Here is a 69640-nt window from a genome sequence, read left to right on the forward strand (position 1 = left end):
ATTGAGAGAGGGGAGCCAGGACCTGGGGAGTAGGGCTGACTCATGCCTGGGGAATCTGGCAGCTGGCGCACATTCAGACTCCTTGATTTGGGGCCCTTGGCCTTTTTTGCTGCTCCGACTCTGATGAGGTGACTTAGGAGATTTGAGATTTCCCAGCCTCTCTTCCCTTACTGTCAAAGGGCCATCACCGATGTCCTTCCCTGTCTTGGGGAATCCTGTTTTAAAAGTGAGTCAGCTGAGTGCTTTCCTGGGGAGCCCCCGGCCAGGCAGGGCAGCATCAGGGGAGGGTAGGGGCAGAGCCCTCCATGGCGTTCCTTACCCACCCAACTCAATATCGGAGAGAGAGAGAGCACAGGGTCTCAGATTGTATGTGATGAGCACCATGATAGTGAAAGCCCATTGAAGAACACGAGATTTTTAAGGTCGCCAGAGGCCATCTAGTCCCCATTTTACAGATGAGGAAACTGAGCCTTGGGACTTGCCCAAGGTCTCTCACTTATGAGAACGGATCCTCCTGCAGCTCCCAGTACTGGCAATCTCCCTTTGGGAACGGAGCTCCTCTAGGTTTTCCCTTTCTCCGTACTGGCCAGAGCCGAGCACCTGGCACATAGTAGGTGCTTAATAAATGCTTGTCGAGCAACTTTGGGAAAAGGCTCCAGGGCTGAGAAGCTGTGGAGAAGCAGCCAAGGAGGGTGTCAGGGTGGGTTGGGCAGATGAGAGGAAATGATCAATCGTGGGAGGTGAGAGGGAGGGCTCCCGGAGCCCTGGGTGCCAGCGTCCAGGAATTTCAGTAACGCCCGGTTAAGGTGAACCCGGGGTTAAGAAGGCCGGGCTAAGACAGAGGCCGGGGGGGGGGGGGCTCTGCCCACTACTGCCCAGCCCTGGCTCCTGGAGGTGCAGAAGGAGGGCTGGGCTCCAGGGGCGGGGGCATCCAGGGGTCCCCAAAGAAGCGAGGGCCCTCCCCCGGGAGGCGGATGGCACCGCCTGGTATTGGTCCCTCCCAAGTGCCCTCTCCCAGACCCCTCCTGCAGTGGAGGCGGAAGGGAAGGAGAGCTCCGTACAGGTTTTTCTGGCCTCGGACCTCCGGACAACCCGCCCGACCAGCTTGTCTTCGGCTCCGCTCCTCCGGGCCCAGCGCGTGTCTGTCTGCTGGGGAGGGGGCCGGGGGCGTCTTGGGAGCCACATGAGGCCCCCCAAGGCAGACTGACCCTGCCTCCCATGGGCGAAGACCCGGCCAGGAGCAGCCATCACCCCCCCGCGGGAGTCGCCGTCAGAGCCTTGCCCACTATGGCTGGGGGACGGGCCCAGGACCCTCACCTCTTGCTGCTTCTGCTGCTCATGGGCAGCCACGCCGGGACCGGCTTGGGTGAGTGTGCTGGGACCTGGGACGGAGGCCCTGGGGCTGCTGCCGGGGGCTCCGAGAGCCCCACCCGGGGACCGAGGCTCTGACCCCTGCCAGCCTCAGTCGGCCCCTGACTCAGAGCTTCGACACTCACAAAATGAGACAGGACGAGGAACTCGGTATTTCCCTTGCAAAACGGGGATGATTTTTGTGCTACTTAACCTGAAGGTTGTTTCCCACAAAGCGCCTTATAAACTTTCAACTGCTATGAAGACATGACCTTATAAAAATAAATGTGCCATCGGGGGGAGGAGCTTTATTTAAGGAAATAGATTATTTTTAGTTTTTCTTTTCCATGCAGGGTCTCCATAAATAGGTCCCCACAGGGGACAGGCCCTGTTTGAGTTCAGTTTGAATTAATCCCTGTATGGGACCGTTCTGTAAACGAGCCAAGTGTGTAAAGGATCTAGACCCAGTGGTCACGTAGTCTGTAAAATTCTGTAAACAAAGTCAAGTGTGTCAAGATTCTAGACCCAGAGGTCACGGAGTCTTTAAAATTCTGTAGACAAGCCAGGTGTGCTAAGGAGGGTAGATCAGAGTTCATACAATTCAAACCTTTCACTTTACAGCTGGGGAAACTGAGAGATTCAGGGGATAATAGAGCGAGAGCTAGAAGGTACACCGAGGCCCTCTGGTCCAACCCTCTCATTTTACAGAGGGGGAAACTGAGGAAATTAATTTGCTCAAGAACAGAACAGGTATTCCAACCCAGATCCCCAGGGGTCCAGATTTAATGTTCTTCTGAGCAGTTCCCCTGAAGCACAAATTCCTTCTTCCCATCCGGAAGAAAAGAGCTAGTGCTTTCTGCCCACATGATACAATCTACTGCAGCAGAAAGACACCAGGTTTTAAGTTGAAAGAGCTGGATTCAAATCCTGCCTCTGCCACCCGCTCCATGACTTTAAGGCTAGTTGTTAGCCTCCATTTCTGGGCCTCGGTTCCAAAAATGAGGCTGTGCTGGATTTGGGGTTCTTACCAGTTCTAGGTTTTATGAGATTCACATTCAGTCACATACTATGAGAGCCAGAAGGAACATAAACATTCTCTGATACAATTTCTTCACTGTACATGGTGGGGACTTGCCCAGTCAAGGTCACAGAGATAAAAGCAGAGCAGGGATTAGAATCCAAGTTCCCCTGGAGAGGAATCAAAGAAATGCCCCTGTTTACCTCCTTTGCAGAGGTGGGGGATACGGATGTGGAATATTACAAAGATCAAATTTAGTGCTACTTGTTGGTAACCTTTAAAAATCTTTGTTACAAGAGAGTAACTTGGTTAGGTAGGTGGCTTAGGAAGGGTGTATTCAAGAGTATGTAAACCAAAAAATGTATCCAAAATATACTTTTCTGGGGGGAGGTAATTGGGGCTAAGTGACCTTCCCAGGATCACCCAGTAAGTGTTCGAGACTAGATTTGAACTCAGGTCCTCCTGTCTCTAGGACCAGTGCGCTATCCACTTTGCTACCTAGTTGTCTCCACAATACACTTTTAAGCTTAATCTGTACCATTAAAGAAAGCAGTTTCTGGGGTGTATCCACTTACACTGAACATTGAAGAATCAAGTAGCCTGAACCGGTTTGAGCTGGCTCTGGCACAATCCTGGGGATATTCAGAGTGAAGGTGATAGAGAAAGAAAAGATGAAAATATTAAAAAAAAAAACCAACCCCCAAACCTGCTATCTCCCAAAGCTCCCAAGTCTTCTGGGGCTTCTTCTACGACACCAAATTATCCCTGAATGCCGTCTCCATCACATGGGTACTCTAGGAAACCTTGAGTCTGGGGTCTCTGAAATGAATCCTCCCGGATTGTCCTGTCTCGGTCACTGCCCACCAGCGTGACCTTTGACAAATTTCACCTGACTTCCAGGCCTCAGTTTCCCTATCTGTATGAGGGGACTGGATCCGACGGCCTTCTGAGGTCCCTTCCAGATCCAAGATCCTATCTTTTCCTGCAAAGTGTTTTCTGCAAAGTGCCTGAGACCAGCCATGAAGAGAGGAAGTAGGCTGAGGGTCACAGGGACAAGAAAGACCAGTTGTTGGAGCTGATAAATGCTTGATTCCTGGGGCTGCCTCATGTGTACCTCATGGTCCACTGGCTCTAAAGGAGATTTATGGGAGGCACGGGAAGTACATGCTGCGCAGCCATATAGAATAGGAATTATATATTATATTATAGAGAATATAGAATTAGGAGGGGCCCTCTCAGCCTCTCTTCTTCCTCCTTCTATCAGCGACCCTTTCACTTGGGTCTTCCCCACCAAGGAGAAAAGAGTAGAATAAACACCAGAGAATGAGAGACAGCTTCTGTATCTGTAGAAGAAGGTAGATTTGATGGTCCCTAAGGTTCCTTTCAGCTCTAGGTTCCTGTGATATTAGGAATAAGGCACTAATTATCTTTTATTATATTACATCACATTATATTTATTATATATTATATTACATTATATATTATATTATATTATGTTATGTTATATTACATAACATTAAATTTATTATATATTACATTATATTTATTATATTACATTACATTATATTATGTTGTATTACATTGCATTATATTATATTATATATTATTAGTCTTAATAATTAAAGAAAGGCTAGACCTGGACTTACGAAGAACTGAATTTGAATCTAACCTCAGACATTTGACTCTTCTGGGAAGTCACTCCACCTGTTTGCCTGTAAAATGGGTAATAATAACGGTCCTTCCCTCCCAGAGGTCATTGAGAGTGTCCACAGAGATAATAACTGGAAAGCGCTCAGCACACAGCGGGCACAAGATGCACCTTAGGGCCCCGTACACATGCCGTAGAAACGCCAGTGTTGATGGGGAGATGCTGGTTGGCAGCCACCTTTCCTGAACGCCACAGTTTGCTTAGGCCAGAGGAGAGGAGATGGTTCCCCTGTGGTTCCCTTGGTGGGACTCCCACGAGTGTCCTAAAAGGGCAAGGCTGTGGAATCAAGCTGAGGAGCTGTCCTCGCCGGCGAGTGCTGAAGCAGAGCTCTCTCCTCTGGACAGAGGGAATTTGGTTGTTTGTCCTTCGGTTGTGACGTTGGGGAAGGGACATTGGGATTGGATTGAAGTGAGGGAGGCAGGGCAAGGTCACCAGCCTCACTTTTCCTTCTGGAGCCATCTGGGTCCAGTGGCCAGATAGAGACCAAGTTGCCTGAAGATGGCCCACCAGCCTCACTTTTCCTTCTGGAGCCATCTGGGTCCAGTGGCCAGATAGAGACCAAGTTGCCTGAAGATGGCCCTGGAGGCACTGGGAGACCTTGGCCTTTTTAAGCTTTCCCAGGTCTGAGTTTGAGGTAGGAAGCAGGTGGACAAGCCCGGGGGGGAGAGATGAGGCACAAACATGAATGACATGGTCTGGGGTTCAAAGGGCTAGGGGCCAAGCTGGAAAGGACCATCCCTCATTTTGCGGATGATGGCCCAGGGGGTGACAGGATTGAAACCCTGATCCTGAGCCTACACGGCCCAAAGGAGCACAGCCCTGTGCACCGAGGAGCCTGCCAGGGAGGCCCTGTGGCGTCATGGATGAGGCACTGGGCCTGGAGTTGGGAAGGGCTGAGTCCAGATCCCTTGGTTGGGAGCATTCCCCAGAGTCCCCCCCCTCTGTTTTTCTGCAGATCAGATCCCGTACACTCCCCAGATCTCCTCCCGGACCCTTGAGGGGAAAGTCACTTCTACCACCTTCTCCCTGGACCAGCCCAGATGCGTCTTCACAGAGCACGCCAACTCAACAGATGCCATCTGGCTGGTGGTAGCCTTCAGCAACGGTGCGACCGGTGGGCTGGGGCTGGGGGTGGGCAGCGGATTCTCCCAGCACTGGCTGGGTCTTACCAGAAGCTGATGTAGACAGATGCCCACCAGAGGACGGCCTCAGGCCCCAACTCTTTAAGGCTGAAATTCAATCATTAGAGATTCATTCCTTTGAGAGTTTAAGCTATTTCTCTCCTCCTTAAATAATACAAAACAATTTCTATGTGGGAGGGCATCTTAAAGCCAGAACATCCAATGGCAATGAGGGGATTATCACAGTGGCTGAGTCCTACCTAATCTAGCCTCTAGAAAAGGGGACTTGATGGAGGGTCCAAGTGAGAAGGGACGAGGGTCTCCCATAACTAGATCGGGGCCAATTGCTAAGGTCCCCCCTTCTCTCCTACTTCTAGCCACCAAGAATTTTCAGAACCCTAAAACTGCAGCCGAGATCCCCTCCTATGCCAACCTGCCAACAAGCTTTTACTACATGACCTTGAAGCTGTCTCCTGACTTTTACCCATGCGAGGAAAAAGACATTGCTGTTCTCCGTGTGGGCAGTGATACCAACTGCCTCCAAAACCTAAGTCAGGAGTATTGTAATGCTCCTCTCCCGGCCCCTGGCCCTTACAGGTGAGTCTCACTGTTCTGGTCTCCTGGGAAAACCAGCCCTGACTCTGCCACAAACATTTTTCCTTTCCCTCCTTTAAGATCTCTTTGGGATACAGGCCAAGTAAAGACACTGCTGGATCAAAGGGAATGCACAGTTTGGTAGCCTTTTGGGCATAGCTCCATGTTGCTCTCCAGAATGACTGGATCACTTTACAACTCCACCAACAATGTATTAGTGTCCCAGCTTTCCCACATCCTCTCCAACATTCATCATTATCTTTTCCTCTCAACTTAAACAATCTGAGAGGTGTGTAGAAATATCTCAGCATTATCTTAATTTGCATTTCTCTGATTAATATGATTTAGAGCATTTTTTCATGTGATTAGAAATGGTTTTAGTTTCTTCATCTGAAAATTGTCTGTTCATATCTTTTGACCATTTATCAATTGGAGAATGGCTTGAGTTATTCATTTGAGTCAATTCTCTATATATTTTAGAATGGAATAGTCAATAATATTGGTGCTATGAGAAATTATTTCTTTGAGGAATTCAAAAACATTTGGGAAAATTTTAATGAACTGATAAAAAATGAAATAAAAGGAACCAGAAAAGAGACCAATATACAGAGTAGCTAGCTAATACTTATCAATGAGCAGCCAAGTGGCACAGTGACTAAAGCACCAGCTCTGGTGTCAGGAGGACCTGAGTTCAAATTCATTCTCAGATACTTAGTACCGTGTGATCTTGAGCAAGTCACTTCCCCCTGTTTGTCTCAGTTTCTTCATCTGTAAAATGAGCTGGAGAAGGAAGTGATAAATCACACCAGCATTTTTGCCAAGAGACAGAACAACCACAACATTATAGAGCACTTCAAGGCTTGCAATATCTTTTTTCATGCTATATCATTTGATCTTCACAGGTATAGTGGAGAGATCACTGGATTTGGAGCCAGGAAAACCTGACTTCAAATACTGCCTCAGATTTTTATTAACTGTGTGATCTTGGGAAAAAATTTGACTTTTGTCTGCCTCAGTTTCCTTATCTGTAAATTTGAGAAGTGTGATCTCTATAGTCTCTGGAGTACCTTCCAGCTCATAATCCAGATAACATGAACAGGCCCTGGAGAAAGGTGCTACTATTAGCTCCATTTTACAGATGAGAAAACAGGTTGTGTTCATTGTCAGACATAGTTATTGTTAAGTTTCATTACTTTTCTTTTACTTTTTGGAGGCATCAGTACTAAGGCATCAATAAAAATAAGTTTTTTTGTGTGTTATGTTGAATTTTATTTATTTTTATTATTTTTAAAAATGTCCCAATTACATTTTATTTTATTTTATTTAATAGCCTTTTATTTACAGGATATATTCATGGGTAACTTTACAGCATTAACAATTGCCAAACCTCTTGTTCCAATTTTTCACCTCTTATCCCCCCACCCCCTCCCCCAGATGGCAGGATGACCAGTAGATATTAAATACATTAAAATATAAATTAGATACACAATAAGTATACATGACCAAACTTTATTTTGCTGTACAAAAAGAATCAGACTCTGAAATATTGTACAATTAGCTTGTGAAGGAAATCCAAAATGCAGGTGGGCATAAATACAGGGATTGGGAATTCAATGTAATGGTTTTTAGTCATCTCCCAGAGTTCTTTTTCTGGGCATAGCTGGTTCAATTCATTACTGCTCCATTGGAAATGATTTAGTTGATCTCGTTGCTGAGGATGGCCTGGTCCATCAGAACTGGTCATCATATAGTATTGTTGTTGAAGTATATAATGATCTCCTGGTCCTGCTCATTTCACTCAGCATCAGTTCGTGTAAGTCTCTCCAGGCCTTTCTGAAATTATCCTGTTGGTCATTTCTTACAGAACAGTAATATAAAAATCAGTTTTTAAAAAGTAAATGAATATGTGCAGAAGAATTGCACATGTTTAACATATATGGGATTATTTGTTATCTAAGGAAAGATATGGGGAAAAGAGAGGGAAAAAGTTTGGAATACAAAGTTTTGCAAGGGTGAGTGTTGAAAACTATGCATATAGTTTGAAAATAAAAAGCTAAAAAGAAAGTAAATGAAATGCTTACATTGGACTAGATCCCTAAGACCCCTCCTTGTCTCGATTTGGGATCCTGAAATGCTTACATTAGACTAGATCCCTAAGAGCCCTCCTTCTCCCGATTTGGGATCCTGAAATGCTTACATTGGACTAGATCCCTAAGAGCCCTCCTTCTCCCGATTTGGGATCTTGAAATGCTTACATTGGACTAGATCCCTAAGACCCTCCTTCTCTGATTTGGGATCTGAAATGCTTACATTGGACTAGATCCCTAAGACCCTCCTTCTCTCGATTTGGGATCCTGAAATGCTTACATTGGACTAGATCCCTAAGACCCTCCTTTCTGATTTGGGATCCTGAAATGCTTACATTGGACTAGATCCCTAAGACCCTCCTTTCCGATTTGGGATCCTGAAATGCTTACATTGACTAGATCCCTAAGACCTCCTTCTCCGATTTGGGATCTGAAATGCTTACATTGGACTAGATCCCTAAGAGCCCTCCTTCTCCGATTTGGGATCTTGAAATGCTTACATTGGACTAGATCCCTAAGAGCCCTCCTTCTCTCGATTTGGGATCCTGAAATGCTTACATTGGACTAGATCCCTAAGAGCCCTCCTTCTCTCGATTTGGGATCCTGAAATGCTTACATTGGACTAGATCCCTAAGAGCCCTCCTTCTCTAGATTTGGGATCCTGTGTCCAAGGTGAGGAGGGGACTGGCTCAAGTTTCATTCTTTTATTGTGTTATATTTTATTTATTGTGTTATATATTATTTTTATTATAAAATATATAATTTTAAAAAATAATATTTTGTTTTTCTCTGATTACATGGAAAAACAATTTGTAATATTGGGGATTTTTTAGGTTTTGAGTTTCAAGTTCTATCCTTTCTTTCTTTTTTTCCCCTTCCCTGAGATAGTAAACATAAAATCTGCCAAATGACATATTAGTCATTTTATGGAAGAAAACCAGAACCAAAAAAGACTCCATCAGCTCTTTCCGTGGAGATGGATAATGTTTCTGAGAAGATGGAAGTCGTTCCCGGTTGATCGTGGCACAGTGTTACTATAACTGTACATTGTTCTCCTGGTTCTGCTCACTCACTTTGTATCAGTTTTTTTCCAGGTTTTTCTGACATCATCCTGCTTGTCATTTGTTATAGTACAGTAGCATTTCATCACAATCATGTACCACAACTTGTTTGGCCATTCCCCAATGGATGGACATTCTCTCGTTTCCCAATTCTTACTGGCTCAAGTTTCAAGCCATGAATTAGTACGCGGCTTTCTTTACTGAACCAGTGGGTGCAGATGAGAGAATGGGGGGCAGAGACCAGTGGACAGAAGGACAGAAGCAAGAGGGGAGAGCACTGCCAACATGGCGGCCATGAACTTGAGTCCCAAGCCTTTTGAGTTCTAACACTGACATCATCTGCCAGCGTGATGCCATGTCTCTGGGCCTCCATTTCCTTGGTAGTTGGATTCATGGTCTCCAAGAGTGTTCCTATTCTGTGCCTGTGAGATCATGAAAAAAATCCATAATCCAGTGGTGAAATCATTTGTCTGATGAGTCTCAGTTTCCTCATCTGTAAAATAGGAGAACTGTACTAGATGGTGAGAGTCCTCCAATTCCAAATCTGGGATCCTCTGGCATTGCTCTGGCCCTCCAGAAACTTGTAGTTGAACAGGCAGATTGAGCTATATGTAATAGACAATAGGTATCTTAGGGTTCTGAGGAAGGGGAGATGGATGGAATCTGGGGCAGTCAAGGAAGGGCTCCAGAGACTAAACCTCCCCTCATTGGAGGGAGAAGCCGGGAATTCCCGAGAAGTTAAATTACAATCCCAATGATGTAGGATGGCATCTGACCAACTGTGTGGTTGGGCTTCCAAGAAGTCCAAGGGCTCTGACAGATTCAGAACCCCCTACACTGACTGTCTCCATTCCTCCCCAGTGTGAAGTTTCTTGTGATGGACTCCAAGGGCCAGCCCAAGGCCGAGACAAGGTGGTCTGACCCAATCACTCTTAACCAAGGTAGGTCTCAGCGTCTGGGACGGCATCTTCCCTTGAGAGGAGAAAAGGTCCCTTTCTTGTGCAGCTGGCTTGGTCACCCAAGGTCACCCGAGTAATCTGGGAGCTCAGGGTCCCCTTTTCTGCCACGTTAGTGGGAACGCCCTTGTTTGCTCTGCCCCCACACCCGAACATCCTTTCTGTCCTGTGCCACGTGCATTCTGGCCTGTTCTTCAAAGCCCAACTGGTCATTCCAGAGCTAGAAGGGACCTCAGAGAATGTCCAGTCCAATCTCTCCATCTTACAGGTGGGGAAACTGAGGCTCAGAGAGGTTAAGTGTCTTACCTAAGCATCAGAAATGGAATTTGATCCCAGGCCTGGGTTCCTCCTCTGGCCACTGTTCTGTCCCTCCGCCGGCATATGGCACCCGCCTCTCCATGGCCCTCTATCTTCCCTGAGATAGTAAACATGAAATCTGACTTAGGTTAGGCAGTGTGACCGTTACTGTGTACAAGGGTTCTGCCCACTCATTTTGCATCAGTTCATGTAAATCTTCTCCCATTCTTCCTATCCCTGACTTTCTCCCCCTGTCCCCATCCTCCCATCCTTGCCCCCATTCTCCCACCCTCCTCCTCCCCGTCTCCCCTCCTGCCCCCCCCCCCTTCTCTCCAGGGCGGGCCCCCAGCAGCATTGACACATGGCCCGGCAGGAGGAGCGGCTGCATGATTGTCATAACCTCCATCCTGTCCGTCCTGGCTGGCCTCCTGGTGCTCGCCTTCTTTGTGGCCTCCACGGTCCAGTTGTGAGTCCTCCTGGAGCTGCCCCCAGCCCCTAGTCAGCATGGACTGGGAGGGATCGGGCCAGAACCAGGGACTGAGAGCTGACAGATGAGGAAACTGAGGCTCCGGGGGAGCTGTTATTTGTTCAGGGTCAGGGATGTGAGTAGAGCCGGCCTTCCTGGGAACGCTGGGCCTTGCTCCCCTCTGGGCTCCTCAGATGCTCCCATGGGCTCCCCCATTCCGTCCGTCAGCCCCCCCCCAGGACCCTCAGGCTTGGGCTTCCTGGATCCCCGGGGTCGCGGGGACCCAGAGAGGGAAGCACATTTCGCATTAATTCCGGCGCTTCTCGCCTTGTACTTCCCGCCGGGTCCGGGGAGCGTTCACATAACCGGGAAGAGGACCCAGGAGAAGACCCAGGTGGGAGCTGTCCGTGCTGGAAGGGCTGCAGGGCTGGGATCGGCCACCAGGGGTCAGTACCAACCTGCATTTCCTCTTATGGATGGTCCAGTAAAGAGACTCTTCTGCTAGAATCAGGCCCTCCGCAATCACCGAGCAATTATTAAGCTCCACAGTGTACCAGGAAAACCAATGGCATGTGTGCTGGAGAACTGGCCTTGAAGTCAGGAGTAAATTGGGCTCAAGGCCGCCTCTGACACTCCTCAGAAGGAAGACCTTTAACCTTTCAGGGCCCGGCCCAAATCTGAAATTCTAAGGCACAAGTTGTCCCGGTAGAAGGAATTTCCTTCCTGGGAGTTCTTCTACAAGTGAAAGCACAGGCTTTGCCCTGGCCTTGGGCCAGAGAGCTCCGGCGCTATTTCCCAATTCCAATTTATTTTATTTTTTGACAGTCACTTTTTTCTTTTAATTTAATTTTTTATTAAAGTTTTTTATTTCCAAAACATATGCAAGGATAATTTTCCAACACTGACTCTTGCAAAACCTTGTGTTCTAATCCCCCCCTCCCACTTTCTACCCATCCCTTCCCCTAGATGGCAAGTAATCCAATATATGTTAAACATGCTAAAAAATATCCAATTCGATTTTATGTTTTAATTTTTTGTTATTTATTTGGAAAAGAGTCATTTTATTTTTATTTCCACTTTTAAATTAATGTCTTTCCCACATCCCCGCCCCCATAATGGACATTTCCTGATTATGAATAGGAAGTGTTTCATTTTGTGCTTGTATCCTAGCCCAGTGCCTTTTTGTGGCTGTGTTGTAAGGCAATTGGGATTGAGTGACACAATTAATAAGTGTTAGTGAGGCTAAATTTGAACTCGGGGCCTCCTGTCTCAAGGGCTGATGCTGCATCCACTGTGCCATCGAGATGCCCTGCTATAGGTACCTAATACATACTTGTTAATTGAATCTTTGATGTACTTGCCCACATGGTCGACATCCTCCCATTTCCGGGTTTTTGCTCCTGCAGTTCCCTGTGGCCAAACATCACCCAGAATCCCTACTTGTCCTTGAAAGCCCAACTCAAATCTGAGTTCATCTTGGAAGCTTCCCCACCTCCCTCAGACCTTAGAAAGATTCTCTTATCAAGGAGGTCCCTACTGGGAAGAGGCCATCTAATTCAGTCCCTTCATTGAGGCACAGAGAGGTCTGGGATCATAGCATTGAGCCACCGAGTCATTTTACAGGGTTTGAAACTGGAGGCCAGGGGCAGCTTGATAGTGCAATGGATAGAGAAGAAAGAAAGAAAGAAAAAAGAAAGAAAGAAAGAAAGAAAGAAAGAAAGAAAGAAAGAAAGAAAGAAAGAAAGAAAGAAAGAAAAGAAAAGAAAGAAAGGAGGCAGGGAGGGAGGGAAGGAAGGAAAGAAGGAAGGAAGGAAGGAAGGAAGGAAGGAAGGAAGGAAGGAAAGAAGGAAGGAAGGAAGGAAGAAAGGAAGGAAGGAAGGAAGGAAGGAAGGAAGGAAGGAGGGAGGAAGAAAGAAAGAGAAAGAAAAGAAAGAAAAAGAAAAGAGGGAGGGAAGGAGGGAGAGAAAGAAAGAAAGAAAAAGAGAAAGGAAGAAAGAAAGAGAAAGAAAAGAAAGGAAAAGAAAAGAGGGAGGGAGAGAGAGAGAAAGAAAAAAAGAAAGAAAGGAAGGAAGGAAGGAAGGAAGGAAGGAAGGAAGGAAAACTGGAGAGCAAATGACAGAGGTTCAGATATTTCTAGGTAGAAGGGGCCTTCAAAGCCCTGTAGTGTACCTTGCCATTTGCTGGAGAAGGAAACTGAGGTTCAGAGGTGGGAAGGTTGCAACTCAAGTCCTGGGAGTCCAAAACCAGTGTTCTCTGTAGTGGGGACTAGACAAGAAGCTCCCTGGGGGCAGGAGATGGCTCCTGTTTGAGCGGGCGCTTATTTACCGGATATTTGTTGTCTGCTTCCCCAGCTCCAGCCTTTGGTGGCCAGAGGAACCAGCCCCTCCTGAGCAGCTGTATGTCGGCTCCTTCATTGGGAAACGCTACACGACCCACCACATCCCCCCAAGCGAGACAGACACGCTGCCGGTGTCTGCCCACCTGCCCCCCAGCCCTTGCTCGGTCCCCATCGTCTAAAGCTGGCTCGGGGGGGCCAATGAGTCACCCCCTGCCCCTCCCCCACTGCATGTCGGCCTGGATTCAAGAAGGAGCCTGAGAGGCTCCAGAAAAAGACTTCCCTTTCTTGCTTGCCCCTCCCCTCTCCCTCTCCCCACCCCCCAGCCCCTTCCCAGTGGAGGCCCCAGCCTCTGACCTCCACAGCCTGCACCTTCCTGCTTCACATTATCTGCCTGGAACTGAAGACCCGGATGAGGGTGGGAGCCTAGTTGGGAGGAGGAGGTTCTGAAAGGGGAGGGGGGAAAATGACCTTCGTTTCTCCCCAAATATCTCCCCCCCAGGCCTGGAATTTCACTCTTAGATCTTCTTTCCTTTGGCTTGGTTCCTGTCCTTTCCAGTCTGGCCTTTTGGGATCCCATTACTTATGGAGAACGGGAAACAGTTAAGTTTTAGAAGAAGAGCTTCCCAAGAGGGAGCCGAGAACTAGGAGCTGCTGGCTCAGAAGGGAGGAGGAGGGAGGGAAGGTTATCAGAGGGGCATCCTGTTCGGGGGGATTTGGCTCAGGCCTGTCCAGGGCGGGAAGGGAACCTCAGGGGCACCTGGAAGCCAGTTTGAAGGAGGATTTAGGACTGACAACATCCCTTCCCCTCCCCTTGCAGGGGCCTGTCCCCTCGAGCTCTGGGAGTTCTGGGAGACAGGGTGAGGAAGCATAGAGTTACCAGCCCCGGGGAGGAGGCCTGCTGTCAGCCTGACTCACGCCTCCTACACACCTGGGAAGGAGAGGGGCAGGGGGAGGTCAGGGAGGGAGGTGGGGAGAACAGGGGTTCCAGACTTGTGGCTGGAGGGCATCCCTGGGCTGACCCGTCATTGGACAGATGGGGAAACTGAGGCCCTGAGAGGTGGCTCAAGGCTGGGTAGGTAATAAGCATCAAAGGGGAGACTCCAGACTCCAGAGCGTCTTTTTGTGGTATCAGCTTGAGAGCCGGGGTTTTGTTGCTTCATTTGATTCAAACAATTGCTCAGGCATCCATAGGCCCCTCCCTTGGGCCGGGCACTGGGCCAGCCCTGGGCTAGCTGAGGAAACTGAGTTCCGACAGGTTTCAGTGACTGGCCTAAGGTCACACCTGGTGAACGCCAAGGGAAGGGCTCGAACCTTAGGTGAGGAAGCCCAGAGAGGGAAAGGAAGGGGCCGCGGCATTTAAAAGGAAAAGCCAAACTCTTCTCTGCTCGCTGCTTGAGCCAGGGCCCAGTCAGACACAATACCCTGAGAACGTCAGGGACTCCTCTCCTTCTGGCATAGACAGTGTCCAGGAGCATCACAGGGCAAGGGGCAGCACCTAGTTGTGCATTAGGATCAATGAATCATTGATTTGGAGCCCGAGGGACCTTTTAGTCCAGCCCTTGAACTGATGAGACAGACCCAACGAGGCTGTGAGCTGTTCAACACGCAGGGAGTGGGGGGCAGAACCAAGGTTTGAAACTAGACCCTCAGGCTCCAAGGGCCTCATCTTTCCACGGCTCCCAATGGCTACTCCGCTTTTATTGTCTCAGCCTGAAGTCCAGGGAGGCAGCCTCTTCACTCAGTGATAGGAGAAATCTTTTGTACAACTCTTGATTCATTCATTCATTTATTTGTTCATGCATTCTTTACTGAGGTCCTTCCCTCTCACCCTAAGTTTCTCTCATTTTTGTAATATGTTTCTATGTATTGTATAAAATAGGCACTTAATAAATGCATATTTTCCTTCCTTCCTTCCTTCTTTTTTCCAGTCTTCTTTCCTTCCTTCCTTCCTCCCTCTCTCCCTCCCTCCCTCCCTTCCTTCCTCCCTCTCTCCCTCCCTCCCTCCCTTTCTTCTTCCCTTTCTTCCTTCTTCCTTCCCTCCCTCCCTCCCTTCCTCCTTCCCTCCCTCCCTCCTTTCTTCCTTTCCTCCCTCCCTCTCTCCCTCCTTTTCCTCCCTCCCTCTCTCCCTCCTTTCCTCCCTCCCTTTCTCCCTTCCTTCCTTCCTTCCCTCCCCTTCCTTCCTTCCTTCCCTCCCTCCTTCCTTCCCAAACCCTTCCTGTACAAGTGTACTCTGACTTTGATACCAATACCTCTCTTGTTTCTGCCTCCAATCCCTCTGGCCCTCCATGGCAGTATATCTCTAATGCCCCACCAGCCTTCTAAGACTATAAATCACAGAAGAGTTGCTGATCTGCGTTGGTAGAGGGAGTTTCCTTAATGGAAGTATCTCATATCAGTGCAATTCCAGATCTGGTAAAAATATATCAATAACCAATTTTTTTGGTCTGGATGAAGAAGTAACAGTTGCTGCTGTTCCCCAAATCCCAGCCTCCTCGCTGCCCTGTCCTAGTTAGCTTTCTCCCAGTTGAAGAAAGAAGAGCAGGGGAGGGGATCTCTGCGCTTATCAGCTAGAGCCAGGAGATGGGAAAGGGAGTCTTTCTGGTGAAGCTCATGCCCAGGAGACTCTGAGGCTGACGATATTCCTATCGAGGCTCCTTGGGATCAGTTCTTTCTTTCCCCTATCCCACCACCCCCAGCCTCAGTGCCCCTGAGCCAACCTGGTTTGTGTCAGATGACACAGATGCCTGAGGGCATTGAGCTCCCCCCCCGGTGAGTCATGTGTGCCCCCCCCACAAGGCCTCAGCCCATCCTCGGACTCCTGCTTATTTTATTTGCCCCCTCCCATCGGAAGCCCTGGCTAGCCTTCCCTTATGGGCTCCCAGGATACTGCAGCTGTTGACTTGGCTCCCAGGAGGAAATGCTTTGGAGAATGCTCATTTCTGCTGCCTCCACCCAGGATCCAAAGTGGGGTCCTCCTCTTTCCTCTGCATCCCCCAGTCTCCACCCTGGGCCCTCCTCGGAAGTGAATCAGCAGCACCTCGGTGCCCGACCAAAACTTTAATGTCCCACACTGAGGTCACCCCCCCACCTACTTACTGCCTCTATTTGTAGTGGGTGCCGTCATCCTCCCATCCTAGCTCCAGACCCAGAGTTCTCTCCTTCACCTTCCCTCTCTAATCCCGTCAGCTACGCCCTATTGATGGGACCCCTCTGGACACTTCCCATTTCCACTCCCAGATGGACAGATGGAAGGGATGTTAGAGTGAACAGGGCGCTGGATTGGGAGTCAGGAAGAGCTGAATTAAAATCTTGCCTCAAATACTTATTAGTTGTGTTAATTAAGCATTCTGGACCCCGTTTCCACTCTATAAAGCAGGAAAAACAATAAAATAATAACCCTAGGGAATAAATAGGAAATAATAACTTTACCTCACAGGGTTGTTGGAAGGAACCATGTGTCTCATATAAACAAACACTAGGTCTTCTCTGAAACTCCTCCATTTAACAGATGAGGAAACTGAGTCTCAGAGAAGAGTCAGGGCTTTCCTATGGTTCTATAGGTAGAAAGGAATAGGGCCTAGATGTAAATCCAGGACTCAGATTTCACAAGTAGCTCTTGTCACCGGGTCTCACACAGCTACTGCCAAGATCCGGGGTCTCATTACTCTCTCAGGGGGACATGAGCTTCAAGCAGCAGAAAACTAGACTTTTTGTTCAGAGCCAGGAGCAATGGGTGAGCAAAGAGGCAATTTGAGGCTTCCTGACAATGAGGACTGTCCAAAGGTAAATTGGCTATGGGAAGGTCTCCCCCTGTGGAGGCTGGAGGTGCTCAGTGTGCCTTTCCTGTGTGGCCTCTGAGATCCAGTGCTCAGATTCTTGATTCTCACATGGATTACTGACCTAATGGGTCTCTCTGCCTCAATTTCCCTCTTCCTAGAGGAATTTTTGAAACCACTGAGTCTAATTCATCATTTACAATTGAAGAAACTGAGTCCCGGTTTTAATGATTGTCAGAGATGGAATTTAAATCCATGTCATCTGCCCTTGAGCATAGGCTCTTTCCACTGGACCGTCCTGCCTCCCATCAGCCTATCCTTCATACTACTGCCAAAATAAACTATCTAAGGAATTCTACTTAGCTTTTTTTTACCCCATTTTAGTGGTTCCTCATTGCCTGTAGGGTAAAATTTTGTTCAGAGGGATAAGAGAGGACATTCAAAGACATCTCTCCCCTTTACCTCTGCCTCTTAGATTTTAGATTCCCTCAAGATTCGAGTTACCCCCTTCTTCAAGGGGCCCTTCCCAATCCCCTTAGCTGCTGGTATCTTTTCTTCCAGGGCTGCCTTCCATCAATTCTGCATGTACCACGTATGTATCTTGTTGCTCCTGTGTTCTGTCCCCATTAGAATACGAGCTCCTTGTGGACAGGGACTGTTCTGGGCTTCCTTTGGATCATCAACACTTAGTACAAAGTCTCCACTACATCAGCCTATCTTTCAAGACTTCTTTCACGAGATCGCCTCATGTTCTCCCCAGACCAAATCACTAGTGGTTTTCAGATCTTATTCTGCTTTTCGAGCTCCTATATTTGGGGCACACTGTCCTTTGAGCCTCAGATGAACTGCCTCCTGGCCCAAAGCAGTCCCAAAGTCATTGGGCTACCTGAGGAGATGGCCCGTCATGGAGGACCAGGGGATAAAGGCAGATTCCTCATCGAGTTCACATGGATGAGCTCGGACTTGCCTTCAAACTCTGAGGTTTGATTTGTACTCTGTAGTAGAAATACCCTTGCTCTGGGAGGCAGGAAACCTAGGTTTTGTACCATTTTTTCTTCACTAATTTGCTTTGACCACAAAGTTATTTTTCTTCCCTCGGTCTCAGTTTCAGAATAAGGAATTGTTTAGATCCTGTGATCTCTCAAACCCCATCCACCTCACACACCTGAATCAGCTGCGCCTCCTGCTTTTGGGGATAGACACCTGGCCACTCACTACTCACTTTTCTGCTCTGTTCATTTCTCTACCTCTCCACCCAGCATTACTTGCCCTTGATCTTGAGCATATTACACCCTGACATTGAACAGGCATGAGATGGCTCCTGGAGTAAGGTATAGCCGGGCGTGGTACCGGTGGCACCCTAAAAGAGGGAGGAGATGGCTCATCACAGTTGTAATTAGATACTCTCTGGGTGCTCCACCCTGATGTCAGTGGTTAGGACAAAGTTCCAGACACTTCACCCTAGTCATACATCTGCCCTGGGGAGCATTCCCCCTGTCCATTTGAGTGACTATACAGTTTACCACTATCATTTTTCTTCTCCTCCCTTTTTTCCTCTTTCTTCTTCACTTCATTACCCTTTCCTCCTCCTCTTCTTGTTCATCTTTTTCTTCTTCCTCCTCTTCTTTTTCTCCTCCTCCTCCTCCTCCTCCTCCTCCTCTTCCTCCTCCTCCTCCTCCTCCTCTTCTTTCTCCTCTTCTTCCTCTTCCGCTCCTCTTCCTCCTCCTTCTCTTCTTCCTCCTCCTTTCTCCTCTAATATCCCCTAATTAAGGGGAGGGCAAGTGATTGACAGCAATATAAAAGAATGCTCCAAATCTGCCTGTCTAATAGAAATGCAAATTAAAGCAACTCACACCATCAGACTGGCCAAGAGACAGATATATAAAATTCATTAATGGCGGAGGAGCTGGGGAAAGACAGGGACTCTAGTGTATGGTGGTGGAACTGTGAAATTGGTTCGACTATTCTGGAAAACAATTTGGGGTTATATGAAAAAGTCACTAAAAGGCAATAAATTTTCAATTCAATGATCTAATAGTCATATAAGCCAGGGAAGTTAAAGACAGAGGAAAAGATATTTAAGATTATTAAATTAAATTAAATTATTAAATATTAAAGATATTTAAAATTCATACATACATACACACACACAGATGTCTACATCTATAATACATTTACACACATATAAATATATTTACAATGGCATTTTTTGCAAGTAGCAAAGAATTGGAAAGAAAATACATTCCCATCTTTGGCTGAACAAATGGCCTGTGGATATAATGGAATATTACTGTACCCTAAAAAATAATGGACAGAAAAAAATTCAGAGAGACCTGGGAAGATCTGTGTGAATTGATACAGATCAAAGCAAAACCAGAACGAGTCCCCTAAAATGGCCTGATGGGTAAAGCTCGGGATTTGGAGCCAGGAAATCCTGAGTTCAAAACCAGCCTCAGACACTTTCTAGCTTTCTGATTCTGGATAAGTTCTTTCATCTGCCTGTATCTCAGTTCCTTCATCTGTAAAAAGGGGGATAATAAGAGCACCCCCTGCCCACAGTTTTTGTGAAGATCAGATGAGATCATCTTAGTAAAGTGCTTTACTAATCTTGAAATGCTACATAAATACTCGCTGTTCTTATTGATCACAGTTAACCCAAATAGTGACAAGGAAGATGACATTTAAAGACATCACAACTCTGATTAAGACAATGACCAACTGTGACTTCAGAGGGGAAGAACGCCTCGTCCCTCTTGGAGGAGATGTGGAAGAGAAGTAGGGGATGAGTCAGACACTTTGAAAGATGTAGGTCATGTGTTCATTCGTTTTGCCTGACTGAATTCATTTGTGCTAGGAAGGGTTCTGCCAGGGGTTGGGGAGGGACTAATCAGGAAGTAACTAGGAGGAAAAAGGAGAGAAAAGAACATCAATATATGTAAACAAAAATCAAATGGGACTTATTCACCCAGATCCATTCTGTCTGACTCCTTGTGAGGATGGAGCAGAAGGTGGGCACTTGTCAAGAAAACCTAGAGAAGAGAACTTCAAGACGAGGATAATCTTGGTAGTAATGAAGGCTGCCGAGAGGTCAAGAAAAATCAGGATGGAAAAAGGGTTGCTGATTAAGAAGTGGCTGGCAACTTTGGGGAGAGCGGTTTCCAATGGTTTTCAAAAGCTTCTAAATCAAGCAAAGACTTTCCTGCTTGCTCTCTCAATTGCTTCAATGGAAATGTCCAAACCTTGTTCACAGGAGGTGAACGATGCTAATGTATACACTCAGTGTTGTATTAGAACTAGCAATTTGTCACTTATTTTAAGTAGAATCGGATGATCAGATAATTTACTCAATCAATTCTGTTCCCCAGGTTTTATATTTATTTCACAGATAAAAAAACTCAAGACCTAAGTGAAGCGAGCCATCTTCAGTCACAGGGGCAATATGCAACAGAGCTGCTTGACCCCAGATATCTTAGTTGGGTTCCATATATTTTTGGCTACACTGTATTGACTCTCAATGGCAATGCGATGCCCTAGTGCCCAACAATAGGGGAGTGGCTAAGCAAACTCTGGGGAATTAATCCGATGGAATCCTCCAGGGTGTTGAAAAATGTCCAGCTTTGGATGACATCAGTATTTGGAAAGGCAGAGAGGACACAAGTGAAATGACTCAACAAAAACAAATAGCACCAGCGTTGTTCTGGGGATTAAGTGATATAACAGAAATAAAGCACTTTGTCACCTTAAAGCATCATATAAATGTTAGCTATTTATCATCAACCTCATCAAGAGTCATACCCACCCAGTGAACCTTTTCAAATATTGGAAGTTTTGGAGAAATCTATATCTGAGCATTTTCTATTCAATGAATTCACTTTTTCCGTTCAGTCATCTGAATCGGGAAATGATTTTGAATTCCAACTTTGTGACCTTGGGCAAGCCATTAAATCTCATGTTTCCTTCTCTTTGAAGTGAGGGTATTAAACTAGCTGGCCTCTGATTCTAAATTCTACAATACCAAGAAAAAACAGGCAAAAATATCACCTCTCCCTCTTGTTTTTGCAGTTTCTATAAGGCTAAAATTTGGAAGATTATTCAATAGGGGGATTTCGAGAAGAAATTGTCTACTCCTAGAAGATTGAGCAAGTAGAATGATAGACTCTCAGAGAATCTGTGACCATTTTGCTCAAATTGGACCTGAACAATATCTTCTCTCTTTTTTTCCCCCGAGGCAGTTGAGGTTGAGTGACTTGCCCAGTGTCACACAGTTAGGAATAGTTAAGTGTCTGAGATCACATTTGAACTCAGATCCTCCTGACTTCAGGGCTGGTGCTCTATCCCAGCTGCACTACCCAGCTGCCCCCAATATCTTCTCTACAACATACTAAAAGGTAGTCATCTAGCCTCTTCTCTCTCTCCCCCTCCACTATTTTATTTTATTAAATTTTTAAAAATCTGTTTTCTCTTTTCCCCACCTCACCACCTTAATAATACAGAGAGGCAAAGAGACAGAGATGGAAACACAGAGACAGAGATAGAAACAGAGGCAGATAGACACAGAGACAGAGACAGAGACAAAGACAGAGACATAGACACAGACACAGATACAGAATAAAAACAAAACCTTTGTAATGAATATGTAATGCATATCCCTGCAGAGGCAAGCAGAACATATCCCTGCATTGACCATGTCCAAAAAGTAGAAGTCTTAACCAGCACCCGAGTCCATCCCCTCTCTATCAGGTGGTCTGTAACTTTATTGTGGATCTTCTGGAATTGTTACAGGATCAGAATTCTTACCATCTTTACAATGTTGTTATTGTATAAATTGTTCTCCTGGATCGCTTGTTTGCGCTGCATCAGTTCATTTAAGTCTTCCTGTACTTTTCCTAAACTATCTCTTCAGCATTTCTTATGGATCAATAGTATTTTTTTTAAGTTCTTCTTAAAGACCATCCCCCAGAAAGGGGAAACACTGTCCCCTGAGGTAGTCCATTTTCTGCTTCTGCTTGGCTCTAATTGTTAGAAAGTCATTCAATTCCATCCTTAATTTACTTAAGTTTCTAACATGGGCGGACCCCTGTCCTAGAGCTAGAGGAAAAAAAAATCATGCTAGTGTGATTATGGGCAGTAAGGTTGCCTCAGGTTCCTCATCTGTAAAATGTACTGGAGAAGGAAATGGAAAACTTCCACTTTGCCAAGAAAACCTTAATTGGAGTCACAAAGAGTTCAACACAACTAAACAACAACAGAACAAAAAGGTGTGTTATTGTGCTCTGATCCTATTCAGGAGTAAGAGCCAAATGATTGATACAATCATGTTTAGTTATTATACACACCATCCAACACCAGAGAGTGTCCTGGGGGAACAAGCTCTGGCTCTCAGAGAGCTGTTGGCCTCTTGACCCCTACCTCTTCCTCTTTGTTGGTGGCAATGCTTATTTTGTTATTCTTAAAGTTTAGTGTAAATTTAATTAATCAGAGATTTGACCTATTCCTCACTTAATTAGGAAAAGTTTCCAAGGTTTCCTCCTTGCTATTTCTCCACTAATGGCAAAATCTCCTGAAGAGTGTGTCCAGCCAATGGAGACAACTCAGGAAAGCCTCAAGGGAAGATGGTGCTGGAACAGACCAAATTAGATATCAACCTCCTGGATCATCTTCTTCTACTTTTCTGTTCTTGACTTAACTTCTGAAGCATTTATTTTGTTTTGTCCCTATTTGTTTCACACCCAGAAGTATGAGAAGTAGGGATTTCTTTTTACAGAGCATAAATAGTCTATGGTTCTCTGTTTTTTCCAAGTGGTCAGAGGGCAAATCATTCCCAATGTCCATCTTTTTTTTTTTTAATCTTTTTTTAATTAAAGCTTTTTATTTTCAAAACTTATATTATAAACGGATAATTTTTCAATATTGACCCTTGCCTTATGTTCCAAATTTTCCCCTCCTTTCCCCCACCCCCTTCCCTAGATGGCAAGCAATCCAGTATATATTATACATGTTAAAATATATGTTAAATCCAACATATAAACATATTTATATAATTCTCTTGCTGCACAAGAAAAATCAGACCAAAAAAGAAAGAAACTGAGTAAGAAAACAAAATGTAAGCGAACAACAACAAAAAAGAGTGAAAACGTTAAGTTGTGATCCACCCTCAGTTCCCACTGTCCTCTCTCTGGGTGTAGATGGCTCTCTTCATCACAAGATCATTGAAACTGCAGTGGCCATTGTTTTAAGCTCCTTCCCAAAATACCCATCACTTCGTTTTTTCCATCATCCTTTTCTGAAGCTTGTATGAGCATGGCCATGGCTTACTCCCTACCCAAATGGCTTCACAAAGTTTATACCCAAAGTGGTGTCTTCTTCATGGTGTCATAGCCTTGAGGGTAAATATGAGATGCTGAAAGATAGCAAATAAATGTGCCCAAGAGGTGCCAGTGAGTGTCATGCAAGGATGTAGAAGAAAATGATTGTTCTGGACTAGGGGTGATCAAAGGATCATTGCTAGTCTTATTAACAGGTAAGAACTTTAGAATCACAGTATGATGGAGTAATTAAGTCAGAACCCTAGAGATCATATAGCCCGAGCCTCTCATTTTTTCAGCTATCGAGTCACTTTTGAGCTCTTTCTCTCCTTCACATTCCATATCAGTAATGATTGCCCCACATTCTGGAAGATTTTATTCACTCATGAAATTCCTCAAACCTCACCTCCTGAATGATCAATGAATGAAGGAAAAAGTGTTATTAAGCACCTATTATGTGTTCAATTCTGTCTTAGGTTCTGGGGCTATAAATACAAAACTGAGACAGTCCTAATCCTTAATGAATTTACATTCTAATAGAGAAGAAAGTTCTTACAGAGCAATAAGAGGCAGGAAAACTTTTGGTCTGAGGAGTTTTGAAAAACCAAATAATGTGTAAAATAAAATAATGCTTTGGAAAAGGGACAATGGTCATCGTCCCTGGCTAGAGCCTCTTCCTACCCAGGAAGATGAGACATTACACATTTGCCAGCCTGCCCTAGGGTCTCTCCTGCTGAAAGTCAGTTGGCAAACACAAATGAATAAGGTTGCCTTGAGAAAGTTGGGGATGTTCCCAGAAGCTGGGAATTCCTCTTCCTAACCTCTCATTGGTCCCTCAGCCCCATATTTATCTAAACCCTTCTAAAGCTCCTTTATAACCTCTCATGGGAACAAGTGGGAAAGATAAGACAGACACACAAATAGCTACAACTGAGAGCAGTTGGTAATAAATGCCAAGGGAGAAATACAAAGAACTAGAGGGGACCACATTGTAACTATGGGCATGGGGAGATGGTGGGGAGGGGTAGTTCTAATGCTCCCCTTCTTGGCTGTGTGACTTTGGTCAGGTCACTTCCATCTCTGAGTATCATTTTCCTCCTCTGTCAAATGAGGTAATAGGATTGTCATTCTAGCTCTGGTTCTAGAATTCTAAACTCCATATTTTCCAGTCTCCTGTTTAAAAACACAGTCAATTAGGGGCAGCTAGGTGGCACAGTGGATAGAGTACTAGCCCTGAAGTCAAGAGGACCTGGATTCAAAACTGTCAGCAGACACTTAACACTTCCTAGCTGTGTGACCCTGGGTAAGTCACTTAATCCCAATTGCCTCAGGAAAAAAAATTAAAATTAAAAAACAGTCAATTATTCCCCCTGTAAAACTCTGAACTTCAAAGAAAATCCCTCCCCACCCTCCTTGTATTCTGCAACTGGACAAACAAGTCTGTATTTTTCCTGATTATATTTTGGTTATTCCAACCATGGGAGACCAACTTTAATCCCATCCTCCATCAGGAAAAGGAGAGCAGAAGAGAGATTCCAGAAGAGAGGGAATGTTACAAATATGGAGAACCAGTCAGTCCATCAATGAACAAGCATTAATTAAGCAAGTACTATACGCCAGGCACTCTGACATTTAAATCTGAGTCCTCCGCAGAAATCCTAGCCCACAGAGGTAAGCAATCTCCCAGGCTGTCCCTCTACGCCTGAGTAACTGGAGCTGTACCCGAGAGAACATGGACAAAGTTGCTGCACCTGCTTCTGGCATTCATGCTGGCTCAGTGCTGATGAGCTTCGTTAGACAGAATGTCACCAAGAGGGGGAGAATCACAATCTGTGCTCTGATTTTCCAGAAGACATGAACCTGAAGGCAATTGTTTGGGCAGTACAGAGCAGAGGTGAAATGCAGAATGCTCCTGCAAACTGGCTCGTGTCTCAATGTTTTAAGTATCAACTTTTCAGCAGGCTGTAATAGTAGTTATGTTAATGCTACTGTTTGTTATTTCCTGTGGACACATACTTGTGGCTCTTGTATGTATCAAGTATTTCTTCAGTGGAGAGGAAAAATAAAGCTGTCCCATATCTGATTCATACTGGACATTAAATTCAGAGACTCTAAGCATGAGTCAAACCTAGACTGAACCTAGTCACAAAGGCACAAGTCCAGAGCAGAGAAACCCATTAATGGAAAAGGAGAGGACATAAGGATGGAGAAGAAAATGATTGTTCTGGACTAGGGGTGATCAGAGGATCACTGTTAGTCTTATTAAGAGGTAAGAACTTTAGAATCACAGTATGATGGAGTAATTAAGTCAAAACCCTAGAGCTCATGTAGCCAGAGCCTCTCATTTTTTTAACTCTTGAGTCATTTTTGAGCTCTTTCTCTCCTTCACATTCTTTATCAGAAGTGATTGCCCCACATTCTGGAAGATTTTATTCACTCATGAAATTCCTCAAACCTCACCTCCTGAATGATCAATGAATGAAGGAAAAAGTGTCATGTATTACTGTACCTGGGACGTACTCCCTCACTTCTCCTTGGAATTCCTCAAAGTTGGTTGTGCCATCACCAACCACATGAGATCTTCCCTGATTTCCTCTCAGCTGTTAGTGCCCCCCACCTTAAAAATTACCTTGTATTTATTTATTTATTTTTGTAAATTGATATGAGTCCATTATTTTCTTCCCCAAAAGAATATAAATTCCTTGAGAATAGGTATTGTTTTATTGTTGTCCTTATATCCCCAGTGCTTGGAAAGGTGCTTGGAGCATAATAGGAGTTTAAGAAATACTTATTGATGGATGGATCTATAACAGCCAAATTTTCCCTAGTATGCACCTAAGTCTACTGAAGAAAGAGGAAGGACTCTCCTTGGTGCTATCCATCTAAAATGAAAGGGAGTCAGAATGGGACAGTGGAAAGACCACTCAGGAACTGAGTTCTAATCTTGCTTCTGATGGTCACTCCTTGTGTCACCTTGGCCAAAGTCCCTGTACCTTATTTTACTTGTCTGTAGAATGAAGGGGTTGGACAAAATGTCCTCTGAGGTCGAACTCTTTGAGCCTATGACCATATGGCCTCCAGCTCTATATCTTCTGATCAGAAGAAAGAAAACAAAATACCCAGCAGCTGAAGGAGGCTGGATTGTTGTTGCTCCTCCGTTCTCAAAAAGGACCAATGACATCAGGAGACTTGCAATTGAATAGGATTTAAGGGAGGCTGGACTGCGCAAAGTCATCAGCCTCATTTTTTCTTGGAGTCATTCAGTCCAGTGGCAAGACATAGGTCAAGATGGATAGTGAAGGCCCCTCTAGGCTGCCAGAAGGGGAGAGGGGAAGGAAGATAGATTCAGGAACTAGTCAGCTTGCCTCAAAATTTCATAGAATGTTAACATAGAACGGCAGGGAGGTCTTGTCTAAGTTACTCTATTCTATTTTATCCCCACCCCACCTCATTAGATTGGAAGCTCCTTAAGGGAATATCTTCTGCTTTTTTTTCCCCCCCGTATTCCCAGTATTGCTTATCATAGTGCCTGAAATATAGCAAGTATTTAATAGAGAGAAGGAGAAAAAGGGGGGGAATAAACATTTATATTATTTTTTACAAATATTGGTCCAATCCATAAAGAGAGGAAGACCTGGGTTCTCCTCTCCTCTTCCCTCTCCTCTCCTCTCCTCTCCTCTCCTCTCCTCTCCTCTCCTCTCCTCTCTCCTCTCCTCTCCTCTCCTCTTCCTCTCCTCTCCTCTCCTCTCCTCTCCTCTCCTCTCCTCTCCTCTCTCCTCTCCGCTCCTCTCCTCTCTCCTCTCCTCTCCTCTCTCCTCTCCTCTCCTCTCTCTCTCCTCTCCTCTCCTCTCTCTCTCCTCTCCTCTCCTCTCCTCTCTTCTTCTTCCTCTCCTCTCCTCTCCTCTCTCCTCTCCTCTCCTCTCCTCTCCTCTCCTCTCCTCTTTCCTCTCCTCTCCCCTCCTCTCCCCTCCTCTTCTCTCTTCTCTTCTCTTCTCTTCTCTTCTTCTCTTCTCTTCTCTTCTCTTCTCTTCTCTTCTCTTCTCTTCTCTTCTTCTCTGTACTTCTCTAAACTTCTCTTTTCTTTTCTACTCTTCTCTACACTTCTCTACATCGCTCTTCTCTTCTCTACATTTCTCTTCTTTTCCTTTCTTTTCTCTCCCCACTTTCTGAAAACAAAACAAAACACAAAAGTGCCTTTCAGTCTGTTTATAATCACTCCAAGAAATCCCTAAATGAAGTCTCCAAAATTGTTGGATATGACTCAAAAACAATTGAACAGCAACAAGTGACCCTATCTGATCCTCTCATGCATGGTTCTGGTTGACTTCCATATTATCCATATTCTTCCAGATAGAGGTAAATACTTCATAGGCAATATGGCAGAATGGATGGGATTCCAAAATAGGAGACCTGAATTCAAATCTTGCTTTATTAGCTGTGTGTGTTTGGATAAATCATTTATCTCTCTTGCCTCAGTTTCCTAATCTGTAAACTGTGAGAGTTGAACTAAAGGTCTTTGAGTCTCTTCCAGCTCTGTATCTGGGATCCACTTATCAGAGCAGAACAGGGAGGAACACTTGCCTTCCTAGGGCTCTTAGAATAATGTAAATAAGATTACATTAAATTTTTTTCAGCCCCTGTCACTGCCCTTTCTTGTAGCTGGGCCAAAAATATGTACATCCACCAAGGAAACAATCAAATAACCCAAGACATTGGATACCTGAGGAAAAGGGTGGGAGGCAGCCTGGGAAACACTTGTCTGGGCAGGATTATTTCAGAGAAGGGAGAATGTGAGAGTATGACTAAACATAGGAGGCCCCCCAACTCCCGACCTCTCCTCCTCTTCCTTATTCCACTCTCCCTTTTGTCTTCATCAATTATTCATCTAACAGTAATTAGTGCACTTGCTAGGGGAGCGGAGGGAGGAGAGGGAAGACTCCAGGGGTGAATAAGGGTATACATACACAGCCCTACCCCAGACACAAAGCACAGGGTTGGGCTCCAAAATATTGAAAGAACTTCTCCCCAGCCCGGAGGAAGAGGAGGGGACCCTTGAGACATTTTTCCTTAGGGAGGGAGCAGTAGGAGGGGGTTAAAGAGTATATTCTGGCTCTGGAGTCAGAGGGATTCTGGGAAAGTCATTGACCCTTCCTGAGCCTCAGTTTCCTCATCTGTAAAATGAAGAGGTTGGACTGAGTAGCCCAAGATAACCCTTCTATCTCTAGATCTGACCTACTGTGGACAGCCTCTCTAGCACTCAGAGATTTAAAGAAAAGAAGAAGGGTTCAAATGCTGCTTCAAAGGTTTCCCAGTTGGGTGATCCTGGGCAAATCACTAACTCTCAATTTCCTCATCTCTAAAATGGGGCTGCAAGGGATACTGAAAGAGCAGATATTGGCTCCATTTGGAAGTCCCCAAAGTAAAGAAGGCTTTGTAATATCTTACTCCTAAGCAACCACAACTATCCATAAATAAAAGAACTTATCATCAGAGACAGGGCCATCTAGGCAGAGCAGTGGATATAGACCTAGGGTGCCTAGGGTGTGGAAGAATGAGTTCAAATCTGGCCTCAGATACTTACTATATGTGTGATCCTGGACAAGTCACTTAACTCTATTTGCCTTAGTTTCCTTATCTGTAAAATGAGCTGGAGAGGAAATGGGCAAACCACTCTACTATTTCATTTATCCATCCATCCATCCATCCATCTATTGCACACACATAAATATATTTGAAATATATATGTGTGCGTATATATACACATATATAGATAGACATATATAAGTGTACACACACACACACACACACACACACACTCCTAATTAAGATAAGCTCTCTAAGCAAAAGGAAGCCCATCTCAGGTAAGCTCTCCCTCCCCAGGAGGTGATTGCACTACAAGTGCCCCTGGTAGAAGAGAAGCAAAAGCCTCTAAGAGGTCCCCTCCCATGCCAGCCTTACTTGGGGGAGGGTCTCCCCATTAAAATCACTCCCTAGGAATGGAAGAGTTTGACGAGGGTCCGGCCCAACCCCAGGCCTCTGTCCAGTGCTGTCAGAGAAGATACTTAATGGACTTTTTTGACTGAACAAATGATCGGATGAACAAAGGGCCCTGCCTGTTCAAAGCTTCAATCCGCTTCTCAGTTCACTGATCACAGCTCGCCGCACTCCCCGGCACCTCCAAAGTCTCAAAAGTTTAGTTTCTCCCTAAAAACCCGTCACACCAGTTTGTTTGGAGTCATCTTCTCCAGACCCAGGGTGTGTGCGTTTGGTGGGAGGGGGAGGAGGCAGTGGGAGGAGGACCTTCTGGGTAGACCACAGACTCTTCCTCCAGAACCCATCTCCCTTCCAGACGGGTCCTGACTTAGACACTGTCCCCTCAAAGAGCTACGGACATTTGACAGAAGGGACTTTGCAACGTTTCTTCCCTCTGGACCATGGGGGTCCCCCAGGGATGGCTCTCACAGCTGCTATGGCTCCTAGTGACCAGCATCCCAACGGAAGCCACCCAGGGTGAGTTTGCCAGGAGTAGAGGGATGGTGGATGAGGGGCATAGAATGGGGGGGTGTTGGAGGAGAAAAGGGTTAACCGACCTGGATTTTCTGGGCAACTCTGAGGGTCTGAGAAAAACCATCTCAATTGCTAGATAATTCCTACTAGGATACAGCTCCCAATACCTTCCCAGCAGGTTCAGGAGGTCCCGGTCTGGAGAGCGTGGGCCAGAGTCAGTTCTTGGGTATTGCAGAGACTAACTCACCCTTTCCCCCAACACCTGCTACTGACCCAAGTGTCCAGATAGGCCCCTGAGCAGGTGAGCTGGTAGCAAGACAACAAGGGCTCTGCAGCTGGTCCCCGGCTTTGTCTTTAACTGTTCTTTCCCCTCTCATGTGCCGTTTCACTATTCCAAGGCGTGCTGGACTTAATCCCAGAGGCATTGGCTTTTTTTTTTTTAACTGTAAAATTTAATTCAGGCTTTTTGCTTCTATATCAGAGTCTTTCCTGGAAATATCTCCCCCTTTAGTCTGGAATCGAACCCTCCCTAGTAAGGAAGAAAAACAGTTAAGCAGAGACAGCCACTCTAATATCCCTGTCTGATAATCTATACTGCCTTTCTCTCTATCTAAAACTTGGGTTTTTTAAAAACAGGATCCTAGGGTTTGGATTTTATAAAGATGTAGAGGTTCGCTAGACTAATCTCATTTTACAGAGAGAGAAACTGAGTCCCAAAGGCATCTATCTCAGTGACTTAAGATTATAGTTTCAGAGGTGGAAGAGACCTTAGGTGCCATCTGACCTGATCCCCTTGTTTTACAGATGAAGAATTGAGGCACAGATCTTACAGGGACAATTGGCCATTGAGAATCAAAGCCAGGTCCTCTTACTCTAAACTGGGAATCCTTCCGCCTTTGGGGCACCATTAATCTAAGCCACACTAAAGTTTTACAGTTGAGAAAATTGATCATTATTTAAGTTAACACTGCTCTGCCTTGGTGGAAGATTGCTGGTGATAGTTCTAATGATCTAAAAATCCCCAAACACAAGAGGAATCCTCTTTGAGAGGGAGACTTGGGGGAACCCCTCCCATAAGACTCAGCAACCAGCCATTGCCCCTTAACCCTAAGTCAGGTTAGGATCACGTTCTTTCTTTCTTTCTTTCTTTCTTTCTTTCTTTCTTTCTTTCTTTCTTTCTTTCTTTCTTTCTTTCTTCCTTTCTTCCTCCCTCCCTCCCTCCCTCTCTTTCTTTCTTTCTTTCTTTCTTTCTTTCTTTCTTTCTTCTTTCTTTCTTTCTTTCTTTCTTTCTTTCTTTCTTTCTTTCTTTCTTTCTTTCTTTCTTTCTTTCTTCCTTTCTTTCTTTCTTTCTTTCTTTCTCTTTCTTTCTTTCTTTCTTTCTTTCTTTCTTTCTTTTTCTTTCTTTCTTTCTTTCTTTCTTCCTTCCTTCCTTCCTTCCTTCCTTCCTTCCTTCCTTCCTTCCTTCCTTTCTTTCTAGCCCATCCCTCAAGAAGCTCAGGATCCCATGTTAGGAGCTGCATTGTTAGAGTCTTACTTGTGCTAAAGTCTTCAGTGGGTCTGAATGCATAAATGGATCTTTCCTCTGCAGTGACATGGCAGACTCTTTGTTACATCCATGGGAATCATTCCAAGCCTCAGTTTCCCCACCTGTTAAATGAGCACTAGCTATTTTCCCCTGATTTCCTAAGGCTGGCTTGACTCTAAGAGAAATAAATAAAGCAGAGAATCTTAGGAGACAATGCTCTACGCTATGGCATCAGTGGTTGGGTGTGGGAGAGGGTACAAAAAAGGAAGGGAGAAATGAAGGGCACGGACGCTCTAGTCATCCCCATTGGGAAATTGAGACCAATCAAAAGGACTCTCTAGAATCCTATTCAAGCCACCACCTAAAATTGTTAAATGGAGGGTCCAAAGGGACCGCTATATCTGTTCCCTCTTCCCACCCTTCCTGTCTTCTCCAGTCAAACAGACCAGACACAGTTCTCGTAGAAGCAAAGAATTTTCAAACTGAAAGGAGACCTTGAAATGATCAAATTCATTTATTTTTGCTTCTCCCATTTTACAGACGGGGAAATCAAGGCCAAGAGAAATAAAATAACTTGCCCAAGATCACTGCATCCCTTGGTATCAGAGCTAGAAGTAGAATCCAGCTCTCTTGACCCCAGCTTATACTCTAGGCCATGGTCCTGAGCTCAGTGCAGCTTCCCCCATATCCCACCAGGCCAGTGTAGCATTCTCAGTTCCTCCCTTGCAGCCAGAAGGCATAGCCTTGGGGTAGGAGGCAGCCGTCTGGTAATGAAGAGTTGGGCTCTGGAGGGTGGGGACTAAACATAAGCTGGCAGAGATTGTTCTTGACCAGTTGGGCATAAAGGGTGTTGGCCATACCTGTTGACCCTAACTGAGAGGGTGTGTCTCCCTTCATGGCCTACCCCATTGTAGAGCAGCTACATATTCTCAGCCCTTTTCTTGTCTTTTCTTTTCTCTTCTCTTCTCTTCCCTTTCTTTCTTTCTTTCTTTCTTTCTTTTCAGGCAGTCTAGTGCTTGAGACTTTTTCTTGTCTTTTTTTCTCTTCTCTTTTCCTTCTTTCTTTTTTTCTTTCTTTCCTTCCTTCCTTCCTTCCTCTCTCCCTCCTTCTCTCCCTTCCTCCCTTCCTCCCTCCCTCTCTCCCTCCCTCCCTTCCTTCCTTCCTTCCTTCCTTCCTTCCTTCCTTCCTTCCTTCCTTCCTTCCTTCCTTCCTTCCTTTCTTTTCTTTCTTTCTTTTTGCTGAGACAATTGGGGTTAAGTAACTTGCCCAGGGTCACACAGATAGGAAATGTTAAGTATCTGAGTCCAGATTTGCACTCAGGTCCTCCTGACTTCAGGGCTGGGGTCTGTCCACTGCCCCACCCAGCTGCCCCCAGCTTTTGCTTTTCCAAGCAAGACTTGTGTTGATTAGATGGGTCTCCTGTGGCTTCCTCGGTGCCTGATGGAACTCCCAAAGTTTTAGAAAGTTACTTAGGACATGGAAACATTCAGTGACCTATTCATGGGGACATAACCAATATGTGTCAGAGTGCAAGACTCTGGGTCCCTTCTCATTTTTAACTGGGAATGTGTCTCCTCATCAGATCAGAAGGGTTAGGAAAAGTAGACCTTTCCCTGTTACTGTTTGGCTGACCCCATTCATGCTTTCCTTGTCGTCATCCGCCAGAGATTGATTACACCCCAGTCCTCAGCAGGAAGCCTTTGGAAGGACTGATCACCAGCTCTACATTTACCCTGGATCAGCCCATTGGCCAGTTCAACAGCTCCACCATCAGTGACACTGATGACATATGGCTCGTGGTTGCCTTCAGCAATGGTAGGAGCTAATATCACCATCTGGGGGCAAAGGGGAATAGAAAGACCTCAGTGTTCCCCTCTGTGAAATGGGAGATTTGCCAGGGGTCAGTTTGGTGATGATGTCCTAAGTTCCTTGGTTCTATTTTCCCTTCCCACCCCATCAAACCCAAATCCCTTTTCTCAGATTTTCTGATCCAAACCAAATTAAATTCAACATGCACTTACAAAGCACCTGCTGTGTACAAATCCAGAGATCCAGGTGTAGCCTGGAGGAGAGCATGGTAGTACATGACCTAGGAGTCAGGAGAAGCTATGTGGCTGTGTGACTTCAGCAAATTCACTTGAGAAACTGGATAATTCTAAGACTATAAATTGTTATAAGAAAGAAAAATTGTGATCTTCTTCGGCAGGGGGGGGTGTCCCCCCAGGGAGCTCCTTATTCTGCTGAAATCACAGATAAAAACCAGTGACACTATCCAGAGCCCCAGCTTGACAGAGATGAAAAACAGCCATTTTGGTCTTCAGTCCCCATATCCTGCTCATTATGAACGAAGGAAAACTCATTCGTTAAAGAACTCAGCATGTGCGGGGCGCTGCCCTAAGCGGGGGCTACAGAAACAAGCACGAACAATTCTCTGCCCCTGAGGAACTTCCATTCTAATGAGGGAGACACGAACATGGGGGGGAGGTGGCCGGGGAAGGGGCACTTTGGTGTGGAAAATTACAGAGGTGGGGAGGAGGGGAGGAGCCATTCTGTGAAGCACCTACTGTGTGCGGAGGACTATTCTGGGTACCCAGAGAGAGCCAAAGTTGAAATCCACACCTGACACGTAGTTGATCTCTTGCTCTGTGTATTTGTAAAGTGCCCCAGTGGGGCAGCAACTTCCAGGGTGGGTTCTTCCTAGGCTGAGCCTCTCCAGGGTTAATGGGGACTCCCAGGGTAGCAGAACAGGATGGATTCTAGAGTCTAGACTGATTCCCATGTGGCTCAACCTGGTCTTTGTGTAGTTAATTGTTCTGAAAACCTCCGCTGCCTTCTCCAACCCCACAGCTACCCAGAACTTTGTAGCCCCTCGGCTACCCAAAGACATCCCCCATGCTTCCACGTTCCTGGAGAAAAAATACTACATGACTATTCGGGCCCACCGGGCGCTCTACTCCCGTGAGATGAACGCCCGGGAGCTCCACATCCTCCGGGTGGGCAATGAGACCAACTGCACCGTGAGTGAGTGCAACAAGCCTCTGCCGGGGCCCGGTCCTTACAGGTGAGTCCAAAAGAGACCCGCTCCCTTTTGCTTCTCCCAAGGGATCCACATTGGTCTGATGTCTAAATCTCTGCCCTCGATTCCTTCCAATTCTGCTTTCGGGGATTAAATGGAGAAAGTCTCCATGTTACAGTATCTGGTCTCCCTCAGTCTCTTTTTTGCGGGAGCCCTCTCTCCCACACCAGAAGTGGGGTCCCAGAGGAGAGGACAGATGCATTCTAACCATCCCACATTACAGACTAATGGAGGGTGAGTGCCCCGTGTCAGCACAGGCTTGTTAATACCATATAATCATGAGCCTCATTCACTGGGCAGAATGTCTGAATGGCATCCTCTGGAAGCTGGCACAGAAGCCTTAATGAGGCTCTGACTCCTGAGCTACTGGCTTTTTAAAAACTTTGATAGTATATTATTTTTCCAAATATGCGTAAAAACAGTTTTCAACATTCATTTTTCTAAGAGTGTGAGTTCCAGTTTTTTTCTCCCTCTCCCTTATCTCTCCCCTCCCCAGGTTTTTCTGAAAGCATCCTGCTGATCATTTCTTACAGAATAATAATATTCCATAATATTCATAGGCCATCACTTATTCACTCATTCCCTACCTGATGGGCTTCCATTTCCAGTTCCTTGCCACAAAAAGGGCTGCCACAAGCATTTTGGCCCATGGGGGTCTTTTTCCCTTTGTTATAATCTCTTTGGGATACAGACCCAGTGCCCTATATAATTATATACATATATATCAAAGCATCAAAGGGTATTGGATATGGATCAAAGGGTATTGTGCTCTTGACTCTTGCCTACATGGGCTTCCCAGAATGCAAAGTTTGCTTTCAGAAAAGCTCTCCTATGATGAAAGGAGATTTAAATGGTGAGGATAAATGTATCTAAAGATGATGTACCTCAGGGTCCAGGTTCTGTTGGGGTAGTTACCAATTCAAAGCTACTGATGAATGAATCCTTGCCCATGTATCCTACTAAACAAATCAGATGACTACAAATTAAATGCAAAGTCATTAAGGAAATAGAATAAGAGAGAATTCAATCAGCGCTTGATACTCCTGGCACTCATTCCCAAATGGCCGCCATCTCTCATCTCCCATACACGGCCCCAAGATGTGTCTCTCAGTGAACATTAATTAGCCTTAGCCCTCGGTCTCCTGGGAGGATGGGTCAGTCACTCAGAGCAAGCTCTGTAAAATGTCCCTGATGGATAGCTGCCTCTCCAACCCCAGGAAAATGGATGACCAAAAGACAGTATCTTTCTTATTCTTTTTTAGCTTAAAAGTCCATAAATACGATCAGTTATAATTCTGGGCAATTGCTTCCCTTCTCTGCCCCTTCCCTGCTCCCTCCACCGGGCTCCCACATTTTCCCTCAGCCTCAGGGGTTGTCCCATTCTTGTCCCCAGAAGTTGGTTTCGTGTCATTTTCCCATCCATATCTCTGTACTCCAATCAAAGCTCCTTCCTACCCAAGGGCTTCAAAAAATGGTTCGCTCCAGGGAACCCTGCCCACACTGTGGCTCCTGGGCACAGGCTTCTGGAGGATGCAGCAGAGTCTCTGCTCTGGCACATGAGGTTCTCTCCCGGGATCTTAGGTCCACACTAACCCCTGACAGGAAATGCGTCCCCACGAGGGGCTTGCACTTGGCTCACAGTCAGGGGCTGGCTAAATAGGGAGTCCTGCCCCAGTGGATGTTGGGATTCCCTTTTGTCTGAGGGCAGGGATGAGGACCTGGGGGTGGAAGAGACGGGGCTGCTGATCCTGACTGACCGATCCTTCTCCCTGCCCGGTCCATGTTGGCCCCAGAGACACACACCTAGAAAGATGGAGGGGCCGGCTCAGAAGAGACATTAGCTCTGACAGGTGTAGACTGGAGCCCAGGGGGGCTCGTGTCTGATTGTTGTGAGACACTCTGTGCTCCCCATTCAGGGTGAAGTTCTTGGTGATGAATAACAAGGGCCCAGTGACAGAAACGAAGTGGTCTGAGGACATCACCCTGGCAAAACGTAAGTATTCTACCCAGAGGTATCCTCGGCTAATGCTCCAAACCGGGGACTAGAGTAGAAGGGGAGACCCTGGGTGGCAGGGGGTGGGGTGGGGAGGCAGAATGAAAAGGGCGTGTATGGGAAGGGACAATCCGATGGCTTCGGGGGCAATAGGGATGGAAAGCGGCCTGAGAGACTTGAAGATGAAAGAGATGGCGGTCCCCTCAGACCCCATCCCCATCATTCTCTTTGATTCCTTGCTTTTGGCCGGTCCTGCCCTCGTCCCCTCCTGTGTCTCAGCGGTGGAGCTCTCTGAGTCCCGCGCCCCAGGCAAGAGTTCGGGTACCATCATCATCATAGTGATCCTGGCCATACTGCTTGCTCTCCTGTTTCTTGCTCTCATGGCCCTGCTTGTCTACACTTGGTGAGTTCTGGGCTGGGCTGCCCTCAAAGTTCCCCGGGAAAGGAGCAGGGCAGCAAAGGGTGAGAGCTCCTGAGAGAGTGCTCCCTCCTGGCACACCTGGTCCCAAGTCCGAGTCTAATGGCCGCAGCCCTTCAGCCTTATCATAACCAAGGAAATCTCCTTTTCTTAGTCTTAGAAGGGCCAACCACCCAAGGGTCTGGGTTCCTATGAAACGGGGCTGGGGAGTGGCCCAGGCAGCTAACCCTGTCTCCTGTCTGTGTCTGTCTGTCTGTCTCCATCTTTCTCTGTCTCTTTCTGTGTCTCTCACTGTGTATCTGTGTCTGTGTCTGTGTCTGTGTCTCTGCTTGTATATGTGTCTGTGTCTGTGTACCTGTCTCTCTCTGTCTCTGAATCCATCTTTTTCTGTCTCTATCTCTCTTTGTTTCTCTCTCTTTGTCTCTTTTTCTGTCTTTTTCCATCTCTTTGTCTCTCTCTGTCTCCATCCTTCTCTATCTGTATCTTCATCTTTTCCTGCCTCTATCTCTCTTTCTGTCTGTCTTTCTTGGTCTTTCTCTGTCTTTATCTCTGTCTGTCTCTCTCTCTGTCTGTCTCTGTCTCTGTTTCTCACAGCTTTGACGTTTGTGGAACCAAGGAGATCTCCGGCCCACAGGAGGCCGTTCAAGTCAAAAAATACAACACGCACCATGCCTATAGCTCCTCGGACACCGGGAGAAGCTGAGGATTCTCCAGGAGGGCAGCTCCCTCACTCCAGGACGCCTTGTTCCCTTCCCCCGCTCTGCCCCTGTCTTTGTCACCCTCTGGCTTTTCTGACCCTGGAACAGCTTCCAGTCCGTGGGAACCCCTGTGCCCCAGGACCCCTCCGTCCCCTTCCCTGTGGAGAGTCAGGAATTCTCATGGGGATGGGGCCTGGTGAGCCCAGAGGGAATCCTTAGTTCTGCCTCCCTGAACCCTCTTCATTCTAAGGAAGGACATGGGCTCTGAGGTCCCTTCCAGTCTTGGGACGCCTCCCTAGAAGGGAACTCAAAGGTCATCTCATTTTACAGGCAGGGAAACTGAGGCCCAGAGAGGGACCTTGTTCCAGGTCACTAAGACACAGAATCATAAGCACAAAGGATTTTTCAAGGCCCTCTAGTCCAAACATCTCATTTTACATGTGGGGAGACTGAGGTTTAGAGTAGTGCCAAGGTTCCAACTATAGAGCTGGTATTATAACTCAGCTCCTCTGACCCTCCTCCCTCCCCAATCCTGGCTCTCTCATCTGTGGCCATGATGCCTTGGGCCCTGCCTTCCTCTGGGCTCCAGATCCATTCAACAACACACATTCACCCCTCCTCCTCCCCCCGCAGGGATTTGCTCCTCTCACCTGCTTGGGATGAATGGGCACCCCCAGCCTCAGCCCCTTCTCTTCTAACCAAATCCAACAGCAGCCAGCGAGAACTGACCCCTGTCAGGCTGGGGACCCTTGGCCACTGCGACGGCCGAGCGGGGGTCGCTAGCTTGGGGGGCTGTTTCTGCAGGGACTCCCCCCCCAGGAGTCTCTGAGAGCCGGACTAATCAGAAAGTTTCCTAGCCAAAGTAGGATTTCTTGATCAACCCCCTTTAGCAAGATCAGCCAGCTGGGCAGGGCAGGGGCTTCCAGCCTGGGTATGCCCTAGCCCCCTTCTCTGCTGCACCGCCCTCTGCCCCTCTGTCTTCAGGGAAGTTCCAAATCCCTGCGGTTCTGTCATTGGCCAAAGCAAACGCATTTGCTTCCGATGGCCCCAGAAATGCTATGGCAAATGGCTCCCTGAGAACCGATTTCTATGAACCTGCCTGAGGATCTCCAGTGATCTGAATCTGGGAAGGAAGAGGAGGGAGTGGGAGGGAAAAGAGGAGGAGGAAGAGGAGGAGGAGGCCCAGCCCTGGCTGACAACACAGGATGCTATCCAGACCTTGTGTCATTCCCAGAAATTCCCTTCCCTCCCAAAGAACTGCTGTGGCCTTGTTACTTCAAACCAGATCACCCAAGAACTGGTTGGAGGAAGCTGGGGGGCTGTGCCCAAGAGGAGAAGGCTAGGGACAGGGGGCGAGGAACTTTGAGTGCTTGGCAGGGGCCCACCTAGAACTGGAACTGCTTCTGGCTGGCTCCAGAAGGATGGATGGGTGGGCATTTTTACAACTTCATTTAATCCTGGAGGTCAGGAAAGACTTCTTCCCCATCAATGGGAGCTGTCCAGCAGTGGAATGGGTGGCCCCGGAGGTGGAGATGGAGAGGGAGGCTCCTGTACCTTGGAGGCAGAAGCTACCAAGGATGAGAGAGAAGATCTGGGATTCTGGGAGGAGCTGGGATTTGGGGGGCTGAAATCCCGGTGATTCTGCGGTCTCAGGGAGCTCACACCCAGGAAAAGCGGAAGGCTCCGATCACAGGGCAGCGGAGGTCATGGGGCAGGGCTCTCCCAGCATTCCCGAAGGGGCAAACAAGGACTGGCCCAAGTGTTCCCTGATGGACAAGGACTGGGAGTCTGACCCTCCACCCTCAGGATATGGGGAAAGAGCCCGTTTCTGAGCTCCAAGGACCTGGCTTCAGAGCTTGTTGTCCTTGTGACCTTTGTGACCTATCACCCCACTTGACTTTGGTTTTCCAAGTCCAGCTCAGGTGCCATCACCTCCATGGGACCCTCTCTGCTCCCCTCCATTGCCAGCTTAAAGCGACTCCTCCCTCGTGGCCCATCCCTTTGTCCTTGTACCCACTTATGTACTTGCCCCATCCCTTTGAGTAAATATACGCCCTTGAGGTTCACCGTGTCATTGTTTAGCTCTGGACGCCTCCGGAGCCGGAGTCGGGGTCTCACATGTAGTTTATTAAACCAAGCCGGACTGAGGCAAGCACAGAGTCTGATCCACTTATTTACAAATGAGGAAACTGGAGGGACAGAGGGGAAGTCACTGGCCAGGGTCACGTCGCTGGGAAGGGCCCAGAGGGACCCTTCAAACTGCTCTTCTTGACTCTATGGCCGGTGCTCGTGCGCTCTACTGGCACCTCAGACACATGTGACCCTGGGCTGGTGACGGAGACTCTCCGTTCAGCTCCTCCTGGGTAGGATAAGGTAGGGGGAGAGCTGGACTGGAAAACCCCTGAGGTCCACGGGATCCTAGGAATGGAGAGCGTCCAGGAGAATAAATGGACCCGGGGGAGGCTGAGGGGGTCCCCTTGGCCAGAGGATTGACCTCCTGCCATGTGTCCAATCCTTAGTGCTGGGGGATGGAGCGGGAGACACGGACCTTGCCCTCCTTGAGAGGCTTAGAATCCACAGGGAAAACGGGACATAGACCCACGAAAAGTGAGCCAGTAGGACCCTGCAGAGCAGCAGGAGGAGTATCAGCTCTGGTCGCAAAAGGATCTGGGTTCAAATCTTACCGCCGATATTACGCACTGTGGGATCACTCAGTGCAGGCCATTTGCCTCTCTGAGCTTCAGGTTCTTCATTTAGAAAACGCAGAAGTTGGACTTGATGATTTAAGGTCCTTCCAGCTCTAAAGTGACCGTGCCATGACTCCTGACACCCCCAGGGAGAAGGCTTGGGACTTGGGGCAGCTGGCTTACCCCAGACTAGACTCTGGATAGAAAGTGGGCCAAGTGAGCCCCGGGGAGGGGGGTATCGAGTCGGCCCCCCCGCCTCTGGGAGGCCGAAGGACGCCTTTGTCCGTCCCACAGAAGGCCCGGCTCGGCCCTTGCACAATCCTTGTTCATTTTCCCAAGAAGACAGGAGCCGCCGTCTCTTTTCAGCTGGAAGACCCAGAGCCAGAGACACATCCGCCGTGCTGAGCCAGGGGAATAAAGGGCGACCCCAGAGGCTCCTGGCCAGCCTCGTGTGGTGCTTCCTTTCCCTCCTCGCAGGCCGATTCCAAAGGCAGGAGTCAGGGCTCACAAAATGGAAACATGACTCAGTCTGGTTTATGGGGCTTTGTGGGGCAGCGTTCCCAGGCAGGCTGGAACAGAGAGGAGGAGACATCGGAGGGGGAGGGGAGAGGACAATGGGAGAGGGGCAGGATGCAGGGTTTGGGAGCAGGAGCCAGGAGCTTTAATTAGGGCAGGCCACGGGGACTTAGTCCCAGGGATACAGAAGCTTAGAGGGCACTTATAGCAGTCCTTGTACATTAGCAGATAGAGACAATAAATAACAATATTGCTTTGAAATATCGCTTGCAAATCTGCTTGAGATTGTCTCTAATGTTCTGAAGTTTCCCACCACTACGCCATCACCACTAGGGGGCCGTGCCTTAAGCCAAAGTCCAGGGATCTTTCCATCTCTTTCCATTTTCATCCCACACTTGACTGAATTTCTCTTAAAAGGTTGATTTAAGAACATCTCTTCGTATCGGTTGCTCCACTCGCCATCATCACTTGTTATATCTTGGTCGAGAGAAGGGAAATTTTCCATTGCCTCCATTTCTGGGCCCTCCATAGAAGTTTCTTTCAGAGCTGAGGGTCTAGAAGCTTGGACACTGGCAAAAGTCAAGAGTAAGGAGAGAAGCAAGGACACACAGACTGTACAATAAATATGAGGGAGGGTCCCAAAGATCCCTGAGGTCAAACCAAGAGGAGCCTTTGTCTTCTTGGTGCTTTTCCTCTGTTCCTTCAAGGTTCAGCTCGAGAATATTGGACCTGAAGTATGGGAATCTGCACTGAGAGATTTCAGTGCACTTGCTACACTTGCTAACTAATGGGGTAATCAGGTACTATTTCCCTTCACTGTGCCTCAGTTTCCTCATCTGTAAAATGGGGAAACATTTTTTGTACTTCATCCCCGTTTTGAAGAAAGGGCTTTCTAATCCTTTAAAGTTAAAGCAAAAGTTATTTCAGAGTTATTGTTTATTTTTGTAGCACCTAGAATTACCTCCTGCTCAAGAAGTGATTCCCCTTCCTCCCCAAAAGAAGTCTCCCGTGAATTCAAGGTACTCTGGGGATACTCAGCCATGGCTAATAAGCCTACACAGATGGGAAATTTATCCTTTTTGGATCTTTCTCATTCTCTCCTTCCCTTCAGTAGAACATATGGTTTAGAATTCTCTGTGAGATTTCACGTGGGAGTCCCTTTGAGCCTCAGTTTCCCTCTCTGTAAAAGTGAGCTTTGGATGAGATGGTCTCTAAAGTCTCTTACAACTCTAAACCTAGGAGTCTAGCTAGATCTCCTCATCCTTTAGCAATCCTGGGAGAGGGAGTCTGACCTGAGTAGCAGACAGCTCCGAGGGAGGGGAAGGCAGAGCCCCAAAATGCTGAGCCCAACAGAACAGATATGGAAAAGGGCTCAGGAATAAGGGGCCCAGTGGGTGAAGGGTCATGACTCTCTGCCCAGACCCTCCCCCAGCTTTCCCTCCAGCCCTAATCTCCAGTTACCTCCAGGACTGCTAATTTAGGGAGAGGAGCCCAGCCAGTTGTTCCTTCTGCTGGGGAGGGACCAGGGGCTTACCACACTCCTCCGGGCCAAGGGCAGATAAAGAAGGGAAATAGGGCGACGGCCACTGAGCATCCTATCTGCTGTCTCCTCTGCCTGTTGCATTGTGGGCCCCCCTCCCCCAGCCAAGTCCACCCTCAACAGTCACCTCTGCTCTCTCTCCTGAATGCCTTGTTCTCAGATCCAGGCTTCCCTGATCTAGAAAAGGGACTCACATCTTTAACTCCCTCTGGAAAGCTGGAGAAAAGCCTTGCCTAATTCTACCTGGTTCCCATCATCCACAGGAAGAGACCCCATCCACATGATAATTCAGGTCTAGCCAGCTGCTCTTTCTTCCTTCTACTTTATCAGAGCAGGGGAGAGGCGGGAATGGGGAGCTGTGTCAGAAGAAATATTGATTCCCTGGGGGAAGGAGCTGTATCTCCCCATTAGTCAATCAATCCAGAATCATTTATCAAGCCCTTAATTTATTCGGAGGTAGATCCAGTGAGTAGAGTGCTGAGCCTTGATTTATCTTCCTGCATTCAAATATGGCCTCAGACACTTATTAGCTGGATAACCCTCGGCAAGTCACTTAATCCTGTTTAACCTAAGTTTCCTCCCTTGTAAAATGAGCTGGAGAAGGCAATGGAAACACTAATTTGGTGACTCTGGGCAAGTCACTTCATTCTGCCTCAGTTTCCTCCTCTGTAAAATGAGCTGGAGAAGGCAATGGCAACACTACTAGCTTAGTGACTCTGAGCAAGTCACATAATCCTATTTGCCTCAGTTTCCTCATCTATAAAACGAGTTGGAGAAGAAAAGTGGAAGCCACTCGGATATCTTGGCCATGAAAACCCCAAGTAGGGTCCCCAAGAGTCAGACATAACTGAAGAACAAATTTATGCTGGTATAAATTAGGACTATGCAATGACATATAAAGCAAAAAGGAAAGAAGTCCCTGCCCTCAAAGAGCTTACTTTTTATTTACAAGTTGATACAAACTGTCATGAAACAGAGTGGGGAGAGACTTACACTTGGGGGACTGGGGTTACAAAGGCTTCATGAAGGAGAGGGATTTGAGTGGCCTGGGTATTCTGGTGCCCAGTTAGATCATGGAGACTCTCCCATGAGTCATCAATCAATCAATCAATCAACAAATTTCACAGTTAAGCACTGTGCTAGGTGCTAGGGACACAAGTACAAAAAACGAAACCAAGGCTGCCCATTTCTATTCTGATGGGGAAGATAAAGGGAATATATACAAATGGAGAGACTAAATGCAAATATATGCACAATGGTCCCATATGAGGTAGTCTGGAAGGGGAGGGAGCATCAGCAGCATCTTTTTTCTCCTCTCAATAGTATTTTATTTTTCCAGATACATGTAAATATAGTTTCCCACATTCATTTTTCTTTTTTTGAATTTATGTATTTATTTCACAATTTTGTTATTTTCAAAATACATGCAAAGATATTTTCAACATTCACCCTTGCAAAACCTTGGGTACCAAAGTTTTCCTCCCTCTCTTCCCCCAAGTCCCTCCCCTAGATGGCAAATAATCCAATATATGTTAAACATCTATACATATCTCCACAATTATCAAGCTGCATAAGAAAAATCAGATCAAAAAAGGAAAAAAAATGAGAAAGAAAACGAAAAGCAAAGAAACAGCAAAAAGAAAAAAGGTGAAAATACTATGCTGTGATCCACATTCAGTCTCTACAGGCTTCTTTCTGGATGCAGATGGCTGTCTCCATTACAAGGCTACTGGAATTGGATTGAGTCACCTCATTCAACATTCATTTTTGTAAGACTTTGTGTTCCAGATTTTCCTCCCTCTCTCTCTTACCTCCCTCCTCCCCAAGAGAGCAGGCAATCTGATGTAGAGTAAACATGCGAAACGCCTTTAAACATATTTCCATATTTGTCCTGTGGTGAAAGAAAAATTGGACCAAAAGAGAAAAAATGAAAAGAAAGAAAAAGCAAACAAACAAAAAGATAAAAATACTCCGCTCCAATCCATATTCAGGCTCCATAGTTTTTTCTCTGGATGTGAATGGCATTTTCCATCCCCAGTCTATTGGAATTGTCTTGGCTCACTGCATTGCTGAGAAAAGCCAAGCCCGTCATAGTTGATAAACACACATTTTGTTGTCCTCTTGTTGTCGTCCGTGTGTTGTCTGTGTACAATGTCCTCTTGGTTCTGTTGAGCTTGGTCTTAATGGAAGAAAGGGAGACTATGAAGCACACACACACACACACACACAGAGAGAGAGAGACAGAGAGACAGAGAGACAGAGAAAGAGAGAGAGAGAGAGAGAAAGAGAGAGAGAGAGAGAGAGAGAGAGAGAGAGAGAGAGAGAGATACACAAGATATCTTTGAGGCAGTATTTGCATCCTCCCCTAATTAATCCCAGAAGGCCCTGGGCAGCCAGAAGACTCACAATCCCCTCTCTCCCTGATCCTCAACCACTGATCTTTGACTGTTAGAGAAACTGAATAGCAGGAGTCAACACATTTGAGAGAGGGGCTTAGTGAAGGTACAGGGACTCGGAAAAGGGCTACATTTCTGTCCTACCATCCCTGGGCACCTTAGGGGCCTGATCTTTTTCCTATTTCTTTCTCTATATTTGGTGAGGTAATGAGAGTTAAGTGGCTCTTCCAGGGTCACACAGCTAGCTAGTGACTGGGCCAGATCTGAATTCATAAAGATGAGCGTGGTGTTCTATCTTGGTGCATCATTGGACGCATTACTGGCAGCCGGTGGGAGAGAGAATTTGGGGTAGCGCCGCCCCCACCATCCCAGAGCAAATATTCTCCTCTGCCGTTCCTTTTTTAACGGGGACTGTGGGTGTTGTGTATCAACAAACAGGAGCCTGGAAAAAGGCGTAATAATAACAATCCTGCTAACAATAGCCCTCTGGCATGAGTGCGAATAAACACTCTCAACCATTCCAAGAAATCCCAACAGGAAGAACAGACTGCTTCTTATATTGCCCCTTAGGAACACCAGTCCGTTCCAGGGTCCGAGCTGCTTCCTTAATGAACTCTAGCCTGGCTAATAAAATGGTGGTTTGAAAGGGTGGGACCAAGTCCAGCATTTTTAGCTTCCCAACTGCCCTTGGGGATGTCATGTTATTTCCTAAGGAAATAAGCCTGATTAATGCAGAGATGGAGAATCTGTTTTTATTGAGAACCATGAGAGAAAAGGATAATCAGTCTCAGGGCCACTGGCAAACGAAAAGCAACTTAGGGTTTGTCTTTTCTCATGAAAACATGGATGGTTCTCACTTTTTTCTGCATCAAAACAAAACCACAAGAGCCGGTGAAGTCCAGGGAGGCCTTTCCAGAATGTTTTTAAAGACTTGTGTAAAATTGGCAAGGAAAATAATGGTATGGAAATGTAATTATCAAAGCATTTTCTTTAGAAAAAAAAGTTAATGGATCCCAGATTAAAAACCTCTGTTTTAGAGAGAAAAGCTTTAATTTTTTAAAGCTTTTAAAATAAAGAAAAGGGCTGTCAGGCTTTCCCACTAAATTAAAGAATGAATGAAAAAGCCCTACTATGTGCTAGACATTGTTCTAGGTGCCAGAGACAAAACATAATGAAGCTGGGGCCTGCCTTCAAGGAGCTTCCATCTTCTCCACCGCCCTGCCCCTCCCAGGCAGTTAGGGTTAAGTGACTTGCCCAGGGTCACACAGCTAGGTGTTAAGTGTCTGAGGTCAGATTTGAACTCAGGTCCTCCTGACTTCAGGGCTGGTGTTCTATCCACTGGGTCACCTAGCTGCCCCATTTTTTTTAAAGTTCAATTTTTTTTTTTGAGCTTCCATCTTAGTAGGAAGCAACATAGAGAAGGTGTGATGTTCAGGGATGTCATAGGGATGATACTTAGAGATGTTGGGCAATTGACAAGTGATTTACTGGACTAACAAAGAGATTAAGTGTCTTATCAAGGGCAGACAGGTAATAGTTATCATAATAGGGATTTGAACCCAGGGCCTCTCACTCCAGACCTAGCGCTGTCCATTGTATAAGATTGGTTATTACTCCAGCTACAAACTTGCCCCACTCCTCAGATGAAACATCTCTTGTTTGAATTGTTCATTCATATCTGACTCTTCGTGAATTTTCTTGGCAAAGATATGGGAGTGAGTTTGCCATTTTCTTCTCCAGGTCATTTTACAAATGAGTAAACTGAGGCAAATAGGGTTAAGTGCCTTGGCAAGGGTCACACAGCTAGCAAGTGTCTGAGACTGGATTTGAATTCCCTGACTCAGAGCCTGGTTCCGCCTTAAAACACATCAAGTAAAGGCTGTTTGCTTCTTCTCCGAAAGTCTCTACAGCTGCCATGGACACGGGCAGCAGGGATTCACACCCAATTATAATGGCTTAAAATGGGGAGAAGCTGGGCTCGGAGGAGGCCGTGGGGGCCTTGGGCTTGGGCTGGCACCGACTAGCTGGGTCACCTTAGGCAAGCCACTGTGAACCTCACTTTCCCAGCTGTCGCACTTCCAACAATTCCATGTCCCCCAGGATGGGATAACAACAGCATCGATGGCTGCTGTTCAGAAAGGGCATCTTACAAGGGCATCTTTTTTTTTCCTTTTTTTTTATTTAATAGCCTTTTATTTACAGGATATATACATGGGTAACTTTACAGCATTAACAATTGCCAAACCTCTTGTTCCAATTTTTCACCTCTTACCCCCCCACCCCCTCCCCTAGATGGCAGGATGACCAGTAGATGTTAAATATATTAAAATATAAATTAGATACACAATAAGTATACATGACCAAAACGTTATTTTGCTGTACAAAAAGAATCAGACTCTGAAATATTGTACAATTAGCTTGTGAAGGAAATCAAAAATGCAGGTGTGCATAAATATAGGGATTGGGAATTCAATGTAATGGTTTTTAGTCATCTCCCAGAGTTCTTTTTCTGGGCATAGCTAGTTCAGTTCATTACTGCTCCATTAGAAATGATTTGGTTGATCTCGTTGCTGAGGATGGCCTGATCCATTAGAACTGGTCATCATCTAGTATTGTTGTTGAAGTATATAATGATCTCCTGGTCCTGCTCATTTCACTTAGCATCAGTTCGTGTAAGTCTCTCCAGGCCTTTCTGAAATTATCCTGTTGGTCATTTCTTACAGAACAGTAATATTCCATAATATTCATATACCACAATTTATTCAGCCATTCTCCAACTGATGGACATCCATTCAGTTTCCAGTTTTTAGCAAGGGCATCTTTTCATTCTACAACAAGCCCGTGAGGAAGGTACCAGCCCCAGCCCCAGCCCCATTTTACAGGTGAAAAGACTTAGGTCAAGGTTGGGGTTGGGAGGTTAATAAGTGTCTGAGGCAGGCCTGGAACCCTGGTCCTTTTGACTTTTAGCTCGACGTCACCACTTTGCCCCTCTAGTATAATTAGGGCCCCTTAGGGAAGCCAGAGGAAGAATTTTATTTTAGGTAATTGGAAGGACTCAGTCCCAGGAATCATCAGGAAGAGTTTCAGACCTAAGTCTGATTGTGAGAAGCTGTTGATACAGTTGTCTTAAAACAGAATAACTTGATGATGCAGTGATTAGAGTGTCAGTCTTAGAGTCAGGAGTTCAAATCCAGCTTCAGACACTTAGTAGCTGTGGGATGCTGGACAAGTGACTTTATCCTCTTTGCCTCAGTTTCTTCATCTGTAAAGTGAGCTGAAGGGGAAGGAGGAGATAGCAAACCATTCGTATCTTTGTGAAGAAAACTCCAAATGGGGTCATAAAAAATTATAAATAACTGAAATTAATAATATATTTTTATATTATATATATTTACAAATAAATAAAAAGAATGATAAATAACTGAACAGCAAAATAGACTTAAAACTGGAAAGAACTTCAGAATGTAGTCTGAGCCCCCCTCCCATTTTACAGATGAGGAAATTGAGGCAAAGAGAAGTTAACTGATCCATTCAAGGTCACAGGGAAATAAATGCCAGACACTGTATTATCCCAAACATGTCCAGAAAGGAGTTGGGGAAGGGGGGATCAGTTTCTCTTGGGTTCCCCCAAATCCTCACCCTACACTTCCTCCTGCTGCCCAGCTCAGGTTCCACCTCTTTTGGAGCCTTCTGTCCCTTTGTTGAAGAGAAATTGTCCCAATGCTGGGGTCCCTGGGATAGTTGCAGAGGCAGCCCTCCTCAGGCACACTCCCTCTCTTCACTCCCCAGGAGCCTATAGCACACAGTGGTCATGAGAGCCCAGGGAGGGGACGGAGCAGGAAGGAGGTTGCGGAGGTCACGGAGTCCCTGAAGCAGATTCCTGGAACTGGGGTGGAGCATCCCTGCCCAGAAAACACTTCTCCCCAATTCCCCCAGGAATAACGCAGATCCAGGGGCCAGATCTTGGGAGGGCTGGCCGCTGGCCCAGACAGGATTCATCCACTTTCCTATTTTTGTGCCTTTCTGCCTCGTGCAGGACATGAGGGCTGGGACGTCAGACTTGGCAGCAGCGCTCGCCCAGCCACCCCGTCTTCACAGAGTGTTTCTTGCCATACTTAGCTCTGGTCTAGGAGCTCTAGTTAAAACAAAACAAAACAAAAAACCAACAAACAGAAGCTTTTGAGCCTCTGATTATAAGTTGTCTCACATACTTAACCTCTCTAAGACTCAGTTTCCTCATCTGTAAATGGAGATCATCATTTGGAGCTGAGAGGGAACTTCAAGACTAAATCAATCCCTCCCGTTTTATGGATAAGGAAACTGAGGCTGAAAGAAGCCCCTTGCCCAGGATTGCACAGCTGTTAATCTTGTTCCGTCATTTTAGTCATGTCCAACTTCTGTGACTCCAATTGGGGTTCTCTTGGCCAAGATACTGAAGTGGTTCACCATTTCCCTCTCTGTATCATCTTAAAGATGAGGAAACCGAGGCAAAAGACTTGCCCAGGTAGTGTTTGAGACAGATTTGGACTCAGATTTAAGTGCCTCCAGGCCGTAAGTATCTGAGGCAAGATTTGAACTCAGGTTTTCCCAAAGCCAATCCCTATGAAGTGGCCAGAACTGGGCTTCCAATTCAGGCCCCATATTCTCCAAGTTCGCTGTCTAGCTGTCGCCCGCATGAGATTGCATGTGGGAAAATGTGTTATTGTCTCCCCAGGGAGTCCAGATTCAGACAAAGGAAGTAAATCCAGGGCTGGAGCAGGTGTCCACGCTCCGGGTGTAATGGAGGAACACAGATGGTTGCTCCTTGACTGGACCTTTAAGGATCAATCAAGCAGAGGGGATAACAGTACAAGGTTCAGGATAACAGCACAGGCCCCCAAACTACAAGCAAGGTCAGGAAAAGTCAGACAAAACTCCCCAAAATGACTGAACAATGAATGACAAACAGCAAAGGCAATGATTCGGACACGGGAATGCCAGCGGCTTGGTAGGAAGACGAGCAGACCCGAGCAGAGGGGACCAGCAGGAGATAAATCTGGGAAGGGGGATTAGAGTTAGACTATGGAGGGTCTTGAATAACAAACGGATTTGTGGATTTTATTTTTCAGTAGTAGGGAGCAAAGTATGGTTCTTGAGTAAGGAAGGAATACCTTCTAAAACTTTCCCAGGTATATAGGATGAGAGGGACCAATAAGGAGTGACTTTCCCAGAGGGATGCCACAGGAAGACCCCCAGCCCTTACCCACTCCCTCCACTGGGGGTCCTGCTTCTCCCCCTCCTCTCATTACCTAGTAAGAACTAATTTTTCTTTAAGAATATCTTGATCATTTGCTTACCATTTTAGAAAGAGGGAAGGGAGAAAATTTTGGGACTCAAAATCTTGTAAAAATGAACACTAACATGTTTAATGTATATTGGATTATCTGCCATCTAAGGAAGGGGGTGTGGGGAAGGGAGGGAAAATGTGGAACACAAGCTTTTGCAAGGCTCAGTGTTGAAAACTATCTATGCATATGTTTTGAAAATAAAATAATTGAGAAAAAATAAAAGTATTTAAAAACAATAACTTTGTCACAGAAGGACTGAATTTCTGGGCTAGTTACACCCCAAGCAGTCATCCTATGTAACTCAAACCTGGAAAAGAATTCTTTTGATAACCCAGACAGTGAAGGTCCTCCAGCCCTGCCTCTCGGGGCGGCTCTCTCCACTGCGGGGACAGCTCTCAATGTCATGAAAGGAAAAAGGTGGAAGCACGTTGAAAATCTCATTTATGATAATTATATATATTATAATAATTATTAATAATCACCTCTCCAACTACTTTGAAGCTACTGGCTGGAAGCAAGGATCTGTCTTTCCCCTCTGAGAAGGGACTAAGAGATCCAAGGAAGGGAGAAAGCCCCTCACTTTTTAACTCCTGGGATCATAAGCTTCAAAGTAGTTGGGGAGGTGATATGAATGAGCTAAATTTGGGGTTGCCCACTTTTCCAAGGGGCTTTTCCCAAGAGTTTGGAAAAGGCTTTAGAGGGAAAAAATCTTTCTTTAATATTTTCAGTTTTATAATATTTTTATTTTATTATATTATTATTATAATATATATATAATTATTATAAATTCTTCCTCACTCTCTCTCCCCAGATTCTCCTCTCTCTTATCTGCTCTGTCTCTCTGTCTCTGAATTTCTCTGTCTCCTCTTTGTCTCTGTCTCTCTATCTCAGTGTCTCTGTCTCTCTCTCTCCCCCCTCTCCCCTTCTCTCTCTGATTCTCTGTCTTTCCCCCCAGATTCCCTCTTCCTATGTCTCCTCTTTCATCTCTTTCGTCTCTGTGTTTCTCTGTCCGTCTCTGGGTTTGGTAGAGCTGGGTTTTGATTATAGGTCTCCTTTTTCATCCAAAAGGCCTAGAAACCAGCTTTTAATGCACCGAACTACAGGAAAAAGTCACAGACGTCATTCTATGTTGGCATTGAATTCATAGATGGCATTGAGTCCGGTTCCCTTGAGTTTTACAGATGAAGAAACTGAGGCACATCAAGCTAGTCACCATCAGGGTTGACACTGGACCGGACTAAGGTCCAGCTCTATCCATCGCACCATTTAACCACCACCCCTGAAATGCTCCACTGAGCTATTTTTCAAGTTAAGATGGAGAAGACAAGATTTTATTCAGTAAAGATAAAGTAAATAAAACAACGAACTTTCAACAATTATTTCAACTTGGTATCGTGGCTGGTAACAAAGGGAGGATGGAGAGAAAAGAAGCCAAGGTTCATTAAATACTTATTGAATCAAATTCAAAATTTCTCCCAATTTAATCTCTCATGCTTTAGAAACTTCCCTTTTGAGACTGGCAAGCGATCCATGAAAAGGGAAGTCATTCCCTCAGTGATTAATATGAGAAGCCAAATGGCCAAAGAAATCAGACTCGAACCAGAGGGTTCTCGTGCCTGTGGGAAGCAGGATGGCGTGTTTGATAGAAAGGGAAGAGGAGGACACAGGGGGGTTGCTAGGGGCTCCCACAGGGAGAGGAGGGGCTCTCGGAAACTTTCTGGAAAGTTGGAAGGGAGAATCAGGACAAAACAATCAACTTCTCCGAGGCTGATTAATTTCACGGAAATGGAAGAATCTGGTTTAAGGCCTGGAGTCAAGTCTGAGGTCTGCTGTCACGTCTGAGTTCTGGGGCCTTCATTCTAAAGGCCCTAGAAGGAAAAGGGCAATTCTGATGGCCTGGGTCTCATTTGTGGGGGCAGGAGGAGGGAGGGTGGAGATGAGGCTTTCTCTGAGAGCCCTTTGGGGGGTGGGGAGGGAGAAACAGAGCTCTTAGAGACCGGGAACTTTAGAGGACTATAGACTGAGAGAGGGAAGGTACCTTTTTAGCCAACTAGATCACTTCTTTAATGTTACAATTGAGGAAACTGAGGCTCAGGAAGGAAGAAAAGTGATCTCTATGGCTGAAAAAGGGTTGGGAGGCTAGGGCAATCCTCCCCATGATCTCATCTCAATACTTTGCTCCCATTCTCCACTCTTCCTTCTGTATCTAGGAACGAAACCAAGTTCACACAAATAATAACTATTGGAGAGAGAGACTTAAACCCAGGGCCTCTGGTTCCAAATCCAGCTTTTCCCACTAAATTATCTGCCCAATCTAAACTCTTACTCAATTCAATAAATACTTATTAAGTACCTATTGTTTGTAATATCTTGTTCTCCCAGGAATCAAAATGATTGCAAGTGAGTCCTTTCTAGTAGACAGAGTCAGGTAGATCTGAATTCAAATCTGGTCTCAGCCACTTATTAGCTATGTGACCCTGGGCAAATTATTTAACCCTCTGTGCCTCAGTTTCCCTATCTGTCAAATGAGTTGGAGAAGGAAATGGCAAACCATTCTCTTATCTTTGCCAAGGACAGTATTGTTGTGCTACGGTCCATGAACAGTTGGATACCACTAAGCAACAACCAAGCCTCCTCCTGGGGCCAGTTCCCATTCTGCTTCTGCTTCCTCTCTTCCTTATCTTACTTTCCCTTATAGGTCCTTCTTATCCTAAAAGAAGAAAAATGGCCAGATGCCCACTAAGATATTGGGAGCTGTCCATAGCCCTACAAGGTGTGTGTGTGGGGGGGATGTGGCATTAAAAAAAAGAAACAAGAGAGAAGAGGTGTGTCCCTAAGGAAATGATGTTCTCATTAAGGCACCATAGTACAGGGGAAAGAACAGGAGCTCTGGAGTTGGAGAACCTGGGTTCAAATGCTACCTTTGACATTTATCATCTGTAGGACCTCAGGAAAGTTACTGAGATCTCCTTGAGCCTCAGTTTCCTCCTTTGCAAAATTGAAAGTTGGAATAGATAGATTCCAAGATCTTTTCACTTTCAGATTTATGATCTGAAATGATTTCATCTTTCTGAGCCTCAGTTTCCTCATCTGTAGAAGGAGGAGATTGGACCATCCATCCATCCATTCATTCATTTATATTTCTGCTCTGCTAGGGCAGGAGGAAGAGAAAGCAATAAGCATTAATTAACAATCTGTATATTTCTGTGCTTTATAAATAGTATCTCCTGTGATCTCCAAAATGCTGAGAGGTAAATGCTGTCATTATCCCCATTTTACAGCTGAGCAAGGTGAGATAGGCAGATATTAAGTGATTTGCCCAGAATTACGCAGTTAGTATGTATCTGAGGCTGGCTTTGACCCAGACTTGGCTCTCACTTCATCCTTTCTGAGATTTCTTCCATTTCTATGTATGATCCTATAATCCTTAATTATTTAATCTCTCTGGGCCTCAGTTTGCTCCCAAGCTGAGTGAGAACATTAGATGGAGTCTTCGTTCTCTCCTGTGAGGTCGGTCAGCACTTCTCCACAGAGAAGAAAAGGCTCTTCTGTCCTGACCCTTCCCCAACTCAACTCTTCTCCAGTTCCTTCAATTCATGATCATATGACAGACTCAAGGTCTTACTGTCCTAGTAACTACTAATTATTCATGTTCACCCTCAAAAGGGGCAGCAGAGTAGGAAAGCGCCCCCTCCACACCTTCATTGACTTTGCCTTGGCTTGAACAGCACTGGAGAGAGGGAGTCCATGACCTTCTGAGACAGTTCTTTCCATTGTGGAGCCTCTTTGAGGCTGCTCAGTAGTGAAGTGACTAGAGGCTTCAGGCACTGACTAGTTGTGTGACCCTGAGCAAGTCACTGTTGTCTGCCTAGTTTCCTCATCTGTCAAATGGAGATAATATTGGCATTTACCTCCCAAGATTGCTACGAGGATCCAGTGAGAAGTCATTTGTAAAGCATATATATAAATGCCAGCTATTACATGTTTAACATATATTGGATTTCATGCTCTCTAGGGAAAGGGGGGAAGTAAGATTTGGAACATAAAGTTTTGCAAGGCTGAATGTTGAAAACTACCTTTTTGATATAGATTTTGAAATTATTTTGAAAATAAAATTTGAAAATATTTTGAAATAAATTTTGTATTTTAAAAAAAAAACTATAGGTATAAAGAAAGAAAGAAAAGAAAGGCAATAATTCTTAAAAAAGGTTGTTATTATCATCATTATTATTATTGTGATGATGATGATGATGATCATAAGGGATGGCTCCCTGGGAGGAGGCGGAGGGAAGAGTATGGGGAAAATCTAGGAAATGTATGGACAAAAACTATCAATACAAGAAGAACCACCTTTCTTAAACTCCGCTAAAATCAACCTTTCTGTAACTCCCCCCTAAATCTGTCGTCTAGAACTAGCTAGAATGTCTTCTCTCATGGCTCTTCAAATATTGGAAGACAGCTATCATGACCTTCTCTAAGTCTTTTCTTGGCCAAACATCTCCCCCATCCCAGTTCCTTCAAGTGATCATTTTTGGACTAAGTTTTGGGCTCTTTGTTATCCATCTTAAGCATCTTTCTGTGGATATCCTTCCGGATATTCCTCTTAAAATATAATACCCAGAAGCAACACGATATTCTCCACGTGATGGGATCCAGGCAGTGCCTTGAGCTACGCTCCTCTCATTGCAGTCATGGAACTGTTGTTCATAATTAGCCTTTCCACCCATAAACCTCTACCGAGACAGCTCTCTTCCATTCTTAATGATGCATTGGTCTATTTAACCGAAGTCAGGACTTTCCACTTATTTCTACTAGATTTCATCTTGTTGGTTTCAGTCGGTCACTGGAACCTAGCAGGATATTATTATAGAGGAAATGAGGTATGTTGGGAAACGTGTGGGGCTGAGTCAGGAGTTTGCATCTCAGCTCTGGCTCCCAAACTCCCTGACTCTGTGATTTTGGGTAAGATATTTCGCCCTCTCAATCTCAGATTGCTCATTTGTAAAAAACGTATCATAATACCTGGCTTGCCTACCTCACTGAATTATTATAGACAAAGTACATTGGAAAGACTTATGGACATGGAAGCTGTTATGATTTTGAAATCTTGTTTTTGTCATTTTGATGGGAGCTAGTCCTCCCAATTCCCAATCACCCACAATTTGATAAGCGTACTATCATTCCCAAGGAAGCCGCTGTCCATCTCTGCTCCAATCGCCAAAGGGACACTGCTGAACTCTCCCCAGGAGGCCAGGTCACTTGCTTGGCTGATGGTTGGGTGATCTGTTTCCTACTGCTCTTGGGGAAAGGATATGATGAAGATTTCCAGTATATAGCCTGTTGTCCCGGTAGCCTCTGGCTGGGAATTATTATGTAAGGCAATGGAGATAATTATAAAGATTAGGAGGCTGAGCCCCCAGGACAGATGGGAGTAAAGGAAACAATCCAACACTGTACCCCAAGATAGAGAGCAAGGTGATAAGGAACTCAGAATGGAAAGTGCCAAAGGACACGGAGGGGAAGGTGTGTATGTGTGTGTCTGTGGGGGGGGGGGGGGAATAGTGTTTTCTCAGTAAATATTTACCAGAGAAGGAAGCATCTGGTTGTGTAGGTGGAGATAAGAAAATGGTTAATCATTTCTAGAAACTACTTCTGAAGTTTCCATGGGGTCCCTGGGAGCTGATGTTAATAGAAGTGGGTTCAGCTAGTGGGGATTGGGCAACAGTCCTCAACCGCCTCTTCTCTTCAGACTAAGAGGAGAAAAGGGGGGGGCTTGGTAAGATACCGTAGGCCCTTTGGGGAAAGACTAGATGGGATCCTGGACTGGGACCTTGTCTTCTTCCAATAGCCCGTAGGGCTCCAGGATATAATAAGATGAATTAGAGCTCCTAAATGAATAAGGCAAACATGACTTTCAAAAATTTGTTGCTTGTTGAGTTGAATTGAATTGACTTATCCACACCAGACAAGAAAAAAAAATCAGCTTAATCTTGCTTTAGAAGAACAGTTTAGAACATTGTACCTCTAGGATTTAAATCTAAATCGAAAAATCTGAGAAGAGTGTGGTGAGAGTATTTGGGTGAGGAACAGATGATGTTGTGATGAAAGTGTACACAGATCACCAGGAGAGTGGGAGGAAATGGATGGTGAATTTGGGATGGTTGTGATAGGGGCCTTCATGTTTCTGAAATATAGAGGGATCTTTCTCTGCTAAAAAGATTTGATTTGCCATAGATACTTTTATATTATCAATAATGTAAATATATTTATTTTAATATATATAATATAAATTATATATATATATATATATAATATAAAATATGTGCTGTGCACATGGCTACTCTGGACCTCATTCTGACTAATAAAAAGGAACTGTTTGGATAAGGAGACATGACTGGAATCTTGAGAAAATAGCCATGCTATCTTAATGTACATTGAAACTAGGGAGAGGTATATTGATCATAACCTGCTGCACACCCCAACTTTACAGAAAATCAATTACAAAGAGTTCAAAGGTGACAGGTAGTAGCCCGTGGTCTAAATCTTTAAAAGGGAACTGGTCTTGAAAGGATCATAAATTTAGAGCTGGATTGGACCTCTCTAATCTGAGACTCAAAGACATTAAGTGGTTTGCTCAAGGTGTAGAGGTAATGAATTAGCACAGCTGGTTTTTGAGTCTGGGTTCTCTGACTCACCATCAGCATCTTTGCACTCTACTGAGAAGGTGTTCAGAGGGGACATTCTGATGAGGGAGCTGGATTGATTATGAAAAAGAAAGGAAAGAGGTGTCAGAAAGAGATTGGTGTGATGGGGCAGAACTTAAGTGTTTTAGTCTTAAGTGTTGAGAATTGGACTTGAGTGTTTCCAAAAATTCCTGTGTAATAAGAATAAGTATCCACATGCACAAATTGAGAGGAAAAGAAAAAGCAACAAATGAAATAAACAAAGAGACATTCTCAATGTTTACATGTATCCACAAACTTGGTTTGTTTGTTTAGCTTTTACAAAGCTTTTACAAAGATTTATTTTAAAATGTATAAGCACAGATAGAGAAATATACTCCCAAACAAGCAGGAAGCATAATCTTCCTCTCTCTTTGTACAACCTACTCAGGAACAACGAATATCTGCCCTATTATTTAGATTTGTCTTTATTTATGTAAAGAATATTTTGTAATTGTGCTCATGTAGCTCCTGTGACTTGACTAAGAAAATGGATTTTAAAAAAACTTTCAGGATCTCAGGTTGTAGATTCTGCCTCTCTCCTCTCCCTCCCCCCAAGTTTTTCAGTCATAGTGTAACATGGTTTTTGAGGAAGACTTCACCTCTGACTCCTACCGTCATTGTGACTGAATAAATCATTTTAGTTCTCAGGACTCCAAATAACTCCCTAAGACTGGAAATAGCCTCAGGTCAGAGGTAGTTTTCTCCAAAACGAGAAAGGCACAGATCTGGTCTCTCAACCTTTCTTTCACTCTTTTATAAATGAAAGGGAATAAATCATTCTGCCCTCCATTCTCCCACCATGATCACCATATTTAATCAGGGACAAGCCATTCCCACACTTTCAACTAACCATGAACCAGATCTTGAAAGGGAATTACAATGATTGGAAAAGAGAGAAGCTATAGAGCACATGAGTCAGTGTAAATTCTGATCAGAGTGCTTGGGAGAGGCAGTTGCTTCTGATGAATTATTTTGATTTATTATCTGTTTAACCAAGAGATAAGGGCTGAATGAGGTGCTATGGAAAGTAGCTATAAACCACACAGAGGTTTCTAAGTGACGAATGGTGAAATTTCAGATAAAGAATGGATCAATAAGTGTGGACCAAAAAGAGCCTCATCCCCCATTCCCCCATTTCACTTGGGTATATTATGAAAGGAAGGAACCTTTCTGTCTCACAGAGGTGTGTCTTTGAGGAGAAATCAGGAAGACTAGGCCCTAGATTCCCTTAAGGGAAGTTTCTGTTATAGGTACTTAGCACGTTCTCTTGTAGATTTTCTCTGCATTCTTGTATCTAGTATTATACTATAAGCTGCAATTATTTTCACGATGGTCTGTTTTGTTAAAAAGCAAAATGTCTTACCAAGAACTCCACTGAGTCTTTGATGAATTCAGAAAAAGATTTTCTTCTATATTGCTGCAGGAGTGGGTGTCTAAGCTAATAATCATGCTTTTGAAGCACAAAAGCACAGTCTTTTATTCCCTATCCCAAAAGGCAAGTCCCTTTCCTGATTCTCCAATTGATTGGCATCCAGGGTCATCTCCAATAGTCCTAATCTACATATGGCCACTGGACCCAGATGACCCCGGAGGGGAAAGTGAGACACAGTTCTCCCCCACTTAAATCCAATTCACTTGAATGTCAAGGGATGTCATGATCTTCTTCCAGCACTAAAGACAAACTACAGAGGTTATAGCCTATCCTGAGCTTCTAATTCCTCTATGTGAGTGTGAACCCTGACCCCGATTACATCATTACATCTCCCCCCCCACTTGAGTGTGAGTCTCTACCTCTGATTATCCACTTGTAAGTCTGAGTCCTCACCCATAATTACAGTTTGTAGCATACCTCTTATTTTCATTTAAGGTTTACCTCCATAAGTTTTGTATTTTTGTTCCATTAACTTAACCTCCATTTCTTAGGTTTCAATTTCATCTTTCTGACTTAAGTTTCATAACTCTGTGGAAACTAAACCTTCATCCAATTCTCACACATTACTGGTTATTTTTTATTATGTTTTATTATCATATTGGGTTTTTACCATATATTATTTGTTGTTGTTCGGTCATTTTTCAGTCACATGACCTCATTTTGAGTTTTACTAGCAAAGATACTGGGGTGGTTTATCATTTTCTTCTCCAACTCACTTTATAGATGAAGAAACAGAGACAGAGTTAAGTGACTTGCCCAGAGTCATATAATTAATAAATGTCTGAAGAACTCAGATCTTTACTCTAAACTCGGCGTTCTAAGCACTGTGCCACCTAGCTGCCCTATATTATTATATTTTATTATTATGCTGAGCACCAGAATGTGAGCTGACCAAAATTGCTATGAAATAGTATTTCTTATTGCCTTTAGATGTATGATAAAGCCAGCCCTAGTGCCTCCTTTCTTTGCCTTTTCAAGGAGAACAAGAGAGTCGTTCTTCCACTGAACTTGCAGCTCCTTGTTTTCTGATTTCAGTTGAAATCAGAATATCAAGATTGCTCTGATTTAGTTTCCTCCGATATTATGTCCATTTATTTGGTCATTTGGCAAAGATCCCACACCGATTAATAGAGGATTGTTAATGTTCATAAATGGCTTACATTTTGCATAATTCTTCCCTCCCTCTGCCTCTTTTTCTTTTATCACCATCACTGCCTAAGATGAAAGGGACCATAGAGAAGTGAAGGCTTTGGGGTATTTTTTATTTGTTTTCAGACATACCGTTAGCTTCCTGAAATGGCCCAGTGTGCGTCGGTACTTTCTCTCCACCTCAGCCTTGGCGAGCAGAAGTGACAAGTCCATAGCCAGAGCAGCACTTCCTGATGTAGTCCTGAGCATATTAAAATGTAACCAGGAATAGTTAACAAAATAACAATATAATCGAGCGCAGCTAATGTTAATATGGGGTTTCCTAAGGCAAAATTCAAGAGTAGGAATCCTTATGTGTGTTTTGGGTTCTCTTTCTATTGAGTGTCACATCACTTAGAGCATTGAGAAGTCACACAACTATTTTGTTTACCCAGAGGCAGCTTTTCAAGATGATGTCATAGCCCTTGAGAACCTGAAAACTATCTTGAGATTCCAGCAGAGGAGATAGTTTATATCATTTCTGAATTCGTGTAGTCTCTTTTTAACTTGTTGATAAAATTCAGAGGAATGGCAGTCTGGAGTTTGTAGAGGTGCTAGGGAGGCAGGGTCCTGCCACAGTGGGTATCATGGAATTTTAAACGGCTTTGATGCCAGAGCACCTGAGTTCAAATCCTGCCTCTGATCTGGGCAAATCACTTCACTTCTGTTCATCTAAAAGTAAGAAGATTGGGTGAGGTGATCTTGAAGGTCCCTTCTATTACATAATCCTATGATCGGTCCAAAGGCAAAGAAGGAAATCGATGCTAGACCAGAGAACTTGGAGACCATGGGGAGAAGGAGCAGCAGAGGATCTTGAGGGTCCCTTCTATTACAAAATCCTATGATCAGTCCAAAGGAAATGAAGGAAATGGAAAAGTTCTCCAGAGAACTTGGAGATCATAGAGGAAAGGAGCAGCAGAGGCGAGCGACAGGTGATTAAGCCTCAGGTGTGATACATTACTGAACTCAAGAAACCAGAACTCTCGAAGAGGCTTAGGTTGAGGTCAAAGACCAGAAAAATTTAGGAAAAGTAAGAGGACAGGGCACTGAAGATCAGAGGATCTGGCCTTTCAGAATTTTATAAAGAAGCTTAAGTCCTAGGGCCAGATGCAGCAGCTGAGGACATTTATCCCCCTCACCCAGGGCTATGAAGTTTCTTTATTTAAAAGCCCACGAAACAAAGTTTTTGTTTTTACTATAGTCCGGCCTCCAACAGTCTGAGGGACAGTGAACTGGCCCCTATTTAAAAAGTTTGAGGACCCCTGCTTAGCCCTTATAGAAAGTTCCTAAGTATGTGACTAAGACTGGCAAGATGATCCCTTCTGCCTTCATCCACCAAACAATTCTTTGTTACTAACTACTAATTACAGAATCCCTGCCCTCAGGAAGTTTACAGTTGGGAAGATCAATGAGAGAGACCTGGTTATGTTGCTAAAAGGACTAAGGTTCATATGTCTCCAAATTCTTGCCGTTATTTTGCATAAGACAGAGGATGAGGTTAAAATAGTCTCTTTACCAGTGTCTTTCAAATCCCCTTTCTGTTTGAGGAAGTAAATCCCTGGGTAGTTTTACGCCAGCCACCCAAAGTGATCAACATCAAGGAACCAAAATGGGTTTCTGACCTTAAAATAAATGACAGTTCAACTGAAAGCCCCAGGGGAGACAGGATTCTTCTCATGGTCTGCCATGCTTATAGTAGCAGGCAAAAACATTGAATGAAATTCATTTCATAGAAAAATTCAAAGACATAATTAACAGAAAAGTTCGAAGAAGGGTTTAAAGGAGAGAACTGACAGCTTAAGTTTGGGGATCTTTAGCACAGCCTGGCTGAGAAGAAGAGAGCTACTGAAATGATTTGTTCAGGGTCACACTGACAATAGGGGTCAGAGATGACATCTCGTCACCTAAGAGTAGCTGGAAGATTTCCTTGAGGCCGGGCCTTCTATTAGGCTGTGGAGAGAGAATCCTGACTGAGAGAATTGAATAAATAAATGAATGAAAATTATTAAGCATTTTGAATGAATGAATGAAAGGAAATTATTTATTAAGTACTTTGAACGAATAACGAAAAAACCTATGTTCTAAGAACTGTACTAAGAACTAAGGATATAATCACAAATGTAAAATAGGCTCTTTCCTCAAGTAGCTTGCATTTTATTGAAAAAATACATCATACATGGGAGGTGCGGCCAGGGGAAGAAATTTATGGACTGGTAAGTCATAAAGTCATATTTGCTGAGTAGAAAAATAGAGCAGTCCACTAATACCCTCCTTGCAGATAGGTTAGTAATAGTAATGATTTGATTATAGTTACAGAAACAGGAGAAATGGCAGAGGGGTACAATAAGGAAGAAAATGGCTTGAGTAAAGATTAAGAAGAAAACTTGTTAGCCTGTGGCTGAGGACAGTTATGGTCCTATTCATTGGGAAGAAGATTATTGATCTTCTGAACTTCAGGTTGTTCTGAAGGAAACACATTATCTGAAGACTATATAAGCTCTACAAAGGAAGCTGAAAGAGAAGGTTGAAGGAAGGGATTGAGAGAGAGAAAAGATGGAGGGGGCGGAGAGAGAGAGACAGAGAAAAGGAGCAGGACAGAGAGAGACACACACATACACACACAGAGAGAGACAAAGAGGAGAGAACATCACCAAATCTTAGAGTTGGAAGGAGCCTCAGAGGCTGGGTAGTCTAATACACCCCTGCACCACATAACCAAGAAATGGTGATTCAGCTTTTGCTGGAAGACTTACCACAACCAGCTCCACTTTTGGACGCCATAGTCTTTAGAAAGCTTTTCCTTACATGGAGTCCAAATTGATGTCTTTGTCACTTGTATCTCTTTTTCTCCAAGAAGACCAAACTCCTCGGCCAGATGGCCCTGGAGCCCGAAAGAGCAGCAGCTATTCCCTCCCCAGATGACTCTTAGGACTACTAAGATCTTTCTACCAAGGCTTAATGTCCAATCCCTTCAATAGCTCTGCCTGTGGCAGGTTCTCAGGTTTCCCACCATCCTGGCAGCCCTCCTCTAGCTAAAGATGTCAAGGATGCTCAGTAATGTTACCATCAGACCCTTCAGGGGCAGATGCTTGGGAGGAAGCAGAAAATATTAGGAATGGCCCTCCCAGTCGTTGGGAAGCTTCAGTCAGGTGTTTGGAAGTTCTGGTCCCAGTCCCTATCTCCCAGGTCCAGAAGGCTTTTCTTCTTCCCCTCTGTCTCTTTAAAACATTCAGTTCAAGGAGACCTTTTTCTGGTCCTGAAGCCGCTGCTGCATTTCTGGCAAGGTTATATTGCCTTGCTGTATCTATGTCTCTATATGTGAGTGCTGTCTCCCCCAGTTAAAATGTAAGTTCTTTGACGTTAGAGTCTGGGTGGCTTTTGTCCATTGTATCTTCTTTTGGCTGAGTCTTGGGCGAGGGGGGCAGGGATTGGCTAGGAATTCTGGGAGCTGTCACCTTCCAAGCCTGGGAAGATACTTGGCAATGCTGAGAATGAGCACCAGATTTCAGCTCAGGATCCCAAAACTCACTGGAAGCTACACATGCCAAGATCTCTAGCCAGGTTTAGGAAAAATCGGGTGAGAGGCTGGCTTTGGAGATAACCACTGCTTCCCTGAGAACCATAAGAGGAAATCCCAAATGACCAACTAGGTCCTCTAAGTCTCAAAGGACTCTGGTTAGTGTCAGTCAGGATTCTGTCCTGCCAAGAGAGTCGGGCGCCAGCAGGAGTCTTAAGTTTACAAGCTTGTAAATTTACAAGCTGTTGCCTCATTCCCCCAACCCCCAGCCTTTGTACCAGATGTTATCCATTCATTTTAGATAGAGGTACCTCTGTGCCTTACCAGTCCTCCCACTGCCCTACCTCCAGGAAGCCAGGATCTCTCCTCTCCCAGTCAATCCTGTTCTTCCTAGCCACTCTCCTCAAAAATGTGCATCTCTGCTTCAGCAACTTGGTTTTTTTTAAAGTTTATTTATTTGTAAAACACATTGTTTTATGAATTATGGTGAGAGAAAAAAAACAGAGCAAAAGGAAAAACCATGGGAGAAAAAAAAACAGAAAAAAAGAAGTGACTATACATGTGTTAATTTACATTCAGTTTCCTCTGTTCTTTTTCTGGATGCAGATGGCATTTTCTGATCAAATTCTATTGGGATTGCTTTGGATCACTGAGTCACTGAGAAGAACCAAGTCTTTCACAGTTGATCATCGTATATTCTTGCTATTACTGTGTTCAGTGTATTCCTGGTTCTGCTCATTTCACTCAGCATCAGTTCAAGTAAATCTTTCCAGGCCTTTCTAAAATCAACTTGTTCATCATTTTTTATAAAACAATAATATTCCATTACCTTCATGAACCACAACTTGTTCAGTCATTCCCCAAATGATGGGCATTTCCTCGATTTCCAGTTCTTTGTTACCACAAAAAGAGCTGCCACAAACATTTTTGGCACATGTGGGTTCTTTTCCCTCTTTTATGATTTCCTTGGGATACAGACCCAGTAAAAGCACTGCTGGGTCAAAGGGTATGGACAGTTTTATAGCCCTTTGGGCATAATTCCAGATTGTTCTCCAGAATAATTGGATCATTTCACAACTCCACCAACAATGTATTAGTGTCCCAGTTTTCCCACATCCCCTCCAACATTTATCATTATCCTTTCCTGTCATCTTAACCAATTTGAGAGGTGTGAGGTGGTACCTCAGAGTTGATTTAATTTGCATTTCTCTAATCAATAATGATTTGGAGCATTTTTATAATTATTATTATAACTATAACTAGCTTTAATTTCATCATCTGAAAATTGTTCATATCCTTTGACATTTATCAAATGGGGACTAATGTGTATTCTTATAAATTTGACACAGTTTTTTATATATTTTCGAATATATATTTTTAGTTCTCTATATGTCAGAAATGAGACCTTTATCAGAAATATTGACTGTAAAATTTTTTCCCAGCTTTGTACTTCCCTTTTAATCTCATTTCTGTTGGTTTTGTCTGTGCAAAAACTTTTTAATTTAATGTAATCCAAGTTGTCCATTTTCCCTTGCATTATGTTCTCTAGTTCTTCTTTGGTCATAAATTCCTTTCTTTTTCACAGATCTGATAAGTAAGTTATCCCTTGTTCTCCTAATTCATCATCCTTTATGCCCAAATCATGTGTCCATTTTGACCTTATTTTGGTGTGGGGTGTGAGTTGTAGGTTTATGTCGAGTTTCTGGCATATTATTTCCCAAAAATTTTTGTCAAATAATGAGTTATTCCAGAAGCTGGAGTTTGGGGGTTTATCTAATACTAGATTGCTATAGGCCTTGCTCATTTTGTTGTGTGTATTTAATCTATTCCATAGATCCACCACTTTATTTCTTAGCCAGTACCCAATGGTTTTGATGACTGCTGCTTTATAATATAGTCTAGTTTTGGTGCTGCTAAGCCACCATCCTTTGTATTTTTTTTTTTCATTAACTCCTTGGTATTCTTGATCTTTTGTTCTTCCAGATGAAATTTGTTATTATTTTCTCTAGCTCAATAAAATAATGTTTTGGCATTTTGATTGGTATGGCACTGAAGGCCTCAGCAACTTGTAAATGGATTACTTCGACTTAGTCTAGCACTGATCTCCCTAGAGCTCAAAGAGCTGGTACAGAAATTATTGCAAAGCAGCTTCTAGAGCTGATCTCCAAGGACTTCTACAGAATGGATCTCTAAGCATCATCTCAAAATGTTTTCCAGAACTGACCTCCTCTTTCTCAGACCCATCATCTGCAGGGTTTCTTCCACAAAGCTTAGAACTGCTTATTTCTCCAATTATTTTATATTTTCCTGACCAGGAGCTCCCAAGATTCGGACTATGCTTTAACTTTTTTGTCTGAATGTCTGTGTGAGTGTCTCTTTTTGTCTGTCTGTTTCTCCCTCCTTCCCTCCTCTGTCTCTGTCTCTCCATCTCTCTGTCACTCCTCTGTCTCTATGTCTATTTCTGTCTGTTTGTCTGTTTCTTCCTTCCTCCTTCCCATTTGTCTGTCTGTCTGTCTCTTTCTCTCCCCTCTTTCTATCTGTCTGCCTCTCCTTTCCTCCCTCCCCTGTCTCTGTCTCTCCATCTCTCTGTCACTCCTCTGTCTCTGTGTCTCCATCTCTCTTTCTATCTGTCTCTCCCTTCCTCTCTCCCTTGTCTCTCTTTCTGTCTATCTCTCTGTCCCTGTGTTTCTCTCTCTGTCTCTGCCTTCCTCTCTCCCCTGTCCCTGTCTCTCTATCTCTGTCTTTCTTCTCTCTGTCTCTGGGGAAAATTGGGTATATTTGATCTTCCCAGTTTAGGATCTTGGAGCTCGGGGCTCTATCTCTAATGCCCTGGAACAAAAGGGGTTTGGGGTTCCCAGAGGCCAGACTTTAGGCACAAGGTGCCACATCTAGACCCTTAGTTGAGAAGGTCAAACAAAATACTGAGCAGAGCCACTTCTTCGGGTGTGGTTAATTAGCCCTAAGTACTATTCACTATTCTCATCTCCCTCCCACTTTTCTTCTCTTCCCTTCCCTCTACCAGATCATGTCCAAAAAAAAAAAAAAAAAAATTCATTCTCATGAGTTAGACGAGAGCTTAGGGACAATGTCGAGCAGGAACTCTTAGCCTGGAATCCATGCACTTGTTAACCTTATATTCTATTCCAATGTCATCGACTCTCTGTGATCTTCTATTTTAATTGATGCATTTAAAAACATGATTCTAAGAGGGAGTCCACAGCCTCGTCAGACTGATGACCAAAGGGCTCCGGGACCTACAGAAGACTGAGTCTATAGAGAAGCAGTGTGTTGGGACAACGGCCCTGGTATCATGAAGTCATAGGATCCATTTACGTCTTCTATCCCACCTGTGTAACCCTGGGCACAGACAGCTCAGCCTCTCTGAACCCCCATTTCTAAAATGGGGATAATAGCAGTCATCTCAAATGCACCCGCTGACTCATGAAACAAGGAAGGTCAAGCACTTTGTAAACTTTAAGGGCCTAAATGAATGTGAATTATGGTGATTATTGCCCCAATCTAGAAGCTGAAATTCAGACTTGCTCTAGATCACCCAGGCACTGAGAATCAGACAGGGATTCAAGCCTTATATCGAGGCTTCTTCTACTGCTTCACTGAGGGCTCAGGTGAGGAGAAGGATCAGATAGAGTAGGAGTTCTTGGCCTGGGGTCCATGAACTTGGAGGGGGGGGGGAATCTATTTTTTATAACTGATTTCCTTTGTAATCCTATATATTTTGTGCATTTTAAAACACGAGGAAACTAAGGCAAACTGGGTTTAAATGATTTGTCCCAGTCACATAGCTAGTATCTGAGTCTGGATTTGAACTCAGCGCTTCCTGACTCCAGGTCCAGTGCACTGCTCACTGAACCACCTAACCATCCATAGACTGCCCATAGAAGGGGCCCATAGACTTCCCCAGACTGCCAAAGGGGTCGAATACAGCAAGAAAGATTGAGAGCCTTTCCTCTTGGGGACTAATGGAGACGATCCCCGCATTTACAATCTGATTCTAGCTTCTGAATTTGAGTTTCAAATCACCACCTGATTTTTGACATCTCCAACTGAATGGCCCATGGGCATGTCAACTCTGACATGTCCAAATAAGAACTTATTACCTTTACTTCCGACCCCTTTCCTCTTCCCAGTTTTCCTATTATTCCCCAGTCACCCATGTTCACAAACTTTCTGAAATGCTTCACTAACTCATTCTCACACTCACCTCTCATATCCCATCTGTTGTTAAATCTTGTCATTTCTTTTTTTAATGATATTCCTAAATTCCCTTCTCTTCACACAATCGCTCCCTACAATCAGATTCCTATCAGTCTCCCTGCCTCCATTCCATCCTCTGCTCCGTTGCCTAAGTGATTTTCCTAAAGCCAGTCAATCCTCTCCCCCTCCCCCCCAAGTTCAATCATTTCCAGTGGCTTCTATTGCAATCAAACATAAAATCCCCTGTTTGGGTATTTAAAGTCCTTTACCATCTGGCTCCTTCCTAACTTTCCAATCCTCTTACACCTGACAATCTAACCCCACTGGTTTCTTGTACTTCCTCCTCCAGCACACTCCGCTTCCTGACTTCAGGCATTTTTTTCTGGCTATCTCCCATTCCTAGAATGCTCTCTCTCCTCTCTTCTGACTTTAAAACTTGGTTCAAATCCCATCTTCTTCAGGAGCCAGTCTTCTCTTTCTTCTTCCCAAGTGAATTTCCCTTGGAGATCTCTTTCCATTTGTTCAACTGTTTAGTCATGACCAACTCTTTATGGTGCCATTTGGGACTTTCTTGGCAAAGATACTGGTCTGTCATTTCCTCCTCCACTTCGTTCTATTGATGAGGAAACTGAGGCAAACGGGGCTAAATGACTTGCTTAGGGCCATGCAGTTAATAAGTGTCTGAAGCTGGATTTGAACTCAGCAAGATGAGTCTTCATGACTCCAAGTCTGACTTTCTATCCATTGCACCACCTCCCTGCCTATCCTGCCATTTATGTTTTATTTTTATATAGTTATCTTCCCATTGTCTCCATTAGAGAGTGAGCTTCTTGAGGGCAGGGACCATGTTTTTGCCATTCTGGGTATCCCTAGTGCTGGGTTCAGCGCCTAGAGCATAGTATCAACATTAACAATAAGGTCAGATAGGTGGTGCTGCAGTGAATAGAGCATCAGCCCTGAAGTCAGGAGGTCCTGAGGTCAAATGTAATCTCAGACACTTAAACACTTACTAGCGACACTGAGCAAGTCGCTTAACCCCAACTGCCTCCCCAAGAGAAAAAAAATGAACAAACAATAATAGCAATAAGAATAATTAGCATTCATATGGGATTTAAGTTTTGCAAGATTATTTTCAAAAAACATGCAAAGATAGCTTTCAACATTCATCCTTGCAAAGCCTTGTGGTCCAAAATTTCCTTCCTCTCTTCCCCCTCATTTCCGTCCCTTAGACAGTGAGTAATCCAATATAGGTTAAACGTGTGCAATTCTTCTAAACATATTTCCACATTTATCCTGCTGCTCAAGAAAAATTAGGTCAAAAAGGAAAAAAAAGAGAAATAAAAAAGCAATCAAACAACAACAAAAAAGATGAAAATACCGTGTTGTGATCCACACTGAGTCCCCGTAGGCAGATGGTTCTCTCCATTACAAGTCTACTGGAATTGGCCTGAATCATCTCATTGTGAAAAAGAGCGACGTCCATCAGAACTGATCATCACATAATCTGGTTGCCATGTCCAATGTTCTCTTGGTTCTACTCCCTTCACTCAGTATCAGTTCCTGCAAGTCTCTCCAGGCCTGGTCGTTCTCCTGCTGGTCGTTTCTTATGGAACAATAATATTCCCTTGCATTCATAAACTATAACTTATTCAGCCATTCCCCAACCCATGGGCATCCACTCAGTTTCCAGTTTCTTGACGTGACACATAGATGTTTTATCGTCCCACTTTTACAGAGGAGGAAATAATCTGAGGGAATTAAAGTGACTTGTCCAAGATAACAGAGTTAGCAATTATCTGGGAGAGGATTAAAACTCCGGGCATTGGTTTATCTACTTTGTCTCCGACAATTTCATCTTATGCTCTGGTCTAAGCTACCTTCTAAGAATAGAAGGTACAGAGATATCTACACTGGTAGCGTTTCCTTACCCAGGAAATATTATTTAGAAATAATAATAATTGATGACAATTACATTGTTATCCTTAATTGCAGGAACAGTTACAGAGGAATTAGCTCATCCGGACACTGACCTGCAAGAGACCCACTGTGCGAGAATTGCTCCAATCGCTTTCATTGCCCCATCCTCCCTGAGTCAGCAATAGTATTAAATAGTAACCGAAAATCCTAGACTCTGATCATTCTATGAATCTTCCAGACGTGGAATCTCAGAGATGAAAGGGTCTTTGGAGATCCTGGATTCCAGGGTCCCTGGCCAGGCCCAGCAGCCCCTCCAGGTGGTCACCCTGCAGCTTTCTGAACATTTCAAAGGACTCCAGAGGGCTCGGCCTGGGTCCACATGGCTCCAGGAGCCTGCTTGGCTGAATTATCTTCTCCCTGCTCCTAGCCCATGTTCAGTTGCAGACACCCTTGGGCCGATGGGTAGCCCTTTCCTCCCCCACCCCCCCCATACACACAAGTGTTGGCACCTCCTTATACCTTTATATACCCGAACATGTGGGTTCACGCTTAGGGACGGACTGCGTGCAAAACGTGAGACCCCGCCACACCTTTGCCATGAATCTCATATTAGTTTCTTCCTTCATCCATCCCCTCAATAGTCATTTATTAAGCGCCTACTGTGTGCAAAACTCTGAAAAAGGGGGGAACGGGGAAGAGCTGCGGGATGGTCTCGGCAAGGCGCCTAGCCCTCACGTGTGGACAAGACACACGGATGCCGGGACACTCGTGCCCACATGTGTAGACTCCCCCCCCCCCCCCCCCCCCCCCCCCCCCCCCCCCCCCCCGCACAGCCCCAGGCACACACGTCTCCAACGGTGGCACGAGCATGTGAGGGTGGGCAGGC

The 69640-nt window shown here is 45.0% G+C and overlaps 2 protein-coding genes across 2 annotated transcripts; both read left to right on the top strand.

The window, feature by feature from the left end:
* The first annotated feature begins 860 nt into the window (after positions 1-860).
* Positions 861-14909, top strand: UPK3B (uroplakin 3B). Its single transcript, XM_023503795.2, has 6 exons — positions 861-1366; positions 5032-5181; positions 5575-5794; positions 9801-9880; positions 10529-10658; positions 13010-14909. The coding sequence occupies exons 1-6, from the start codon at positions 1219-1221 to the stop codon at positions 13173-13175; spliced, it is 894 nt and encodes a 297-aa protein (XP_023359563.1). The 5' UTR covers positions 861-1218; the 3' UTR covers positions 13176-14909.
* Positions 14910-16675: 1766 nt separating this feature from the next.
* Positions 16676-40456, top strand: UPK3BL2 (uroplakin 3B like 2). Its single transcript, XM_012549925.3, is given in 9 exon segments — positions 16676-16729; positions 17613-17753; positions 29462-29516; positions 29519-29587; positions 32775-32924; positions 33957-34170; positions 36102-36178; positions 36458-36581; positions 37191-40456. Coding segments are annotated over 9 exon segments (993 nt in total). The 3' UTR covers positions 37300-40456.
* The last annotated feature ends 29184 nt before the right edge of the window (positions 40457-69640 follow it).

Source organism: Sarcophilus harrisii, chromosome 4 (assembly GCF_902635505.1).
Source record: "Sarcophilus harrisii chromosome 4, mSarHar1.11, whole genome shotgun sequence".
NCBI lineage: Eukaryota > Metazoa > Chordata > Mammalia > Dasyuromorphia > Dasyuridae > Sarcophilus > Sarcophilus harrisii.

Coding starts and splice junctions, on each gene's coding strand:
- UPK3B (XM_023503795.2), top strand. CDS start 1,219: ATGGGCGAAGACCCGGCCAGGAGCAGCCATCACCCCCCCGCGGGAGTC. Junction 1,367..5,031: donor CCACGCCGGGACCGGCTTGG/GTGAGTGTGCTG, acceptor GTTTTTCTGCAG/ATCAGATCCCGTACACTCCC. Junction 9,881..10,528: donor CCCAATCACTCTTAACCAAG/GTAGGTCTCAGC, acceptor CCTTCTCTCCAG/GGCGGGCCCCCAGCAGCATT.